Source organism: Beta vulgaris, chromosome 6 (genome assembly GCF_026745355.1).
Source record: "Beta vulgaris subsp. vulgaris cultivar EL10 chromosome 6, EL10.2, whole genome shotgun sequence".
Classification (NCBI taxonomy): Eukaryota; Viridiplantae; Streptophyta; class Magnoliopsida; order Caryophyllales; family Amaranthaceae; genus Beta; species Beta vulgaris.
In genome coordinates this window covers 30,486,914-30,559,002 of record NC_079207.1, presented here as the reverse complement: position 1 = coordinate 30,559,002, position 72,089 = coordinate 30,486,914, and the positions used below count along the sequence as shown (strand labels likewise).

The following is a 72,089-nucleotide window of genomic DNA, read 5'->3' as shown; positions in this document are numbered from 1 at the left end:
CGAGCGCTGGAGAGCAGCTGCCCTCTTGGCTTCCATGTACTCCTTAGCATCCGTCTCCATCTTGTGACCACTAGGAGGAATGTTATCTCCTGGACGGACCACCAACTTCCAGTCCATCTTCCTTCTTGGTTCACTAACGACTGGCTGCTTTCCCTTAGATAGTAGCTTTGTCTTCTCCTGCCGAGGAGGTCGGCTTGTCCCTAGACGACCCTCTTGGGACTGCCCTCTAAGTGGCAGCGCAGAATCCTGCCCTGGATTGACCTGAAAAAACAGCATATTGCTTTAATTTGCTATTCCATGACAGCGGTCATCCTAGCCTGGAAGTCATTCAAGACATTTTCCAGATGACCAGCTGGCACTGGACGGTCAAGATTCTCCTGGATGACAGGACCCCTACTCCCTCCAGAGAGACGAACGACAGCAGAAGGCCTGTCTCTTCCTCGAGATGGCCTCTCGTCACCCACTGTATCTTCCACTTGTATCTCAAAGCTTCTGTTCCAAGCAACATTGGATGAGTGACAATCAGTCATTGTTGCGACTCCACATAGATGGTGCCAAATGTTACGTAGAGCAAAACTAGTAAATTAATACTACAATCCCAAATAGTAGGTTCTCAAATTGGAGACTTGTACAACAAGGCCTGAACTCGAATCCCGAACCTGAGCTCTGCCTTGATACCTGCAAAAAGGGACCCACCGTGGAGGTTTGGATGGTATTTCCCCCTCCGAAGCTTAAGTCATGTATCAGGGATATGAAGGAACTTTTAGGGAGAGAGAGTAGAGAGAGAGAGAGAGAGAGAGAGAGAGAGAGAGAGAGAATTTATGGTAGAATAACAGTACCCTGCTTTGAAAAACGTATCTTTCCCCTTATTTCAAGGACTATTTATACTGTTTGAAATGACTGATGTACCTTGATATCACCCTAATTTGGGAGCATCTGATTGGCTGAGCAATATTATTGTGACACATGGCAGGTGGTGATTGGATAGTGTACCTCACCCTTTTGACTGAAATATGCTTTTACCTTCACTGGGCCTAAGTACAATTCTTGGCCATAAGAAGGATTTTAGTACACCTTTTCTTCAAAAAGTGTACTTCAGTCCATGCAAATTTATGACTCATGTACTTTACCAGTATAGGTGAATGCCACTTGTAAGGTTGTGATGGAGCCACGTGTCACCTTTATAGCCGTTGATTTTTAGGCTACAACAAGCTCTACTTCCTTAAAAATCATTTTCAAGTAGGAAATTTGATAATCTCTCATAGACATCTTCATTTAGGTACCCATTTAAGAAGGCACACTTGACGTCCATCTAGTACAAGCTATATTCCATAAAAACATAAAAGGCTGTCAAAATTTAAGTAGCTTCTAATCTTACAACAGGAGCAAAAGTTTCCTCCTAGTTAATAGCTTCCTGCTAGTAGTGGCCTTTGACAACTAGACAAGCTTTGTTCCTATTAGTTTTCCATACTCATCCAAATTCTTCCTACACATCCATTTGAGACAAATTACTTTGTGGTGTTTGGAAAGGGGTTCAATATGCCTACTTTTTATTCTTTCAAATTGATTTAGTTCATGTTGCATTGCTATTATCAGATCTAAATTTGTTAGATCTTTTGCATTATGATCCTTTGGTTTCAACATTGAGATAAATGAATGGAAGGAACAAAATTTTCTTAGTTGAGATCTTGTGTGTGTTTCTTTTGATATATCACTGATTATTAGTCCAATTGTATTGTGGGGAACAAAATGGGAAGGAACAAAGTAAAGCCACAAAAGACTTTATGAGAAAAAATAGTCCTAGGCGCAATAAGATGTCTAAACCTTGACCTAAGCGATTTTAAATGCAACTCATCCACTAATAATAGGCCAACCCCTAAGTATACCCTATCATAATGAGTCTATTCTCTTTGGCTTTTTCTTCTTCCACTAGGAACAATAATTCCTTAATTCTTGTTATTCTTTCTTCACTTCACTGAATGTCATCCTCTCTCTAGCTTCACCCCAAGCTTACTAAAGTACAAGATATTACTCAAATCTCAACCCCAAGTCTAGTAGAAAGCCTCGAATCAACTTTACGAGAAACAAAAATAAACTTAGGAAAAGTATTACTTGTGAGAATTGTTTTAGCTAAATAAAATGATTAATGCTCTCAAGTACGCTAGGTTATTTATACTTCTAAATGATGATCAAACTTGTGTATTTATATATACAAATAAATCCAAGAGTTACGTGGGCATATCTCTAAATAACCATCATAATCCTCATCTAAATATAAGCAAGAATTACTAAAATAAAAAATAAATTTAAGTTAAACTAATAGATAAAATCGAGTTTAACCAACAAAATATAGAACTAAGAAAAATTGGTTGATTAGTAAAAAGCATTATCTTCTATGATTAAAAAGTAACGAACTAAAATAAAATAACTAAAATATAAAGATAAGATATGTTTTGTATTTTTCCATAAAGATAAAATATTCAACATAAAAACACTAATAGGGTTAAGTAAAACTAAATCCAAAAATTTGATTTCATTTCCTATGGTGGTCCTTTATGTAAAGTGCCAAATAACAATTCCCATTGGGTTGTTTTTTTCAAAGTTTAGAAACTGCTCTGTTCCCAAACTTAGGGAACAACCACTTATTTCAGGTTATTGTGTGTACCTTACTGAACTTCCTAAGAAAACCCTAATAATCTCGAAAACTTCACTCCAACATGTTCATAAATCTTTTAAAATCCAACTATTCTTGATTTCTTCAAAGTTCATAATAAAACTGTTTGGTAAGAATAACACTTGATAGTTTAATAAATATGTCTTTGTTATAGATATTTTCAAAACTTAAGGTCAATACTTATGATTGTCAACATTTATATGATGTCCCCATCCCCTAGAACTTTATTTACATCACCCTATGAGGTTTATTTTAGCTGAGTTTGGATCTTGGGATAAAATAAAATGCAAGATAAATCCAACAAACTAACGAATTTGATGGATCTTGGTATATAAAAAACTATGGAAAAATTCCTCAGGTATCCTTGAGATTCTGCATAATTTCTAAATTACCACTTACATTTGCTTTAATCCTCAAATACCACCGAGGTTTGTGTTTGGGTCTAAAATACCCTTACTAATGACGACAGGTTAATATCGTTAATTTTTTTTCCCTCTCCCCTCTCCATATTCATCTTATTTATCTCTCCTCCTATCTTCTTCACCACTCATCTCTTCTTCTCCGACTTTGTGCCATAAACGCCGTTGGAAAACCACCACACCACCTACGCATCCTTGCCGGTGCACCGCCAGAACAGCAGCACCCCCTACAGCTCACGCATTGCTTGAAGTCTTCTTCTTTCTCTCTCGCCCTTCTTGCTTCCTCCTTCTTTCTCTCTCGTCCTGCTCAAAAATTCAAGAAAAATAATAATGGAGGATGGTGGCAGGAGAGAGAGAAAATTCAGAGGTTTAGAATGTCACCAATGGAGGATGGTCAGAGGAGAGAGAAAGCTTGGAGGTTCATCAATGGAGGATGGTGGGAGGATCGAGAGAAAATTGGGGACAAAGAGGGGTAAAACTAACGACGAATAAGGGTATTTTAGGCCCAAACACAAACGTCAGGGGTATTTGAGAAATTCCCTAAATGTGAGGGGTAATTTGAGAATTACGCCAAACCTTTGGGGTATGTAAAGAATTTTTCATGCATATATTGCTTGGTCCTTGAATGATTCTCCAACCTTAATATATGGAGAAAGACATATTACTAATACTACCCCTAATGGTATGAAGTTATGGCTGAGCTGGGCTTTGGGAAATGAAATCTTATCCTTCAGTTTTATTTCTGGTGGCATTTTGTTGATGTGACAACCGGATCTTGTCACATTCTATTCTCTTTAGGATGGCTAGCAGGCAATGCATGGAGCTGTGAAGGTATGTAACCAAAACCCCCTATTTCATTTGTTATTTTGGGTATATATGCTAGTACCAAGGGTTATAAAAGAAACTTTCTGTGAACAAAAGTAAAAACTATCGCCCAATACATAAAATATTTTTGGTTGATGCTATGTGATTTTAATGAAGTGATTAATCAAGGTGAGAAAATGGGAGGGAGACCAGTTATTTTAAATCTTTACTCAACCTTTAATAATACAATGCATGATTACAACCTGATTGACCTAGGTTTTAATGGACTTAAATTCACATGGACAAATAGATGCAAAAGAAATGTTATTTATGAGAGACTTGATAGGGGGTGGGGTAACATGGAATGGTTTAAACAACATCCCAATTATAGTGTGTGGCACCTTCCTAGGATTACCTCAGACCATTGTCCTATTCTTGCAAAATTGGATACACTAAATAAGCATGTATGAAGTACACCTTTCTATTTTGAGCCAATGTGGCTATAACACCCGGATTTTATTGATTTTCTTGCAAGGGAGTGGTCAGAGGGGGGTAAAAACTTGCAGGAGTAGTTAACTCATATGCAAAACACATTCATGGTGTGGAAAAAAGAGGCCTTTGAGAGCATTTACCAGCGTAAGACAAAAGTTATGTCTAGGTTAAAAGGCACAGAAGCCTATTTGCAAACCAACCCAAACTCTCGCTTTCACCAAGACCTATAGATAATCCTACAACTCGAGATTAGCCAAATCTCAAATCAGGAACATGCTCTCTGGATATCCAAGACTAGAGTAAAGTGGTACGGTCAAGGGGATAGGAATATAACTTTTTTCCAAAAATCTGTGATTGTGGAGTAAAATAAGAAGAATAGGATCCTAGCTTCGAAGGACTCAGTTGGTAATACCCTAACTATGCCTGAGGATTTTGAGGCCCACACTAACAACTTCTTCTATACTCTTTACTCGTCAGAAAAAATTTCTGCTCAAAATAGGGTTATCCTTCACGCTTCAACAATTTCCTTGGCCCATCGCCTACTGAAGATGAAATCCGGAAAGGTATTTTTGCTATGAAAGGCTTAAATGCTCCGGGTCTAGAGGGTTTCCAACCAATTTTCTTCCAAAAGAACTGGGACATTGTCAGACCAAGTACCCGCAGGAACATCCAGTCTTGGTTTAGAAAGAGGAGGATCCCACTTAACTTGAGCCAAGCCTTAATTTTCCTTATTCCAAAAATCTCCGCCCCTCAAGTAGTTAAACATTTGTTCCCGCCTTTGTAACACCTCTTACAAACTTTTAACTAAAATTTTGGTGAATAGAATGAAACACCTTATTCCTACGTGGATATCCCCAAACCAAAACAGTTTGACCAAAGGTAGAGGTCCGGATGTGAATCTTGTTGTTGTCATTGAGGTACTACACTCTATGTAGAAGAAAAAGGGGAAATTGGGATGGTTTGCGCTTAAGGTTGTCCTAGAAAAAGATTACGACCGCATGGAATGGAGTTTTGTGAGAGAGTGCCTAATTGACCTAGGGCTGGACATCTCATCTGTAAACCTCATTATGGATTGCATTTCCCATGCTTCCTCCTCCATTCTTATTAATGGGAAAATATCCCACCCATTCACTCATTCTGGAGGAATACGACAAGGAGACACCTTGTCCCCGTACTTGTTTAATATATGCATTAATGTCTTATCCAATTGGATTACACAACAAGAATCCGCCTATTTAGCGTCCGACATTAGCGTCCGTCAGACAAAACAGACGGTATATGTCGAAATACCATCCGTCTTTTACACAGACGATAACTAGAGTCTATCGTCCGTCTGAAAAACAGACACCAATTACCGTCCGCGTTGAGACTGTAGTGTCCGCCTAACGGACGCTAATTATTAAGCATCCGCCAGGTGGACGCTACAATCTCAACGCGGACGGTAATTTAACGGATATACCAACAAATTACTTTGACCCTTTCCCCAAATCTTTTGACCACTCTCTCACCAAATTTCATCTTCGTAAAACGCTAACCTCCCCAATTTCGCCGGCGAATCGCCGAACCGCCGCTCTCCTCGTCGGGGGACACTCCCGCCAGACTCGCGCCGCTGCCAGTGGAGAAAATTGATTTATCTAAAAACTCAAAATTAACAGGTATGTTTTTCAATTCACACTCAGTGGAGAAAATTGATTTACCTAAAAACTCAAAATTAACAAGTATGTTTTTCAATTCACACTAAAAAAACTGACTCAATTAGACTAATGTGATTTTCGATTTTCTATGATTTTCGATTTCCTGTAATTAATGGTATAATCAAATGTTTAAAGAAGAATTTTACTGATGCATTGAGTTTTCGTTCCTCAAAAGTTGGGTATATACTGATGATGCAGTCAATAGTCGACGAATGTGCAAGTGTCATGTGAGTATAAATTATGGTGGTTGCTTTCATTATGTGATTATACAGTATGGTTGTTGATATTACTGTCATTGATTTAAGTTGTTCTATATGAAAACTAGTCTTATGCGTGTCAAAGCAAATAGAAATCACCTTGAAATTTGATAGAACTGGAGTATAATTTGGCCTCTTTATTGGTAAAAATGAGTTGGATTTTAATTGTATTGTTGTTGTTATTAAGTGAATTTGTTGTTGTTGTTAAGTGAATTTGTTGTTGATAATTGAACATGTTTAGTGTTGTTGTTGTTGATAATTAAATATGTTAAGTGTTGTTGTTGTTCATAATTGAATACGTTAAGTGTTGTTGATAAAAGAACATGTTTAATATTGGTGTTATTCATCAACTTGTATAATTTATTCATGATAATTAGTGAAGTGATGTTGTTAATGTTACATGCCTTAGATAAATTGAGTGATTAATTTATTACACGGATATTTAGTTGTATCGAATTGAGTTGATTTTTTAGTATAATAGACTTAATGTATATTTAGTATATGTTCCCTATATATTTGTGAATGTATTTATTATGTAGTGTTGTTAATCTTTTGGATTTGTTAATAATTCTTATTATTCATAAATTGTCTAATATTTGTCTACTACATATCTTACGTACTTCTATTAACAAGTAGTGAATATAGTGAATTGATACTTTCTAGTTCTATGTAGAGTTTTAAATTATGAAAAGAAAGGAACGTAGCTGGATGTATAACAGACTTGATGGGCGTTCCCTTAGAACTGAGTTTGTGAAAGGGGTTGATAAGTTCATTGAGTTTTGTTTACAACATCCACATTTAAATGACGGTGAAAAGATAAAATGTCCATGCATGAGGTGTAATAACTTGCGTTACTTGGATGTAGACACGGTCAAAGTACATTTGTACAGTAAGGGTTTTAAACTGAATTACTTTGACTGGTTATGTCATGGTGAACGTGCTACGGGGTCATCCTCATCTTCCGCTCAGTCAAATCCATATATTGATATGGTTGTTGATGCTTTAGGGAATACTGAAGATCATGCCATGCTTGCCGGTTCAAACTCAGTTGAAGAAGAACTGAATGGTGAAGCAAAGAAGTTTTTCGACCTTCTCAAGGCGGCCGAGAATCCCTTGTATGAAGGGAGCAAGATGTCCGTGCTGGAGATGGCTTCTAGAATCATAAGTTTAAAGTGTGAGTATAACCTACCAAACAGGTGTGTTGAGGGTTTTCTTAGTTTATTGAATGAGGTGATACCCCAGAACAACAACATGAGAAAAACTTTCTACGACACAAAGAAAGTGCTAATGGGTTTGGAGCTTCCTCATGAGAGGTTACATGCATGTCCTAAAGGTTGTATGTTGTTTTGGAAGGGCGATGCTCACTTAGATAAGTGTAGTGTATGCGGTAGTGATCGGTACAAGAAAACTTCTAAGGGCAAGCTTATTCCTGCAGAAGTGTTAATCTACTTTCCAATCACACATAGGTTTCAGAGGTTGTTTGCAACTAAGAACATCTCTCAGGAAATGACATGGCATGCCGACAATCCTCGAATGCAAGGTACCTTAGCACATCCAAGTGACAGTGAAGCATGCAAACACTTTGATAGAACCTTTCCCGATTTCGCCGCTGAGGCTCGAAATGTTAGACTCGGGTTGTGCACCGACGGATTTTCTTCATATGGTAAGTTCGGAGGGCAATATTCATGCTGGCTAGTTATCCTCACACCATACAATTTGCCTCCATCCATGTGCATGAAGAAACCATTCATGTTTCTTTCTTTGCTCGTTCCGGGGCCTAAAAATCCCAAAGGAAACTTGGATGTGTTTATGCAACCTCTTGTTGAAGAGTTGAAGCGGTCGTGGCATATTGGGGCTATGACCTATGATGTTTCAATGAAGCAAAATTTTAACCTTCGAGCAGCGCTGCTTTGGACAATTAGTGACTTTCCTGCGTATGGTATGTTGTCCGGATGGTCTACTGCTGGAAAAAAGGCATGCCCTTATTGCATGGATAAAATCAAGGCATTCTGGCTTGAACATGGGGGTAAAGTGACATGGTTCAATTGTCATCGACAATTTCTTCATTTTGACCACCCATTTCGAAGGAATAAGACTGCTTTTTGTAAGAATAGGGTTGAGAATGGTGTAGCTCCTCACATAATGTCTGGAGAGGAACTGTGACAGTGCGTGAAGGACTTACCTACAGTAACTGATGGTCCCGAGCCGCTGAACCGATTGAAGAAGCATAAAAAAGGTTGGTTGAAACTGAATATTTTGTGGGAGCTTCCATATTGGAAAGTTTTGATTATCCGTCACAGCTTAGATGTCATGCATGTTGAGAAGAATTTTTTCGACCAACTCATTAACACTGTGATGGATGTGAAAGGTCAAACTTCAGACACCCTTAGTGCAAGAAAGGACATGGCACGTGTTTGCAAACGTGGGGAACTGGAGCTTGTTGATGATGGTGTGGGGAATTTGGCCAAGCCTAAAGAACCTTACACACTCGACAAGGCTCAGAAAAAGGTATTTTGTGAGTGGGTACGTGACTTGAAGTTTCCAGATGGATTTGCATCGAACTTGAGCAGATGCGTGGATCTTAGTTATAGTAAATTGCAAGGATTGAAGAGCCATGACTGTCATGTATTCATGGAGAGGTTGTTGCCGGTTGGTCTAAAAGAATTGCTTCCTTTACATGTTTGGAAGGCGATAACCGAAATAAGTCAATTCTTTCGAGACTTGTGTGCGTCCACAATCAAAGTCAGTGAGATGAAGCGCTTAGAGAACAACATCGCTGAGATCTTATGCAAGTTGGAAAAAATCTTTTCTCCATCATTTTTTAATTCAATGGAGCACTTGCGGGTTCACTTGCCTTATGAAGCAAAAGTTGGTGGCCTCGTCTTGTATAGGTGGATGTACCCTTTGGAAAGGTAACTGAATTTGTTTTAAGTGTCATACAATACTGAATTCATACATAAACTGCTAATCCTCACCTTACTAACAGGTTGCTTAACCACTTAAAACGTAAAGTGGGAAACAAAGCACGTGTTGAAGGTTCAATATGAAATGCCTACCTAATTGAGGGGATAGCGAACTTCTGCTCCAACTACTTTCAGCCCGAGGTTGACACAAAATCAAGGGACTTAGGAAGAAATGTCAATCCTGATGTCGCAAGCACACATGGTCTTGGTGTCCCCGAGTTGTTCAGGGAAGACTGCGGTCGACCGGGAACAGATGGTCGTGTGCGATGGTTGCAAGACAAGGAGTACAATCGAGCACATCTTTACGTACTTGCAAACAGTGGCATTTCAAGTGATTATGAAAGGTAATTTGGTGAGAAGCTGTAATGACCCATTGAGTTACATTCTACTTGTCCTTTGCCTAACGTGTGTGACATTACTTACTCAAGGCGATTCGAGGATTATATTGTCAATTCAAGACCGAACATTGCTAAGGATGATGTGTGGAGCAAATGCGAAGCCGAGTTCCTTAGTTGGTTCAAGACAAATGTGAGTTTCGTACATTATTTGTTATAACCATTGACTTTACCTTCATGTACTAACTTAGTCCCTAAAATTAGGTCCTTCGTGCCATGACAAGTGGCGATGTCACTCGAGATCTTGCTATGGGTCCTTCCAGACAAGTGAGAATGTGGAATCAGTTCTTTGTGAATGGATATAACTTTCATACACATGAATATGGCAAGAACAAGTCAACTATGAATTATGGTGTATGTGTACAAGCTGCTGATAAAGCTAATTACTTTGGCATTTTCGAGGAGGTTATCGAACTGGTGTACCATGGTAATTTGGCTGTTTATAAGACAATTTTGATCAAGTAGAGTTGGATAGACTCGGACAAGGGTATGAACATTCATGAACAGTACAAACTTGTGGAAGTCAATCACACCAAGAAATACCCAAAATATGATCCGTTTGTATTGTCGTACCAAGTTAGCCAAGTATACCATGCGTTGTATCCCAGTCTTAGGAGGGATAAAGTGCAATGGTTGGCTGTGTTTAAAACGAAGGCAAGGTCTGAAGTTGATGCCCCGGTTGATTTGGATGTTCTCCAGAAGGAAAGAACTGATACCGCTACAGTTCTTTGTGCTCCGGATGAGATACCATATTATGATGCTGGTGACGACAACAATAATGATGAGATCATGGAATTTGAGGCGCTGAATGAACAAGTAGAACCAAGTGAATATGAAAGCAACGACGAGACTGGTGATTTGATTGACGATGATGATGACGAGGATGATTTGTTTGATGAAACCCAAAAAAGGGATCAAAATGGCTTAATTTCTCTCATTTTCATTGGCTAAGTGTCTTAAACTTGCTTAATCCATTCTTGCAGGAAAGTTATGACAAAACTCTTGCTCAATATGAAGAAAGAGGTGAAACCAAGACCCCGAACCAGATTTTCTTTGAGATTGTTGGTGGCAGAAAGAAAGGGTGGGTTCCTGGTTTGGGGACAAGTGCAAACCTATATTTTGAGAGGTCTTCGAGGGGGGGAGGTAGTTCGTCCTCCAATTGCACTCCTTTCATGTTTTCTCAATTGTCTGCGAGGTTCAAGGAAGAGAAAGCCGAGATGCAAAGAGAACGTGAGCGGATGCAGAAGGAGAGAGAAGAAGAACGCATCGCCAGGCAAAAGGAGAGAGAGGAGGATTGCAGGGTGCATGATGAGTACCTGGCGCAGATGAGGGCGACTATGGAGACCTACAGCCAGAGGATGAGCCAGTGTGTAGGATCTTTCCCCTTTACCGGGCCTCGAGACCCCCCCCCCCAACCGGTGGTGGTGATGCGTGTGCGACTTTGGCTCGTACGATTGCTTACCCTATCTATCTTGTATATATTTCGGGACGTGAGAACAAATAATTTAGTTAAGACCGTTAACTTATGTTTATGTATATATGAATATATGTTAGTGTATGTATGAATTTCTAATTAATGCAAACATGTCATTAGTGCAGAATTCGGCGCATTAGCGGACAGCTTGCGTATATTTTGGTGGAAAATGAAACAGGTTAAAAACTATTTAAATACAATTAGCATTATTATAAAAAAAAAGAAAAACGAAATTAGCGTCCGCCTATGAAATTAGCGTCTGCTCAAAGCAAATTTAACCTCACAAGAAGGCGAGGAAGTGGCGACCGCTTGTGCTCATTACCGTCCGTTGTGGCGGACGTTAAGTAGGGACTTCTTATATGTCGGACGCTAACTAGCGTCCATTACACCAGACGTTAGCTAGCGTCCGACGCTAAGCAGTCGCTACTTAGCGTCCGGAGGGAGATCAGACGGTAGTTTTGAAAACGTGGTCGCTAAAAGGTTAGTGTCCGTCTGTCGGACGCTAATTCAGCTATTAGCGACCAGGGGTTTTGCATCTGACGTATAGCGTCTGTTGGCGGACGCTAAATATATTAGTGTCGGCGCCCGCGTTTTTACCGTCCGATTTTTGCGGACGCTAAAGGCTAACATTCTTGTTGTGTTAACCAATCATGTCTCCACAAAAAAATGGACTCCTTTTAAGGTAGGCCATCAGAAAGTCCTAATTTCCCATCTTCTAATTGCAGACGACCTATTACTATTTGGGAGGGTGGAGAGAATACCACTTTTGCATTGAGGGGTATTCTCAAGAGATTTTGTCAGGTCTCAGGACAAAAAATCAATGAAGATAAAGGTCACCTCATTTTCTCTCCTTCCACATCTGAAGAACATAAGACCCTTTTCCAAGACACTCTCTCTATTGGTGAAAATAAAAATGTATGGATGTACCTTGGTCTACATCCCTTACGAAATCGCCCCCCAAAAAAGTGAGATCAATTTCATCATCGACAAAGTCAAGGCCCGTCTGGCTGTATGGAAAACCATATTTCTCTAAAAAGCAGGGCGCTTGTGGCTAATTTCCCCCACCCTGAATATGATGTTAGGTCACTACATGCAAGCAAAATATCTACCTACATCCTTTCATGATAAGCTAGATAAAAATCTGTAGAGATTTCTTATGGGGAAGTTCTGATGAAAAAAGAAAACTTCACTTAGTCTCTAAGGATAGGATCTCTTGTCCTAAGTCATTGTGAGGTCTGGGAAGTAGAAAACATAAGCAACATAGTGTGGCCTACATGGTCAAGTTAGCCTAAAAATTAATTTAGGGCCAAGAGAGCTGGGCTTCCAAATATATTCATCTGAACTATATTACCAAGGCCAAAAATGGCTCCACCTTATGGAAGGGTCTTGATAAAGGATGGAATTTTCAAAATGATCATACCACTTGGAATATTGGGGATGGGAACAAAATTTTATTTTGTTGGGATAAGTGGGTAGATAGCCGAAAGCCTAGAGCCTATGTCAGAGGACCACTCACGCAAATAGAAAATGATTTAAGTGTTAGAAATCTAGTTGTTCAAGGGCAATGGAATTTGCAAAGCTTGGCCGTAGACCTCCCAGTCTGGATGCTTGACACAATTAGTAATTTTCCCCTCCCTCAGGACCATCATTCTAATCATCTTATATCGAACTCCCTCACTCCTAAGGGTTTTTGACTTGCTAAGGCATACGACGCCTCCCGCACTCCAGTCAACGAAATCCCAGGTAAGGAGTTTGTTTATGCTAAAATTTATCACTTTTGATGAAATTGAAGTTTGTGGGACGTGTCAACCAGATGATGTTAAAGTCGATGCGACAAAAAAATGCAAAGGGGAGTCAAAGGGGATGAACACACAAAAGTGGTGACGCGGAAAACCCCAATGAAGATGGGTAAAAAACCGCGGGTGGTTGGAGATCCACCAAACTAATATAGTTCACTATCTTTCTTCGTGACTGATCGTCGTTTACAAGAATGCTTAGTTCACTCTAATGTCTTTCTCACAATGTTGCGTAAAAAACATGACAATGACCTCTCTCTCTCTTTTATATGCCTTCTTTTTTTCTTTGGCTTTTCCCCAACGAATACAAAAATAAATTCACTAATTATTACATTTAATCTTCACGCTTGAATCATGGGGAATCTTCTTACGCTCCAGCGTCTTAACGTTGTCTCTTTTAACGGCTGAATTTATGGCCTATAATACTCTTTCCTTATTTGGTTGGACCGTTACCATTCAATGCACTTCCCTTATCCTTGCATCCTTCGCCGTGTCTTCGAGTTGCTTCTTCTATGTCATCACGTCAGATGGTATCACGTCATCATGTCATCGCGTTATCGCGTCAATGTCATCCTGTCAAAAAATTCAGCCATAACAGTTTGCCCCCAATTGTTGAGTTGGGGTGGCACAAAGCCCATAGATAATTGTTAAAAAAAAAAACAATGAATCAAATGAAATTCTACCCAAGTCATTAAGATATCACAAATCGCAAGAAATCTCGCCCTTGTCAATTTTAAAAAGATTTCCAAAGAAACGCATGGAAGGAAGGGATATATGTTTTGAGCGGTTATTTTTGGCAGTCCAAGAGTCTCAAAATACAAAAGGTAGTTTTATTTTTTTTAAATAACCGTTTTAATTATAATCGTTGGCACGGTTGTCATGATTGCTCACTGTTGGCATAAATGACTTAACCGGCTGAGAAAATCATAACTTTTATTCTAACTTCACCAAATCTTTCTCTCTCTTTAAGTAAGGCAACTTCCATAACTTCCTTTACTCTCTTCCTCGGAAAACCGATCGCTGACACCAGGTAATTTCGCACTTTTTGTTCAATTTTTTCCTTTGATTCGCTCTACTTTCTCTTTCCTCTACTGTTCTCATGGCGCCTAGTAGACGCAGTATTAGGACTTTCGTGAAAAACCAAGAGAAATCGAAAGGGAAAGAGAAAGCTGTAGAACTAAGGGTAGATAATGAGGACAAACTGTCAACGATGTCAGAAGATAACCTTTTAAGGTTTCTAGACTTAGGAAATTTTCCTGAGACTACTATCATTAGAAATGTTGAGCCTAACGAACCCCCAGAATTGTGTCCCAAAAAATGGGTAGTGCTTTATGAATACCCTTTCAAAATAGGTCTTAGACTTCCCGTCACCCCTTTGGCAAGGGATCTGATGCAGATTTACCAAATCAGCCCAGGGCAGATTATGCCCTAAGTCTGGAGAATCCCGAGCGTCATCGACAGGGTGACGGCGTCGTGGGACGAAGCCTTCACCCTTCACGACCTGCTGTTACATTATGAGATTAGGGTTAAGGCAAAAAATAGGATAGCCTTACATGCAAAGGCGATGTTAGAGCCTCTAGCTGGGGGGATACAGTCAAACGATAGAGGTTGGAAAAACATGTTTGTGTTTGAGAAGAGATCGTCCGTAGGGAAGCCGGGGCGTCTTTGGTTAGCGGTTGGAATACCGAAGGTGTGTTTGTTTTCAGTTTTTCTAAATTCGTGATGCGTCGTTAACACCACTCTTACATCTTTTCTACTGCAGGTCTTAACCCAAAATTGATGCCGCATCGCGACGAGTCTCAAAGTCTCTATGACAAGTTTCTGAAGGTGTCAGAGGAGGACAGGCAGTTTCGAAAAATTCTTTTTGCTTCTCAAGACAGTTGTTCATCTATGGCTTCTGGTGAGTCAATATATTTTTTTTACTTTACTCATGGATAGGACTTTTACTGGGGACGGTTTCATATCGACGTTTTAATCTTTCCTGGACAGGTTCATCTCAGTCGCGTCCTAGGGGGAGTTTTGATGGTCAGGCGCTTGCTGAACTGTTGCGCAAGTGTAAGAGGGAGTCCTCCACTGACGCTGCATCAGCGTCGTCTAAAAAGGACACTGCGGTTGTCGTTCACTTGGACGACGAATACGACGTTGCATCCAAGACGCGCAAGACTGACTTCCAAGCCCCTCCAGACAAGAGCGGGCCTTCCTATTTCGTGACCGTCCCTAACTACTTCATGTCGTTGGAGAGGTCCATATGGTCGGAGGCCGACAAGTTCCTCTTCCGCAGCGCCATGGAAAGGATTAAAGATCACACTCTCCCTCGCATGATGTCAGATGGGCTAGAGCTCCTATTCCAGGTATGGACATTTGCTTTACCCTTGTCTTGGACACTATGCTGCTATGGTAATGACACCTAACATCTGAATGACATATATCCTCTTTATTTTACGCAGTCTTCCCAACATCTCCTAATGGCAAAAAGAGAGATCTCATCTCTACTGAAGGGTCATTTGTCCATGAAGCAGAGAATGGAGAAAGCAGAAGCGGACACGAAGTCCAAAGGTGCTGAGTTGGAGTCTTGCAAGGAGACTATGAAGGAGATGAAGGAAACTCTGAAGAAAAATGGGGAGGAGTTGGAAGAAATTAGGCAGAGGGCAACTATGCAGGAAGAGTCTTCACGTCAGGAGATCACAGCTCTCTAGGCGAGTATGTGACGCTCAGAAACGAATGGACCTTCTTGAGGCTGAGGTGACAACTAGGGTTAGGGCCAAGCTGATGCACCAGTTTCTGATGAAGAAGACAGCGTCATGGACGCCGCAAAAGGACATTGACCTATACATCCAATTCATGGGGTCAATGAAAGATCTTATGGATGAGGAGGACTTAGCTGCGACGGTGGGTTCTTCATTAAAGGTTGATGAAAACGCCCCGTCTTGTGCTGGGTTCATAGCGTCAGATGTGCCACCTGACCCTGAGACTGAGAAGGAAGCCCCAGCCACTGTCTTGCCAGCTGAAGCGTCAAAGGAGAAGGAAGCTGAGAAGATCCCTGACGTTTAATTTCTTAGTCCCTTACGTCATGCCTCTTTCATTTAAACTTTTAATCAAACTATGTTTTAAGTCACTCAAGGGAGTGACTGTTTGTACTATACTTTTGGGTCACCTATGGGGGTGCCATAACTCTTTTAATTTCTATCGTTTACTTTGTTACTTTTGAATTTTTAACATAGATAATTATGCCTCTACTGTGTGTCACATGCATGTGTCTCCGTCGTTAGTCCGACGTTTCTAGAGGGTTAGTCAGGCGTCCAGTAGGCCATCTTTGGTCGCTCGGACGTATCGTTTGGACTTAATAAAAGTCGTCATTGGTCGTTCAAACGTATCGTTTGGACTTAATAAAAGTCATCATTGGTCGTTCAGACGTATCGTTTGGGCTAAACGACTTTTAGAATACACATAGGAAATACATAAAACTTACATGTGTCCGTCGGGGGGATGGCTGAAATGTCATCAGTAGTTATGACTTTAAAATGATTGTGCCCGTGTTGTCGCGTCGGCTGAGGCAATAGTGGACTGAAACACTTTGTATGGTGGCAAGATGCAAGTCTATCTAATGCCTTGTGAAAATCGTTGGGTCGTGAAATAAGTTGGATGGAAACAATTTGCCTGCAACTTAACAAATACCCAGTGAGAGAACACTATGGTTGCTAACAACTAGCGACAGAAATAAAATAGTATTGCCATTTATTCTATATCTCTATGTGTATATATGTGTTTTTTTTTTTTTTGTTTTTTTTTCTTTTAAAAAAAAACAGAGCGTATCAATTAGCTTTAGAAGTAGTATCGTTTGAGGTGTGTGGCATTCCAGCTACGTGGTACGGAGGTTCCGTCACGTCGGACCAATTGGTAGGCTCCATGGCCTACTACTTTACTGATTTGATATGGTCCTTCCCACTTCTGACCTAGCTTACCAGTGTTAGCCTCTTGTGTGCTCTGGAATACTTTCCTTAGGACACAATCTCCTTCGACGAAAGATATGGCTTGGACGTTTTTGTTAAAGCTCCTCGCTATTATTTGCAGCTGAGCCGCCATGCGCACCAACGCTGCGTCGCGCAACTCCTCAATGGTATCTAGGTCGTTTGCCAACTCATCGCTGTTCTGTCGCTCCGTCGCTAGGCTGCATCTCGCAGTTGGGACGCTCACCTCTGAAGGCAGGACATCCTTGCAACCATAGACTAGTGAAAACGGAGTTTGTCCAGTAGCGGTGCGCGGTGTCGTGCGGTTAGCCCATATAATGGAAGGCAACGCCTCCGCCCATTTACCTTTCTTGGCTGCGAGCCGCTTCTTCAAAGAGTCAATGATCGTTTTGTTGCTAGACTGAGCCTGTCCATTGGCTTGCGGGTATCTTGGCGTTGACGTTTACAGCACTATTCCTCATTCATCGCAGAAGCGTCTTGTCTCGTTGTTGATGAACTGCGGTCCATTGTCGCATACTATCTCGGACGGGACGCCAAATCTGCAAATGATGTTAGTGTATATAAAGGAAATCACGTCCTTATCGCGTACCTGTTGAAAAGATCCTGCCTCAATCCACTTAGAAAAATAGTCAGTTAGCGCCAACATAAAGACCTTCTGACCTGGGGCTGGAGGTAATTTACCAACTATGTCCATGCCCCACTTCATGAAAGGCCAAGGAGTTAGAGTAGGATGCAAAAGTTCACAAGGTTTGTGCGTCATACCTGCATGTCGTTGACAACTATCGCATTTGCAAACGTACCTTATTGCGTCCTTCCTCATTGTTGGCCAATAATAGTCCATGCGCAATACTCTGTTGGACAAGTTGCGTCCTCCTGAATGATTTCCACAAGTGTCGTCATGCGTGTCCTTCAGGACCTGCCCCCATTCCTCCTTTTCCAAACAACGTAGGTAGGGGCCCGCGGCAGATTTTTTGAATAGTACTCCTTGAATGAGTACGTATCGCGACGCCTTGGATCGAATTCTGCGTGCTTCCGCCTTATCTGTTGGGAGCACATCGTTAGCAAGGAAATCATAAAATGGTTTTGTCCAACTGACACTTACTTCCTCGCCGTCAGGGTCGCTTTCTGGTGCGAGACTATCAACATTGCTGACTATCCCATGATTGTCTCGAGGCTGACCGGTCATCGTTGTGACAGCGTCTCCGACGCTCCTACCGATAGCAGGGCTCGTCAAATGAAAAATAGGGACGGATGTAATCGACACGTCTCTTAAAGAAGATCCGAGATTGGCCAATGCGTCTGCTTGCGTATTTTGATCCCTAGGTATCTGCAAAATGTCAAATGAATTAAACACTTTACTTTTACTCTGAGCTATTTCTAAATAGATGGCCATTTTAGAGTCTTTTGCTGCGAATTCACCTTTAACTTGACTGACTATCAACAGTGAATCGCTGAAGAATTTCAATGCTTTTGCTCCCATGTCCTCTGCTAACGTCATCCCGACTATGAGCGCCTCGTACTCGGCTTCGTTATTCGTCGCTCTAAATTCACAGCAAATGGCTCGTACTATCTTGCCCCGTATGGTGACTTTAGCACAATGCCTAGACCTGCACCACGAAAATTAGAAGATCCATCAACGAACAGTATCCAGGATTCGTCGTTCACTTGATTAATCCATGCGACTTCGTCGTCTGCGAGCTTTTCTAGCTCTGGGTAAAGTCTGCCACAAAATCTGCCAAAGCTTGTGACTTGACAGTGGTTTGGATGAAACTGGATGTCGTACGCGCTGAGTGCTATTGCCCACTTGCTCATGCGACCTGTCAATTCCGGGTGTCGCAAGACAGACTTGACAGGATAATTAGTCATAACGACAACAGTATGTGTTTCGAAATAGTGCCTAAGCTTTTTAACGGCTACGACTATGGCTAAAATGAGCTTTTCTAACGAAGAATACCTGGTCTCCGCGTCTAGCAGAGACTTACTGACATAGTAGATTGGTAGCTGCTGGCTCTCCGCTTCTCAGGACAGCGCTGACGGACACGTTACTTACCGCAAGATAGAGCTGCAACGTTTCCCCGATATTCGGCTTTGACAGCAATGGCGGCGACGCTAAGTAGCTTTTCAGCTTTTGCAGCGCGTCTTCGTGTTGTTGCGTCCACTCAAAGCCCTTGTTCTTCAGGACGTCATAAAATAGATGACATTTCTCAGATGACCGGGATATGAAACGATTTAGCGTAGCCACGCAACCGGTCAACTTTTGCACTTCCTTGACGCTTCATGGGGACTGAATGTTGATGATGGCTTTTATTTGATCTTGGCTGGCTTTAATTCCTCGTTACGTCACGACGTACCCTAGAAATTTTCCTGCGGACACTCCAAAGGTGCACTCAGTAGGATTTAATTTCATGTCATACCTTTGTAATACGTCGAAAGCCTCCGAGAGATGCTAAATGTGATCGCCTGCTCGCTTGGATTTGACGAGCATATCGTCTATGTACACTTCCATAGTGTCACCCAGTTGATCTTTAAACATTTGATTAACCAGTCGCTGATACGTGGCACCTGTATTTTTCAAACCAAAAGGCATAACCTTGTAACAATATATACCTTTATCAGTAACAAACGCGGTCTTTTCCTGGTCGTCCGGATGCATCAATATTTGGTTGTACCCGGAATACACGTCCATGAACGTTAAAAGCTCGTGACCTGCCGTCACGTCGACCATTGCATCTATATGAGGGAGAGGAATGGATCCTTGGGACATGCTTTGTTTAAATCTGTGAAGTCGATCGACTCTCCACTTCCCGTTCTTTTTGCTGACCACCACGACGTTGGCTAGCCAATCTGGAACTTTACTTCGCGGAACTTTCCGGTATCGATCAGTTTCTGGACCTCATCATTGATGACTTGGTTCCTTTCAGGAGCGAACTTGCGTCTTTTCTGCTTGACAGGCTTGTGAGCGGGGTCGACGTTGAGTTTATGCGTGTGATGACGTCATGACTGATTCCTGTCATGTCTTCATGGGACCAAGCAAAACAATCTTTGTTAGCTTTCAAAAAGTCGACTAACTGACCTCGTATCTCTTGCGACAATGTCGCTCCGATTCGAACGACGCGATCGGGAATGGATGGATCGAGCATCACTTCATCCACGTCCTGCTCGCTGGGCGCGTCACGCTGACCCATCCTTTAATTGCTAGATAGCGTTTTGGGGGTTTGAGTGACGAACTATAGCATTCCCTTGCAGACTTCTGCTCGCCCTTTATTTCTTGACGCCCCATTTGGTAGGAAACTTCAGTACTGATGATAGTTTGAAGGGACGGCCTTCATCTTATATATCCATGGGGTACCGAGAATGATATTGTACGATGACGGGCAGTCCACAACGTTGAACCTGGTTGGGAGGTTGACGCCTTTGGCTAGCGTTGGCAGTGTGATCTCTCTGACAGTATGTTGAGCCTCTCCACTGAAACCTACTAAAACAGTGATTTTTTAGTATATCTTTATCGCACAGACCCATACCTTCGAGGGCTTTTGAATATGATGTTGGCTGACCTGCCCCATCGACAAACTCGCTTCAACAAGCAGTTGCTGACAGTCAGGGATATGACTAATCCGTCATGATGCTCCACGTCGCAGACGTCGTCATCGTCAAAGGTTATCGCCATCGCTTCGAGCTTGCGCTCCTCAGCTGACCTGCAAGATTTATAAACGGCGGACAAGGGGGTACCTTCCCTTACTAGCCTTTTGGCTGCGGAATACGTTAGTCCACATACATCAGATCCACCAGAGATGACGTTGATTACCATTACGTGTGTGGGCGACGCAGGAAGGTCGGACTGCGCGGTATTTCTTCCGAAGGATGCTTTACATTTGTCGCTCAAGAGGTCTTAAGATGCCCTTTATTGAGCATGAAAACCATCTCGTTGCAGCGCAATGCACTCCTCCATCTTATGTCCATGGTCATGATGGAACTGACACCACTTTGTTTGATCTTTTTGCGCTTCCGGACGATCGCTCTTTTTTGGCCAACGAACTGGCGCTCCGATTTTGGATAAGGCATTCACGACACCTCCGACGTCAGCGGAAAATCCGTAGGAGTCTAGAGCAGGGAAGGTTGCGACTCCGTCCTCGGCTGTTACCTGCACTTTCAACAACATCAGTAACATTATTTACCTGGTTTGAACGGCTATAAGGGTGACTTCGTTAGTTGTTCTTCTTAGGGACGAAAGCTTTCCGGTCAGCAGGAGTATCTGTTGCGCGTCGGGTGGATATGGTGTTGAGGATGGCATCGTCTTCTTCTAACCTCATCTGTGCTGACGCTCGCGACTTGACTTCCTCAAACGTCTGGCACGGATACTTTGTCAAACGGTTGTATAGCTTCGATCGCAAGATTAATCCTTTCCTGAAACATTCAATAGCAGTCTTAGTATCAAGATCTTTAATGCTAATCATTTCTTTGTTAAAGCGATTGTAATAATCGCGAACGGATTCTTTGGGTCCTTGCACGACGCCATATAGGTCGCTCGTCTGCTTTTCGCTGCGACTGCCTTCGAATTTCTCATAGAACTTATTGATTAGGGTGGAGAAATTGCCAATGCTTCCTAGCTTGAGAGACCCGAGCCACTTGAGAGCGGGACCGGTGAGCGTGGCTCCAAAAGACTTGCACATGCAGGCCTCCACCAAATGCCAAGGGATTGACGCTTGCCACATCTGTTGCTTATACTGCGCGACGTGCTCGCCTGGATCGGTTGAACCATCATAACTAGCAGTTAGGGTAGGTAGGTTGAGCTTCTTGGGGAGCATGGCCCTTGAGATCCTATCGACGAAGGGTGACTCTGCATAGCCGTCGGGATGCTCCACGATGCCTGGTGTTAGGGCTCCAGGGAGCTGGGACATGAGCTTCATCAGGTGCTTGTTTTGCTTTTCGATTTAAGCCATGCGCTTTGTCATAAGATTCGCTTCTCATTCGCCTTGGTCGTTCTCTTCATTGTTCAAGGGCTCTTCATCCTCGGGTTCCTCGTCGTCTCCAGGCTCTTCATCATCTGACTCAGAAAGGTTCCCCATCAAAGGGATGTCGTTCAGAATTTCTCGACGCCGGACTTTCGAAGCCTTGGACGATGCTAACTCCTCTTGCAATTTCTGGATCCTCTCCTGCGATGTCGTAAAGTTGGTAGTTAAACGCTCGTTAGCTTGCTTTATTTCGAGCATTTTTGCTCTCATTTGTTCGTACTGCCTTCGCATTTCCTCGAGGTTAGGTGTTTCTCCCATTTGACGGATTTTGAATAGTAGATGGTCTGGTTAGGCCCCACGGTGGGCGCCAAATTGTTTATGCTAAAATTTATCACTTTTGATGAAATTGAAGTTTGTGGGACGTGTCAACCAGATGATGTTAAAGTCGATGTGACAAAAGAATGCAAAGGGGAGTCAAAGGGGATGAACACACAAAAGCGGTGACGCGAAAAACCCCAATGAAGATGGGTAAAAAAACCGCGGGTGGTTGGAGATCCACAAACACTAATATAGTTCACTATCTTTCTTCGTAACCGATCGTCGTTTACAAGAATGCTTAGTTCACTCTAATGTCTTTCTCACAATGTTGCGTAAAAAAACATGACAATGACCTCTCTCTCTCTCTCTTTTATATGCCTTCTTTTTTTCTTTGGCTTTTCCCCAACGAATACAAAAATAAATTCACTAATTATTACATTTAATCTCCACGCTTGAATCATAGGGAATCTTCTTAAGCTCCAGCGTCTTAACGTTGACTCTTTTAACGGCTGAATTTATGGCCTATAATACTCTTTCCTTATTTGGTTGGACTGTTACCATTCAATGCACTGCCCTTATCCTTGCATCCTTCGCCGTGTCTTCGTGTTGCTTCTTCTATGTCATCACGTCAGATGGTATCACGTCATCATGTCATCGCGTTATCGCGTCAATGTCATCCTGTCAAAAAATTCAGCCATAACAGAGTTCATCTTGATTTGGAGATGCCACTCTCTCCAAAATCAAATTCTTCATATGGTTACTATCATTAGGACGAATCCCCTCTTGCTCTCATTTATTTCGGTGTACCATTATCTCGTCTCCGATGTGCCCTAGGTGTCATATAGAGGAAGAACATGCTTTCCATGCCATCTTTAATTGTTCAAGTGTGCAACCTGTTTGGACCCCCACCCCTATGTCGTCGTTGTTTGAGATGGGCTCAAATGAGTGGTGGAAGGAAAATCTAAGGTCGGATAATATCTTTAGAAATGTCTCATTGAGTATTTGCTTATCATTCTTATGTTTTCAAACTTGGAAGGATAGAAACGATTTTGTTTTTAGGCACTAGGATGAGGAGAGGCCCTATACATCTCCCAACCCCTTAAGCATTTTGAAGAGTGCAGTTACCAAAGCCAAACTCTTTGTTTCCACGCTATCGGATAAAGAGATAACTAATGAAGTGGACACCATCCTGAATCAACCTCTTATACCCGGGGATTTCTTTGTGTGTTTTGTTGATGCATCATTTATCAATCATGAAAACCCTTCGGGCCTTGCAGGCATCCTTGTAACGGAGAAATATGAGTGGGTGGCGGGTTTTGAGCGAAGAGTGATTGTTAGAGATGTGCTTCTCGCTGAGTTATACAATATCAAAGAAGTGATTGCTTTGGCTGTTTGAAAGTACATCAAAAAAACTTGTGATATTCTCGGATTGTGTAACAGCTATTGACCTACTTAATCAATGTGATGATGCACCTAACATGTATTCTGCTATTATATGTGATTGCAGGGATCTATGTAGAGAGATGGAGATGGTTAGCTTCATTCACATTCCTCGGATCCAAAACAAGTTGGTGGACAAGATGGCAAAGGAGTGTAGATAAAGTTGTTTAGAATGTAATGTAACTAGGAATACCTCTCCCCCTAGTTATTGTATGAGTGACTCAAACTCGGTTTGTAATATGGCTATATTGGAGCTTTAATTTATATATTGTTGCTTTCGTACCAAAAAAAAAAAACTGAAGTTGTGTCTGGTCTTCATGCTCTCAAATGGTCACACTCTCAAGGTTATCAATGCTCCAAGGCAAGGATTACTGGAAGACTTGTTTCAACGCTGCCTACTGGTCGAACTTCATCGTACAGTAGACAATGCTTACAAGCTTGCTAATCTATATATACTCCCATCTTTCCCCCCTTTATGTTTTAATTTTTTCAAGTTTACTACTAGTTTAGATGTAGCCAATGTTCAAAAAAACAAAAAAAATGTTCATTATTTAATTGAATGAAGCAACTAATAAAACCCAAATAATCAAACTATGAACAATGATAATCTACAAAATTAGGATAGTGATTGCACTAGAAACAAAAAGACTAAATTAAAAACTAAAAATTAAGATATGCCTCCTGTGCTCGATATCTGTTACTCTTCTTTGTTTCCTGTCTTCTCAACTTTCTTTTTTTTTTTTTTTTTTTTGACATCCAACTGTCTTCTCAACTTGCTGCTACTAATATATCTATAAAAATTGTAGAAGAAAGAAGTTTAGAGAGTTTTATCATGCAGCTATTGAGAGAGATAAAAAAAACTAATATGAACCCGGTGCACACTAATTAGTGTGCAACCGATTTATATCACGTGAGTTTAGGATAGTGTATATTGATATGATATAGTGTATGTTAAAATGATATAGTATATGTTAAAATGATGTATTGTATGTTAAAATGATATAGTGTATGTTAAAATGATATAGTGTATTACCTATATATAATATAGTATATCTATTCTTGATATAGTGTATGTTTCTGTATTGCGTTTAAGTAAATATTTTCCAATAGGATATAGTGTACCTAGTTATGATATAGTGTTCCTATAGGATATAGTGTTCCTATAGGATATAGTGTACCTAGTTATGATATAGTGTACCTCTATATGATATAGTGTACGTAGTTATGATATAGTGTATCTATTTTTGATATAGTGTACCTATGTATCATATAGTGTATCTATTTTTGATATAATGTATCTATTTTTGATATAGTGTATCTATTTTTGATATAGTGTATAAGTGAGTACTTCTTAACCGGTCACGTGCCTGGGCCTGGTCCACACTATTTTTAGCGTGAACCGGGCCCATGCAAGACGGATTGTGAGAGAGAACGTAGAAGAAATCAGCTTACAAGAAGAATAAATGTAAAGTGTTTAGCAACTCTAAGCTAGCTAACAATATTTATATAGTTAGTTATTCTCTAATATATATATATAATATATATATATATAATATATATATATATATATATATATATTTGTGTGTGTGTATATATATACTTCCTCCGTTTCAAAATAGATGGTACATTGTGATTAAAACGGACTCCTAGGCAAAATTTCATAAGTATGTTTAAGTAGTATAAAGGGAGGTAGATTAATTCTAGTGGTCCCATGTGAAGAGGAGGGAGAAAGAAAAAGTTGGGGACCGCATGTATTAATTAAGTAAAATGGTAAAAGTGTAAGGCAAAAGTTACTCAATAAGGAAAAAAAAAACAATGTATCATCTATTTTGAAACACCCATAAATAGACAATGTATCATCTATTTTGAAACGGAGGAAGTATATGTATATATGTATATATATGTAGATATGTATATATGTATATATATATATGTATATATGTATATATGTATATATGTATATATGTATATATGTATATATATGTATATAAATGTATATAAATGTATATATGTATATATTATATATATGTATATATTATATATATGTATATATGTATATATACATATATACAAATAACATTATATTGACTAGAAGGGAGAGTCTTAGTCAAGACATCTCCTAACCGAGAAGAATTGGAGATATGAGTTGCTGTGAGGAATCCAGCTGCAACTTGCTCTCTTACATAATGCATATCTCGCTTGAGGTGTTTTGTTTTCTCATGAAACATAGGATTATGAGTCAAGTGTTCTACAAAGGTGTTATCACAATGTAGAACAATAGGAAGATGAATAGAAACTGGTAAATCTTTCAAGAGACCATGAATCCAAACCAATTCACTAGCAGTGTTAGACATACTCATGTATTCAGCCTCTGTAGATAATTTGCTTACTATAGCTTAATTTTGTTTTCCATGAAACCAGATTTGACCCAATAAACACAGCATATGCACTGAGAGACCTGCTACTGAGCTGACAACTACTCCAGTCAGAATCATTGTAAGGATGAACATTAAAATCTATAAACCATAATCCATAGTATCCTTAAGATACTGACTAAGTGAAGAGTTACCATTAAATGTGGATATCTTTTATATATTTCTTTTGAGACGTAAAAGAACCAGTAGGAGTTCTTGTAATTTCCACACCAAGAAAATACACTAGTAGAAAAAGGTCGATTTGTGTCGGACCCTGGACCCCTATTTGCGTCTGTAACAGCCCGCACTTCCGAGCTGCTAACTAATTACACTTAACATTCATAAAACTCAATTAACACTTAATAATTTCGAACTACACTCATTATCTTGCAGCAAGATAAAACCTATGAAGCGATCCTAGACCTGTCGGTCAGGGCCCACAACACATCATCCTCAAAACCAATACCTGATTTTATAATACTTACTCGAATCCCTGAACAATACAATACTCAAACATTATATAAGAACTGAATATTCAACAATTATATATTCTAAAAATAACTCCGAATATAATTTAATTTCCATCTCTTAACTGAAAACTCTTTCTCTTGATTCATCCAGAAATCCAAAAATACACCTGCAAATTACAGACGAAAATACAAAACAAAAAAAATCTAAAACGAGCGAAAAAACTCAGTAACTTTAGTTCAGCCCGTCAAAACGATTTTGGTTCGTAAACATTTTTCATATCAGAAACAACTTGGTAATGGTTCGAAAATAATTCATCTTTTAAATATATCGATCGCTGGCATAGCTTAGTCACATTACATAAATCGCTGGCAAGTACAGGCTTATAACATAACTTAACATAATATTCGACCTTATCTGGTCTTAACTCATATACGAATCATTTTACTCCACCTGTACCTTGTCCACTCTTCATCTCAGTTCATAAATTAAGCCAGCTAAACCATTTCGAAAACGTTTTCCCATTATCATACTCAAATCATATTTCTAGAATAATTTCTAGTTTCCGAACAATTCCAATAACTAAATCAAACATACTTTATATTAATCAATGTAATTTCATAACTCACACAGCAACACCGAATAGCAGCAACGCATCAGAATTTCAGCAATAACACCAAACTTGCAAATGGCGTAACTCATAACTCCGAACTCCGAATCGAGTGATTTTTGAGTCTAAATTCAATAACTCAAAGAGATCTACAACTTTGATGAAGGAATAAGGACTAAAAAATGAGAGTATGCTGCTGAATTTGACGGACAGAACAGAGGAAGAAGGAGGGCAGTGAGTGAGAGAGAGAAAATGAGTTGGGGTTTGGGGTTTTTATTTCCTTGGAGGAAGCTAGAAGATTGACAACAAAGAAAAATGTTGGCTTTTCCATACTAAGCCACGTAAAAGAGGAAACAAAAAATATTTTTTTTTCCTTTCTCTTTAAAACACTTACTTTGTTTGACAAAATACTTCAAGTTATACTAAAATATCATAATTAAGTTAAATCAATTAGTTAGCTTTTAATTAAACCTGCTTAAAAATACAGGTTGTTACAGCATCGGACCTGGGTCCGATGGCACGGGTCTCGACGCAGATGAGCTAAAACTGATCTGCGTCGTATGCTGAAACGACGCAAATTGTTAAGTTGTTGTGTCGCACGTTGTATGCGGTGCGACGCAGATGGCTCTCTGATTTGTGTCGCACATAGCCCATGGTGCGACATAAATCATCCATCTGCGTCACACATTCATCAACATGCGACGCAGATTAACACAATAGCCCAGCAAGTCAGACCCATTTGCGTCGCACTTAGTCTTACATTCGACGCAAATGGGGTAATTTTTGTTAAAAAAAAAATAATTCACGTCATCTGAATCTACACAACAAAATCCTAAAAATAACAAAATGCATACATTTAAACTGAAATTCGCGAATGGAAATTCAGCAAAACTGAAAACGCATAAATAACAGTGATACATAAAATTATAAATAATACATAAACAAAATTTAGCAAAACTAATAAAGGATAAAGCCCAGCAAGATCTGAAGTGTGAATACAAATTTGAATGAACTTCGTTCGCTAAAAACGAATTCAACCAACTAATAAAAACAGAAAAACAAAATCAACAAAAGCAATCAACCATAATCTATACAAAATTAAAAAAATAAATTAAAAAACGAAATTAAAAACTTAAATATTCAGATCTAACATACAAGAATGAAATTGCACTAAATATATTTTAAAAAAAACCTAAATCACCAAAACAGAGTGAACTTCGTTCCTTCTTCAAATCTCGTTCTTCTTGAATTTTTGTTCTTAAATTTGAGAAAACAATAGCAAAGAAAAAGGACACGTCGGCGAAAAAAAGGATGAAAAATCGCCGTTGTTGGTGTTGTCGGGTCTTCGATGCTGAAGATTCGCTCGCCGGAAATGGTGTTGTCATTGTTGGGTGAAGAAGAAGATGGTTGATTTGAGAGAAATTAAACCAGAGAGATGATGAGAGTTGATGATGATGAGATTTGAGAGAAATTAAATGATGATTCGGTCGCCGGAATTACGGTTGAGTGAGGGAAAGAGAGAGGGAGATATATATATATATATATATATATATATATATATATATATATATATATATATATATATATATATATATATATATATATATATATATATATATATAATGAAACGACTGAAGATTGAGTCGGGAATTAGGGTTGAGTGAGGGAGAGGGAGAGAAAGAGAGAGAGATCTTATGAAACAGTTGAGGATTAAGTCAGGAATTAGGGTAAAGTGACGCGGCGTCGTTTTTGAAATAAAAAGAAGTGGGCCTTGGTATCTGCATCGCACGTTGAATACGGTGCGATGCAAATTGGGCTGGGTAGCTGCGTCGCACATTGATTGAGGTGCGATGCAAATTGATCTTTTGCAACGCACTTAAGGCACGTGCGACGCATATAGCTCGTATCTGGTACTTATGTACCCATGTTACGCGTCACACTTCTCTTTACGTGCGACGTAAATTACTTTATTGTGCAGTTTTGCCTTTCATGCGACGCAAATGGGGTGATGCAAATCGTCTTTTTTCTACTAGTGATAGTTCAACTCTCCTAAGTCTTTTATAGTGAAAGCATAATTTAGACCATGCTTGACTTCCTATATCTGAGGTAAAGAAGTCCCTGTCACTAGCATATCAACCACATAAACTAATATCACCAAGAATTCACCATGTAATTGCCTTGTGAATAAAGAATATTCACTAGTGCTATTGAAGAGCTTCAACAAGCTACTATTATTAGCCTGTTGCTGAATATGACGGCTTATGAAGTCAAGTTGTAAAATGTTGATGTTACCCCTGCTTTTGAGTAGCAAAAAAAAAAAGCGACCGTCTTTAGTCACTCTTGTTAATTGTTATCATGGTTATTGGTGGAATGCTCTTACTTTAAGCTTGTTATAAGTTATGGCATAGTATAACAGCTCATCAAACTAAACGAATGTTAGATAAACTATTATTCCTATTGAATATGTAATCATATAAGGTTATGCTTTTATTAATTTTTAAATCACTTTTTATACAACATGACTAATCTTTAAATGTAACCTAGGATTATATGATGGAATGGAAGTAGCGTTAAGCGAGCATGGGAGGCTTTGGGGCATAACAAAAATGACAGTTTGCCTTGAGGAAAAAATGAACCATTTATTTTCAGCGATTTGTTGTATTTGTTTAGCTGGTTTTGTATTGTTGTGGAACTTTTTTCATTGTTGTAGAACTTTTATATTTTTGTAAAACTTTTTGTATTGTTTTCTTGGAATTACTTTCTTAATTATTTCATTATTTGTGTTGCTTAAATAGGTTATTATTCATTTTTGTAAAAAGAAATTCCTAAACAAGGTGCGAGGGAAGGTCAGGAGGAGGAAGGAAGCTATAGAAGAAGACGGTTGAAGGTTAATTGACTAAAAGGACGTCAACTATATCAGTAATTAAGGACATTCAACACATCTTTTGAAAGATTCGTGGGTAGAGTGAATTTGGAAAGCATTTAAGGTATATGGTGAATAAGTTGAAAAATTCGAGTTATTTGTTGAAAAATAGTATGTTTCTTTAAGCTTGTAATATACTGAAAAACATTATGGCCCCATTTGGTTCAGAAGGTGGTATGGGTTTGAACCAGGAATCAAACCAGGGTGGTATGAGATTGAAATTTGATTCCTAATACCATGTGTTTGGCTCAGTTGTGGAATGAAAATAATGCGTTTACTTATTGTTTGGTTTGAAACATTTTGGAATCAAGATTCAAATTATAAAAAAAACAATTCACATAATCACACAATATTTTCCCCTCTACTTTTTATATTATCTTATAATACTACATTCGGTTCATATTATTTACACTGATTAGACGTTTTCTACTCACACTTTATGTCACATCGTTGCAAATAATATGAAACAAAGGTAGTATTTACATATGTAAGGATGAATTTGGCCATATTCTTCCAAGACCGACAACTTACAAATCATGCTATAAAATAATATCACAAATTTGCACAAGTTTAGAAAGTAAAAGAAAAGAAAAAAAAAACTTTTGCAACATGTATCATATGAATTCAATGGTCGTGGTCAACAAATTCAGAAAAAAATTCATGCAAATATGATTCTTGGTGATTAGCACTTGAGAAAAGATAAATCATATAAATACAATTCTTGGTGATTAGCAAATTGAGAAAGAAAATATGATTATACTTGTATTGTGTGTGTGAGGAATTGCGGAAAAAAAATTCATCGAATGAATATTCGTGAAGGCAATTTCGAAAAATAAAAACTAGATATGATGAATACAGTGGAAAATAATCATTAGCCTACACACTTTCGTCAGTCATTGTGTTTCTTAAAAAAATCATGATTAACACGTAGAGGAAAAAAAAATAGATAATGCGAATACAAATTTAATGAATAATTATGAAAAAAAAAATTGCAAAATTATTTGATTATAAGAACAAATAAAATATTTTTACCATCAATGCAATTTAATTAAAAAAATAGTAGGGAAAAAAAACAGTAGCTGCTAGAGCACAATAGTAGCCCTTCTGTAAACCCATTTTTTCCAGCCAGTATATAGATATTCATTTGTAGTTACTTTCAAATTCAACCACACCATAATCCCAGCACATACCCTGCTGCTAAAAGGACATCTGAAAAATATGTGAGAGCAAGCATCATCTCCATTATAGTAGAGTAAGCACTGAATATCTGAGCACACACCTACTGCAGCAAGTTTTTCTATTATTTTGAACTTCCCCAATGCAACCATCCAGGTAATAATAGAGTGTTTGGGAATGTTAAAATTTTCCCAAACCCAGTTATGCCATTGAACTGATTCAAACTGGCCTTTGAGCCATTTATATCCAGACTTGGATGAATATTTCCTGGTTCCATCCAACCACCTATTTTCAGCATCATAACCTCCTTTAACCACATCCTTCACTCTGCATATATTTCTCCAACCCCAACTGGCATCATAAGGTGGCCTATAAGCCCACCAATTTTGCTCTTTGATGTAAACAACATGCACCCATTTTATCCATAAAAAATCTTCCTTTTGTGCAATTTGCCATACATATTTGCCCATTGCTGCAATATTCCAAGTCAAGCAATCTCTAATACCCAGCCCTCCATTCTTTCTTGGCATGCAAACTTTAATCCAAGCAACAGGGGGTGGTTTATGTAAATACTCCTTGCCTTCCCATAAGAATGCTCTACATCACATTCTTAGGTAATATGAAAATTTGGGCCCAAAATGTATGTAAACTGATCAATATAGAGTTAATAAGAGTAACTCTAGCTGCATATGATAGATGTCTTGAGCTCCAGCATAGTATTCTTTTGAGCATCTTATCCACAATAACATCACAGTCAGTTTTTTATAACTTCCTAGTCGTGATTGGCATGCCTAGGTATCTGAAAGGGAATTCACCTCTTTGGAAACAAGTGGCAGTCAATATTCTTTCAGCTATCTCCTCCTTGACATTACCAAAATATACTGCAGCTTTCTCTTAGCATTCAACCCAGAGACTTCAGAGAAGGCTTTCATAGTTCTCTTCATTAGGATAGCAAATTGCACCTCTCCCTTAAAAAATAACATCAAATCATCTTCAAAAATCAAATGGCTCACTTGAAGAGAAGCACATCTGTGATGAAATGAAAAGCCCTCCTTCTTGCTCATTATACTCATCAATCTGGAAAAGTATTCCATGGCAAGGACAAATAGAAGTGGTGACATTGGGTCACCTTGTCTGATGCCCTTTTTGCCTTGGAAAAAACCACATAAGCTGCCATTAATACTCAATGTGAAAGATGGAGTATTGACACACATTATCTCCCAGTTAATGAACTTTATAGGGAACTCTAGACCAACCAACAATTCCCTAATAAATTCCTAATTCATGGAATCATATGCTTTCCCTAAATCCACCTTCATTGTACACCTTGTAGGGCCACTCTTCCTCCTATAACTCTCCATGATGTCTTGACATAGAAAGATATTGTGCAAAATAACTCTATTTTTTACAAGGGCACTTTGAATGATTAACCAGACTAGGCAAAACCTCAGTTAATCTGCTACATATCATATTAGAGATAATTTTATACAACATATTACAACAGGCTATTGGCCTAAATTGTGTGACATCCACAGGTTGTTCACACTTAGGAATCAAACTTAGAGTTGTAGCATTTACCTACTTCAATAGTTTTCCACTCTGGAATAAGTCTAAAATGGCATGTGTAGGGAAAAAAATAACATGTGGATTTTTTATGGTACAACACGAAGGAGATCAAGACTATTGAAATAGGATGACGATGTTGAAGAGCTTATTAACTGTCGTATTTGTTAGCCTCTCTCTTTTTTTTTTTTTTGTTAAGTTTAGTTTGTATTATATATTGAAAGGGAGATGGGCTGGCGCATTTTCTAACTCCAAGAGGAGAAAGAGAAATGGCAGCACTATTACATCAGGGCACTACTATAACATCATCACAGATAGCGCATTAGAACACTGAACATCAAGCCAGTAGTAGGTTCATCATAAGATAAATTACTACCAAGTCTTACATCCATGCTAAAAACTCACTCTCCCTTCTCAAACCTTGCTTAGCAAGAGCGTCGGTCACCATATTTGAGCTTCGCCCCTTATGAATTATGTTAATATTAAGATGAGCTTTTGCGGTCTTTCTAATGAAATTCAAGAGGAAGTTCAGATTCCATGGGCCTCCACTACAAGCATTACACAAAGCCATCGCATCTGCCGAATCGGATTCGATGATGATGTTCTTTGTTCTGATTTCTTCGCAGGCCATTGATTTTTTGATGGCTCGGAAAATGGCATAAACCTCCGCGGAGTTAATTTCCGTCAAAGGAATGGGGCTAGAAAAAACACACGGGAACACCTCCACGTCATTTCTTAGTACCCAGCCAATGGCACTTCGGCTGCAAATGGGATCAAAACTGGCATCGACATTCCATTTGACACCTTAACATGAGGGGGGGTTCCAAGGTCGCTGAATGGCCTTTTGTTAATCTGCGGCGTGAACCTTGACACCATTTTTAAGCATTGAGGATGTCGTAGGACCTCATCCGAGGAGTAGGGGAACCAATCCTCCCATTCCTTTATCCACCAACATAGCCTCAGTAGAGTTAAATCATGAAGTTGTTGTAAGGAGCAGAAAGAATTGTTAAAAATCCGAGCATTTCGCTTCCTTCCAAGCAGTCCAAAGGATGATGAAGAACGATGCAAGCCAAACCTTTTTAAAAAAAGGAGAGGCACCCCTATACTCCCATTGTCAAAAACAATCACTTAAAATGAGGGCATACACCAATGTAGATCCCAAAGAGATAACCACCATGACCATAAATGATGAGTAAACTTACAATGTATGAAGAGATGAGTTTCAGATTCAATGTGGCTTTTGTAAAAAAATGCAGAGAGCCTCGTGGGGAGGCAACAATCCCAGTTTAGATAGCTTTAATCTTATGTTGAGTTTTCCTATGAGCGAGAACCATACAAGTACTTCAATCCGAAATGGAACCAAGCCTCTCCATAGTCCTTTAATGGAGACTTGAGGTATGTGGGGGAGGTTATGTCCAGCTCATAGCATAACAACTTGACCGAAAATTCCCCTGCGTAGCTAGGGGTGTATACAAAACTATCATGAGAGTGAGCATCGAGCAATACTTGGTCAAGGAGAGCTAGTTAGGAGTTGGGCGAGCTCCAGATTATCTCGAGGACGCAAATTATGTTTCCATTCAAAACTCAAAGCCCATTGTGGACCATTCCAGAACCCCATTGATATGATGAGGGAGTTTGGGATTGTTGATAGAAGGAAAAGCCGGGGGAAAGTAATCTTGAGTGGAGAGTTTTCGACCCATAAGTCATGCCAAAAAAGGGTCGAGGAACCATTACCCACCCTTTTCCTCACACATGTTGCAACCAGGGGTTTTACATTATGAGCATGTAAAATAGATGAGCAAATGTGCTTCCAAGGGCCCCCATTAGAAGGTACCACTATATCTGTCAAAGAAAATGGCGCACCATAGCCATATTTGTCATGAACCACCTTGCGCCACAACGCATTAGGCTCAGTTATGAAATGCCACCACCATTTGAATAAGAGTGAGATGTTGTGGTGCAAAAGATTACTAATGTCAAGTCCTCCAAGCTTTTTATGAAGCTCGAGCAAGCTCCGAGATACTAGTGGGAAAGCCTTCTTCTCATAGTCACCACTCCATAAAAATTTACGTCGAATCTTGCAAATCTCTTCAATGATTCCCTTAGGAATAGGGAACAAAGACATATAGTATAGGGGTAGATTAGATAGACATGCTTTTAAAAGCGTGATTCTACCCCCAATATACAGGAGCTTCCCCTTCCAAGAGGCTAGCTTAGTGTACATCCTATGGAGAACCGGATCCCAGGTTTTTAGTCTAGATGTGATTCCTCCATTTAGCAAACCAAGGTAGGTGAAAGGGAGAGCATCTATTTTACATTGTAGCGAGTGTGCAGCAAAACGAAGCCATAGAGGATCCACATTCACGCCAAGAAAGGAACTTTTTTGAAAGTTCACTTGCAAACCAGAGGCCATATGAAATGTGATCAACATTTTCTTGATGTTCATGAGGTAATCAATATTTTGAGGGCAAAAAATCATTGTGTCATCGGCATATTGCAAGTGTGTAAGCTTTGTGCCCCCCCCCCCTTGAGATTTCAATCCCCTCCCACAATTTTAAGTTCGTGGCCCTATGTATCAATAAGTTTAAGGGTTCAACCGCAAGATCGAATGAAAAAGGGGAGAGGGGGTCACTTTGCCTCAAACCTCTTTGGAGCTTGAAGGGGGAGGTTGGAGATTCGTTGATGAGAACTGAAGCTAAAGCTGACATCACACATATTCTAATCCATCCTCACAATCTAGAGGGAAAACCCATTTGTGCAAAGACCCAATCTAGAAAACTCCACGAGATTCAGTCGAATGCCTTGTGAAAGTCTAGTTTCAATATTACTGCATTTTTGTTCATTCGCTTGCACGAATCAATAAGTTCCCCTGCAATTAGGGCTCCGTTAAGAATTTGACGGCCCTTAATGAAAGATGTCTGGAATGGTTTAATAAGATGGTGCATTACTCTTTGAAGTGCACGGGCCAATAGTTTTGCCACAATTTTGTATAAGCATCCTACCATGCTTATGGGCCTGAAATCCTTGAAGCTCAATTTTCGGTCTTAGAAATAAGTGCAATGAAGGCACCATTACACCCCCGAGGCAGCCGAGAAGAGAGCCAAAAATCCTCCACCATATTGTATATGTCGCCCTTTATAATCTCCCATGCACTTTTGATGAACTTGAAATTGAACCCATCAGGACCCGGGCTTTTTGACTATCACAGGAGGCCACGGCCTCATCAATTGCCTCATGAGTGAAAGGAGCCGTGAGAAAGGAGATGTTATCCTCAGAGAGAGTGTTAAAATCCAAATTGCTGAAGGTGGGCCTCATTTTGTGATCTTCCTTGAAGATGTTCTCAAAGTAAGCCACGGCCTCATCCTTGATGTCATCGGGCTTTTATATGTGAACTCCTTCCTTTTGATAAGCCTTTCAAAAAGATTTTTGTGACGTCTTATGGAGGCAAAGGCATGAAAGAACTTAGTACTCCTATCACCTTCTTTGATCCACTTGACTCGCGAGTTTTGCGCCCAATATGAGTCCCGACGCTTGAGCCAAGTCCATAGTTATGATTGGGCTTTCTTCCTTTCATGCAATTCATTAGAATTCAAAAAACAGTTAGAATTTTTTGTTCTAGCTGCTTGATGTTAACATCAATAACGCCATATTCATGAATATTTCATTGCTTGAGATCTTCTTTAATGGTGCGCAGTTTGTCTGGAAAAGAGAGGCCTTCGGCCTTGATCCAAGCACTCTTGATGACTTTCATGCATTCGGGATGAGATAGCCAACAGTTAAGAAATATAAAAGGTTTTGCACCCTAGTTTGATTCGCTCGCACAAGCCAACAAAGGCCGATGGTCAGAAAGTCCCCTGTTAAGGAGGGAAACTTTGAGGGAGGGGAAGGAGGTGATCCAATCACTTTGGACAAGTAGCCTATCTAGAAGGCTTTTAGATTGTCCTCGATACCAAGTAAATCGCCCGTTTGAGGCAGTGATTTCAATGAGCCCAAGGTGATGGATGAAAGATTGAAAATCACGAATGCCTTGCCTTGAGGCATGCTGACTCCCTCTGTCAGTTTGAGCAAGAAATTCATTGTAATCACCAATTATGAAACAAGGATTTTGGTTTTGTGTTACAAACATAATGATCTCATCCCACACCACGGCTCGCTCATCGGTAGCGCATAGATTGTAGATATGTATTAGAGTGCAGCAGAAATCTTTGGATTTAATTAAGCCACATATTCCAATCCAAGATCTAGCAACATGGCTGGAGACAAGAGTGAATTGGCTCGAATTCCACAGGGAAATCAAGCCCCAGAAGTTCCGATAGAAGGACTTAGGATATATTCTATACCGAAATCTCCTCGGATGGATTTTAAGGTTTTACTGCTGATCGATTCCAACTTTGTTTCTTGAACAAAAACAAAAAGGGGTTGGTGGGTGAAGATAAGCTTTCGTAACGAGGTATGCTTAGTTCTGGCGCCTATGCCCCTAACATTCCAAGAGAGACAAATCATGATTTGTTTAAGTTTTTATGAAAGTATGATGGCAGATGGCTATGGATTGTTGGCTTCCTTTTGAAGACAGTCTGATTTTTGGCACTTGAGGATGGAAAAGGCTCTATTATGGAGGTCCGAGACGGGACCATCGAAGTTTATACCAAGCTCCATTGCTAATTTGATTGTATCTTCAGCAGTAATTGGGATTGGAGTGATAGTTGGATTTTTTTCGTTTTTTTTGGAGAGGGGGAAGGAGTATGGGATTCAGTAGACTTGGAGGCTCGCGAGCCTTTTCTCAAAACTGCCTTCTTTGGTTTTTTCTTTAATTTTATCTTTTCATGGGCTACCATTATATTCAAAGGGACATGATCCTCGAATCCCGGATGAAATAGGGGTCCAGAGGAATTGGAGGTGGAGGCTGAAACTTTGGGCTTGCGATGTGGGGAAAAAGTATTAGAGATGGGAACTGGAGAATTGGGCAAGAAAATGGGCCTGGTAGGATTGGATTAATTGGGTTGTATTGGGGGTTGACATGAGATGATTCAAAAGGTGGTCCAGTAATATTTGCTTGAGAAAGAGAGACTTTGTTTGATTTTTTGTGCGAGCTTCGAGATGGGACTTTTGACATTCCAATCATTAAAGGGAGAATTTCATTCTTGACATCATGTGTTCCCTTATTGGGAGTGGGCGAAGAATTAGTGATCTGGTGTGGGGAGTGAGAGAATATCATTGGTTTCTTGGGTTTGGGAATGGGTGAGGCTTTTTTAAGGTATGATTTTTATTGCTGCTAGGATCTTGGGAAGAGGAATTTGTCGGACTGCGGCTTAGAGGGGTGGACGGAGTTGAAGACTTTGCCGGAGAAGGAGACCTAATAGGAGCACGCCTTTCTTCAAAAGTGAATATTTTAAACTTCACTCCATCAATATTGAGCAAAAGCTTCGCATTAATTTTGAACAAGCAGTCAGTGAAGACTAAGACTTTTGCACACTCAATACTTAAGTGATCAACTGAGATCACTCTTCTATAGATACTTCTGATGTTGTAGAAGTTTTTGTAGCCTCAAGCTGATAGCGATACTACTAGAACTTTTATCCATGTCTCCTTGCAAAGAGGTCTGGCATTGTCATTGACATTTTCAAGGTTTGTGAACCAATTTTCAAGCCAACAACTTTTAATAATAGCCAGTTTATCACCTAGGCTGTCAAAGATTATGAGGTGCATCATTCCCCCTAAAGGTTTGATTTTTGGGCAGTTAAACCCAGATGCTAGGATGTAGTCCACTACGGCATTGGATGATAGTGATGAAGATGCAAGTGCAAGAACACTCCATTGAAAAAGGTCTTCATTTTCGTAATTTTTTATGCCCTTAATTTTCGTAAAGCAATCATTTTCGAACTCAGTGGCAATAAGTTCGTCGCGAATTGTTTCGGTGTCTGGGCGAAGAGCTCTGGAGCACATTCTCCTGTGATTACTCGGTTCAAAGAAGACGAAATGAGGGTGAAGATCAACTTCATTTATAGCAAAGGGGGAGATTTCTTGTGGTCTAGAGGTTTTAGGGAAGTTTGGGGCAGAGGTGGGATGATGGCTGGGTGGGGGGTGGGTTCCTTAGGATTTGTGATGGGGGGCCGGTATTGGTGGTTGGTTATTTTGGTTCAGTTGAGCAACTTCTTTGTAGGATATATGGTCCCTGCTGCTTAGGAGAGTGGGTTTGATTTATGTGGTAGGTGGACGAGGGTGGGGTTCGTGAGTGGAGGTGGTTGTCCTGGAGCGGGGATGCGGTGGGGCCAAGCTGTCATATTTGGCTGGTTGGAGGAGGATACGGCGGTTGTCTATCTTGACTTCATTGAGTTGGTGAATAGCTATGAGTAGGGACTTGGTGTTGACAAATTTCAAGAAGGTGGACTTGAAGGTCAGGGGTGAAGGTGAGAGGCAGGTTGGAGATGAATAAGATTTGGTTTGCTACTGGGTGAGGTTTTCTCTTCCGTCGGCTAGTCGTAGTCCAAGCATGAAAGTTTCTCTCATTCTCACTTTCCTTTTCTCTCTCTCTTTCTCTAACTTTCTCTTTCATTCTCACTTTTTTTTATTAAGCAGTATTGTATTATTTCTATTAGTCTCTCTTATTAATTGATTCTTAGGGGGTTGGAATGAGCCATATCCACTTTTCTTCGAGGGTTTCTGAACCCTATATTATGGGTTTAACCCATTTCAAACCCATATCTGATACTTGAATTAAGTGAACCAAACAACACTATATGAAGTAACAAAAATCTACATTATTGTACTACATTGTTATAAGGTTGATTGTGTTTAATAATGACTATCCAACTAGCTTATTGACTTCATAAAGAATCTAAGAAGATGTAATCTATTAAATTTCTTGTACTATAATCCATTAATATTTATCTTCAATCATCCGAAGGTAAGGAATTTATGAAACATTTTAGAATTATGTGACTTGTTATATAGTCCATAATATAGTTTATCCATATAATATTACAGGACCTATAATAGATCATAAGAATTTGAAAGCTTGTATTTGTAAATTATTTTTTACTCGATTTAAGTAAATATATCATAGGAATTTTTTTACTAAAAAGCAGACATGAAGGTATCAGTTTCTTTTTGGTTTATTAAAAAAGCAACTATGTGTGGATGGATTTCACAACAAATTGTTTTTTTTTCCATAAAAACAACTTGGTTTGTAAATCATTTGGTATAAAGTGATATATTTATAATTAGAGATGCCAGTATACATAAGAAAGTGAGCTTAGGAGAAGGCAAAATCCTATATGACATCGACTTAGAGCTTATTTGGTTAAGTTTCAAATGCATGGAAAATTAGAATTTCTAGGAAATAAGTAAATGTGTTGTTGTTTGGTTGGCAAAAATATGGAAAGTAAAACTTTCTAGAAAGTTCTATTTCCTACAAAATGGAGGAAATAACTTACCTAGGGGCTAGGTCCCCCTAGTTAAGTGGAAGTTCCCATGGGAAATAGAATTTCCCATTTTCAACCAAACAAAAAAAATGTAATTACCAGGAAGTAAAATTTCATGGGAAATGCAAATTCATGGATAGTTATACTTCCCAACTTCAACCAAATGAACCCTTACAAGAATTTATTACGACTCTACAAGATTGTAATAATTGTTTTATTTAAAGAGATTTAATTGTTCTATTTGGCAATGACAATTGGTTATTGATATTTTTTTTTTTTTGGTACTTGGTTTCACTGGATGTTTATTTTGGCTATTGGTTATATATCGAATTGTTTGGTAATACACAGTGAATGTAAAACAAAGCCAAAATCCAGTTAATTTTTTTCCCTTTTGGCTAACAAACTGGCTTCTTGGCTATTGAAAAGTCATTTACTAAATACTTTGGTCATATTTGGCAAATAAAGTTTAGAGTTTAGCTGTTAGAGTTTAGAGTTTTAACTTTTCGTTAAGCAGATTTGACTGCTGATTTGACAACTTCTTATAAATGTGTTTGGTAACAATTAACTGGTTGCTAAAAACTTATTGTCATTTATTTGTGTGAAGTAATATTTATAGACATTTTAATATACATGGATAGTATTATTATTAGAGGCATAAAAGTCATTGAACATATCTTTACTTAATCCTCTAAAGAAAAAGCTCTTATGAGCTTTTTCATTTTGAGAGTTTTTAGTTCAAAACTTTCTTTTACTAAACACCCCTTTTAAAGTTTTTGACTACTCAAAACTATAATAGTGGTCCAAAACTCTCTTTTTACTCCAAAACTCTAATTGCCAAAAACTCCTTTATTTTTTGCCTTTATAATTATATGAAAAAGCTAAAAATCAAGACAATTCAAAAACATCGAATTACCATTTACCAAATAATAAATATGTTAGATTTGCTTCACCCAATAATTTCCAAAAGATAAAAGCTAAAATTTTATATAATTGAAAAGTTTCCCGATTAGAAGTAGTGGATTCCATTAGACAAACCATAATTGTGTATTAATTTGGTTTTTCCACAATTCTACTACTTGCCGCCACCTATTGATTCATTAATACATATCTTATTTTTGGTAACCCCTAGTAGTTACTCAATCTAAACAAGGTTAAGAACATTATTAGTATAGTACCACAAATTCAAGCTAACCTAAAGAACAAACAATCCGACTGGCGTGGACCCGGTTCACACTAAAAATAGTGTGGACCAGGTCCAGGCACGTGACCCGTTATATCACTTTAACATACACTATATCATTTTAACATACACTATATCATTATAACATACACTATATCACTTTAACACACCCTATATCACTTTAACATACACTATATCACTTTTAACATACACTATGTTACTTTAACATACACTATATCACTTTAACACACACTATATCACTTTAACATACACTATATCATTTTAACATACACTATATCACTTTGACATACCCGTTATATCACTTTAACATACACTATATCATTTTAACATACACTATATCACTTTAACACACCCTATATCACTTTAACATACACTATATCACTTTTAACATACACTATATTACTTTAACACACACTATATCACTTTAACACACACTATATCACTTTAACATACACTATATCATTGTAATATACACTATATCACTTTAACATACACTATATCATTATAACATACACTATATCACTTTAACATACACTATATCACTGTAACATACACTAAATCATTTTAATATACACTATATCATTTTAACATACACTATATCACTGTAACATACACTATACCATTTTAATATACACTATATCATTTTAACATACACTATATCATATCAATATACATTATCATAAACTCACGTGATATGAATCGGGTGCACACTAATTAGTGTGCACCGGGTTCATATTAGTTTTTTCTAAGAACAAAAAACTGTTCAATCCTATGATTTAGACATTTAGATACTCCGATAAAAATATAGAGACTCTAGTACTAATGTACTATATGGCAGAGTTGTGGCCCATGTAATAATATTTAACTTGAAGGGCAAATAAACTGAAAGACAACCCCCCAACATTGAGGCTTGTACACTTGGAAGTTGGAAGCTAGACAATCCTTAAAACTTTCCAAATAAACACAAGGAAGAAATGGAAAACCAATAAATAAAACAAAAACAAGGAAAGCTTCAAGACTTTTAACCAGGTTTTCTTCCACAAAAGTACATGCTTCCTGTGGGCTATGAACCAAAAACAAAAACCGCAACTTTTTCACCCTCAAACTCTTCAATTCACATATTCCTGCCTACTTAAAACCCCCTTCCCCAGCTTCATCTTTTCAACCATTACTCGCATCTCATTGATCTCTCTTAGTATTAATTTTATTTTTGTAAATTATCGCAACAATGAGAACTAGCTGCAATGGATGCAGAGTGCTCCGCAAAGGGTGTAGCGACGATTGCGTAATTCGACCTTGCCTTCAATGGATGAAATCATCGGACGCTCAAGCCAATGCCACGGTCTTCCTCGCCAAATTCTACGGCCGCGCCGGTCTTCTTAACCTCCTCAATGCGGGCCCTGACCACCTTCGCCCTGGTATCTTCTTGCTACTGTTTTGTCTAGTTTTCTAATTTGCATGTCCCATTCACAGTTCTTTTAACATAAAATATATAATGTTCTAATGTGTAATCTAAGGATTAGTATCGGATCTTGTATATGTCACTACCATCATAAATGGGGCGAGAGTGCATTCAAATTAGGCTTGTTAATTAACCCCACTTGAATTTTGAGCAATTTTCTTTAAAAATGAGATTTTGGAGGAAGAGTATTAAAAAAATTTGGAAGGTTTTGTGTTCAAAAAATTGGTAACTTGACGTCAATAGAAACTTATCAATTTGTTTTGTCAGTAGGTATTTTTTTTTAAATCTGCCACTTCTTAATAAAGCATCAAAACTTATTACTTTAGTAAGGTAATTTTATTTCCGACAGAAACTAATTTATGATTCCACGGATACAACTATAAAGGAAGGAATGCAGCAATTTGATTGTTATGAATCCTAGAAAACGTAAGGTGTTGAGTACGACAATTACATAAGGCACAAATTAGTACTCTTTTTCAATTATTTTTATTGGTGACAGACTTTGATAGGCTCAGGGACAGAATCTTATGGAAATCTAACTTATTATGGTAAATTTACAAAAAGAGGATCATATTAGCTTTGGCACTTCCAATAAAGTATGATTTTATTCTTTTTTTTTCAATTGACATTTTTTTTCTCTTCACGTTTGCTCATCAAGTATCAATGATACTTCTATATAGATATGAAATAAAGCGATAAATTTTTCTTATATGGTGCAAATTTTTCTGACCGATTTATGGAGTATCATTCTGTGTACTAAACGGAAACAACCAATATATGTTTTTGAAAGCCACGGAACTTAACCAATTCAGGGGCGGCGCAGAGCACGTGTAACCTAGGCAACTGCACATCACCACCAAAAATTTAGGGTCCGTAGAGTATCTATACTAATATATTAAAAGGGGTGCCTAAGCCATAAACGGTGCCACGTGGCGCTGTCCCTAAGTGAGTTTACTCCATGTAATCCACAACAATAAAAAAAATTAGAAATTGCATAGTGTAAGGTTTGATCCCGGAACCTCGAGAGCATACACTAAAGTTTTAACCACTAGACCAAATAATATTTAGTGTTATCATCTTAAATTATAGTATTAATAAATGAAAATTTTCCTTACCCGGGACGTAGTCCGGGCCTAATAACTAGTTTTCAAATTATATATTGAGTAATTGTATAAAACATTTTTGATTGTTGGGTTGGTCTCATATATTATATATGCAACATCTTTAGTAGAGAAATATGATAGATATGTGAACTAATTCAAATATCACTAATGATCATAAAAATATGGTTTGACATCCCTTAAACACATCCTACTTAAGTAATCAAGCAATAATTTTAATATTAAGTAAGATTAATCTCATTGCTCAAATATTTCAAAGTAATTTAGTTTACAATTTTTAACCTAGAATGAGACTATACACTTCTTATTTATATTAATAACAAACTAAGTCATACACTAAATACAAATATTATTGTTAAACAACCCCAACTTACATATTACACTATGTAAAACGCTTACCTTAAACGGAACTATTAACTACTAAAATATACTCCCTCCGTTTCCTAAAGATCTTCCCTCTGTCCGTTTAAGTGCGCTTCCAAAAGATCTTCTCTCTTTTACTTTATTCCTTATTTGGAATTTGTTTTCCCCTTTTTATCCTCTCATGTCTCTATCATATGGTCTACCATTACATTATTAATTCAATTTTACCGTCTTTCTCTCTCCTACTTTAACTCTGTTTTATTTGTTTATTTATCTCAACCCCTTTCTCTCTCCTACTTTACCCACCCCACACAAGTAGATCCTCCTTAGTATCTGTAGGAACAGCAACAAGGAAGATCTTTAGGAAACGGAGGGAGTATATAATATAAGAAAATTAGATTGTAACACATCGCTATTCCGTAAGCTAACTAATATAAAATATAAACTTTTGTCCAAATGTAAATGTTTTAAAGTCAATCGAGACCAACATTAAAAAGACAAAGTATTAAGAGGGTGCCTTTGAGTTTATATCAATGATGTTAATGTGTGAATACTTTTTTATTTTATAATCCAAAATTTAAAATTTGACACATACTTGTACTTTTAATGTATTAAGAAATCGACTAATATTATCTTCATTGTACATTACATGCTTTATAAGTGAACCGACCATAAATTTATTAATATTTTTATATTTTATAGTATTTTTTTACTAGTTTATATTTTATACTATTAAATTAAAATTGAAATATATTTATGCTTTTAATCTATTAATAAAGGACCTAATATGATAATGTTAATTGTACCGGACCTCCCTGACAAATGAAACGCCCTCAACCAATTACTAGTAAATTTCTATAAATACTTGGTGGAACCTTAAATTTTTTTGGAAATATTTATATATTCGATAATGATAACTTTTTGTAGTTTCCAGTTTTCTTTAACTGGAATTCATTAATAACGCCGTTTCTCCAAATGCGCTTAACTCAATGATATACCCCTTGATTCCTTTGGAGATTGTCTGATTTGATCATGGTAGATTTCTACTCCCGCGGTTTCTAATTATAAGTCATTTAGCTAAAATATTAGTTTCACTGTATAAAAAATTCAACAATGTCAATGTATAAATTTCATAATTGATTTTGTTAGCTTTTTATTATTTTTTGTCTAATAGGAAATTGAAAATGGATTGCATGATAAGTTGTTTTTAAAAAAATTTCTAATGAATTGAGAATCAAAATAACAATTTCAATAAAATTGAGGTAAGAGAATGTTATTACCTTAATAAAAGTGATAAAAAGCAAAAAGTTTGTCTATCTCTTTATAATTGCATATAATCATAAGATTTATTACGTTTTATTTTGAAATATTAAATATTGAAATTGTACTGGATTGCTGGTTAAACTCTCACATTTTTTTTCAAAAGTTATGTGTTTGATAAATAAACATGTGTTTAAGAAGCTTGAGAAGAGTCCTACATAATACATAAATTGGAGAGTATCCTGTAACATCGTTCCTTTGATAAGGATGCTTTTCAACATATTTGTATAAATGTCGCTTTATATTACTATGAAGGTAAGATAATAGGCTGATTTAGATTATAGGTTGATTTGTATCATCAAAACAGTAACTAATGTCAATTTCTATTACCAATGTAAACATTTCTAATTTAAACTAACTTATTAGTATTTAAAAAATAGAGGGAGTTGCTCTAAAAAGGATCAGTCTGAAATCTCTATTATGTAAGCCAAGGGGAGAGCAATGGTGTCCCCCTTTGAATTGACATTTTCACCCATCTAGAACATAAAAATTAAAACCATTAGACACATACGCTTACCACAAAAATTCAACCAAATCTCTATTACACCCAATTAACTTATATAATTGTCAATTACATAAACTTGCCAATAAAAAAGATTCAATCAAATTAAATTTAGATCCAATCAACTAAAAAAATTCATAATCAAGAAATTACCAAAAATTAATACCACAAACAATAAAAAAAATATGGCATTCTCATTACAAAGACAACTCATAAACAAAATTAATCACAAATACAAAATCCAAAAAAAAATCAATTTTTTCATTACTTGGATTTACAATTTTATCACTTATAGTTACTTTAGAAATATTTTTAGATACTATTTGTAAGTATTTAAATACTTCTGACTCACCAAATGAAGGTGAACCTAGATACGTATTTTCATAATTTTTAATACCAAGTAATAGTTATGCCTAAAATGTCACCGCACGCATAGCGTGCAGAATAAGCTAGTAGGTATCTACCCTAGGCTCGTTAGTTACCTCCCTGACAAAAATGCTTCCTATTTGGTCTTTTTTTTTTTTAATTTCCTTTATTGTGTTATGGACATTATCTCTATTATATAAGCCAAGGGAGGAGGTGTGATGTCCTCTTTTGAAGTGACTAAAATATCCTTAATGATCTAATTAATGGAATGAAAAAAATTACAAAAGCAAATCATTTAAAAATTCTCATTCCAACTTGCCATTTAAAACAAGTTTAAAATGGTATATGCATCAAATACTTCAATCAAAAATTAAATGGACAAAATATTTATACCTTATAAAAAAAGATGGCATACATAACGTGCACATGAAAAGTCTGAACATTCACTACCTTTGATATTCTTTAATTCAGTTAAACCAACTCATTATTTTTGTTCTTTCTGTTCAATATTCATTCACAAAAAATTAATGTTAACAATCACTCACAACTTTTTTATTTTTTTACATTAGCGAATTAATATATCTAAATTCATCTAGTTGAATTTTTCACATTTAAGTTTAATCATAAATGAAGTACGAATGGAGTATCTAATAGAATAACAAATTTTGAAATTAACGCACGCATCGCGTGCATATGAAGGCTAGTTCTTAAGAAAAGTAAGATCGGAAGAACTAATATAACCTACTTTATCGGTCTCAAAATATACTCCTCCGTCCTAATTTATTTGCTACATTTTGCCATTTAGGTGTGTCCCAATTTATTTGCTACATTTGCAACTATTTCCATATATAGTACATAGGTCCCACACTTTATTTACAAATTTGTCATCACTCCCTCCTTGTTTTTGTAAATATTTCCATATATAGTACATAGGTCCCACAATTTACCTATTTGCTTTTTGTTAATTCTTGTTATGGCAATGGTCCCCACTCCCTCCTTGGTCTTTGTGATAAAGCAAATGTAGCAAATAATTTGGGACGGAGGGAGTAGTTCTTATATTCATTTTTGGTGTGCTAAAATTTAGTTTTTGTATTTATATTTAGTTCTACATTTTTTTTCGTAATTTGTCTACAAAAACTGCATGCCCATCATTTATTTGCTTTTTGAAATTAGTTTTTTTTCTTTATTTATTAAACTCAAGTGTTTTTTTTTGAAAACTGCATGCTCTTTAACCAATTATTTTTCATTCTTTCTCCTAAAATTCATCTTTTCCCATACAACATTTATTTAAATGAACAAAAATTCTTTACTACCCTTATTAGATTCTACTTACTTTACACAAATTATTAGAATATGTGGTCTAATTTTAACAAGCTTATTCCATTTCACTCTATCCCAACACTATTCTAGTCATCCCTTCTCCTCTCCTTCTTTTGTTTTCTTCATTATCGAACTACAACAGACAATTTCCAAAAATAACTCGATAGTCTTACGGAATGGATTAAACTAGTTACTAAATGGATTAAACTAGTCACTGAATGGATTAAAGAATAACATTATTAAATAGATTAAACTGGTCATGAAATAAATTAAATTGGTCCCTAAATAGATTAAATTGGTCACAATATTAAGAAAATGTAGCATGTTTTCTTCTTAATATTGGATTTGGGTCGAGCCTAGTTTTAAATTAAAAGTATGAGATCTCTTACAAAACCAACTGCTTACCTTAATTCTCGTAAAATTTAAAATCAGGAACTATATTTTGGGATGGAGGTAGTATACGAGTCTAGAATAGGGATATTAGGCTGTCTACGTTGTCCAAATAATTAATTATAAATCATGCTATATTATTAATTATTTTTGAAGGAGGACATGCTATATTATTAATCAATGCACGACTTCAGTAAAGAATGCGTAAATTATACTCCTTTTATTTTAAGATATTTTTATTTACTTTGATTTTCTTTTGTTTCTCAATAGCAGGGGCGGCTTTTAGCATGTTCAACATGTTCCATGGAACAGGGCCCCTTAATTGTGAGGGCCTCAAAATAGAGAAAGTTCAAGTAGTAAAAAGAAAAAGTTTATCTACTTATTTGGATTACTTTTTTTTCTTAATATGATTATGTGAAGTATGGATGAGCTATTACATTATTGAATTCTTCAAATACGAGATCGCACAGGGCCTCTATATAGTTCGAGACGGCCTTGCTCAATAGGATTTAAAATAAGAACAAAAACAAACAAGATGAGAAACTAATACTGGAATAATTAATAAGATACACGTGCACTATTTTTTTTTTTAATTTCTAATCAATAGGTATTGAGTTGCATTACTATAAAACTAGCGTATATATGCACATAATGAATGAAAATATTTGAAAAATTAAATTAATTGCTAAAATACTATGAATTTTTTAATTTTTAATCAGTTTATATCACTAAATAAAGGATTTTTACATGTCTTTAAAAATTTAATTGAGAGGTATGTAACTGATTGTATTGTTAATTATAAAAATAAAAAGGAAACTCATTTGTGTTGTAAATTTTGACAATTTTCATTTTGTCGTGCGATTTTTATATTTTGAGTTTAACTTGTTAGAGACCACCTATTTCAAAATCAAAATTAGGAAATGGTATGTTCAATATTAAAGAAAATTAGTGCAATAGTGACTAGGTTAATTTCTTTCGGTAACTAATTTAGTCCATTGAGTGATTAGATTTACTTTTATATTAAAATTATACCGTCTCTTTTAATAATTTTTCTTATATTTTTTATTGAATTTCTTAGTTCCATGATTCCATCTCATTTTCCTTTTTCTATTTTTTCTTTTCCTATTATTGTATGTCCCATCCCCATTGTCGCATCCTATATAACAGAGATTGTAAATACTCCATATATTTTTTTTTGACGGTAATTATTGTTGATTATTTTAGTGTTTTAAGTTCTCTTATTAAGATATATAGTTGCGTTTGGCAGCAATTTTCCAGTCACTCTTATACGAGGCATGTGGGAGGGTGGTAGACCCAATATACGGTTCAGTAGGTTTATTATACTCAGGTCAGTGGCACCACTGTCAGGTGGCCGTTGATGCGGTTCTCAAGGGTCTGCCTAGCATGCAACTTTCTCCGTCGTCTGATCTTATCATGTCATCCAATGTTGCATCAAATCCACCTCAGCAGATTATTCTGCCTCCTCTTAAGCTTTATGACATCCGCCACTTGTCGTCCTCTTCCACTAAGGAGTTTCCCACAGGGCCTACATTGGTCCCCACTGGGCCCCACCTTAAGGGCCACCCTCGTATTCCAGTTTTTGATTCCGATCAACTTTCAATAAATGACGGTAATGGTAATGGTAATGATAATGAAGGCGAGGATGAACAGAGTACTGAGAAGCAGAGTATATTTTCTGGTGAGTCAACGGAAGGGTCTATTGCTGGTCAAATCAGCGAGAATGAAGTGCAGTTGGAGCTTACACTGGGGTTCAATAAGTACGGCGAGATGCGGTACTAATAATTAACCAAATATATCATGTAGTACTTTAATGCATATGAATTTTGTTAATTAATGATAATAGATGAATAAACTACCAAAACAAGAAAAAGAAAGGGTATGAAGAGTTAGTAGTGAATTAGTGATCAATGATTCAGCACGAAAAAAATATTAGTGACGATGATTCACGTGTATGTCACGTGGATGTTTTGACGGCTCATAACAAAAGAGAAGAAACAACGTAAATTTTATTACACGTCTTTGGTGCGTGTAAGTTATACTCATGTACTATGTTAGTGCTTTCTTGGTTTTTTCTGTTTTGCCTTTCTTTGATGCGTTACAAAATGTTTCTCCATCTTGATTTGCAAATGTAATGCCATGATTTTCTGGAACGTTGAGAACTGCCGGATCCAAGCCTAAAGTTTTGGTAGAAAATATACAATTAAAGAAGGGTTACTAAAACCATCCCCAATTTAGTGATGCAATTCAGTAAAATATTTATAAATCTTCATTATCATATTCTTTCTTAAAAAAAAATCTCTCTTAAACTATTTTATCCTCCTTTATACAAATAGAGAAAAAAAAATTATAAAAGACCTAATTTACAAATTTTAATCTGATACTAAATGCACGATAATTTTGACCTAAACGAATTCCAATCTGATGTAAGCTTTTCAGTTTTTTTTTAACACTAGTGGAAAAATGAAGAAGGGCTACGCTGAAAATGGCCTGTAGGGCTGCGCTTTTTGATAGCAGCCCTTTCAATAGCACCCCTTCACTTTTCAAGTAGGGTTTCGCTTTACTAAAAAGCGCAGCCCTTCGTTGTGAAGGGTTGCGCTTTCTAGTAAAAGCGCAGCCCTTCTAAGGTTGAAGGGCTGCGCTTTTTTAACAAGCACACCCTTCTAATCTTGAAGGGCTGCGCTTTTTTCAACAAGCGCGGCCCTTCTAAGCTTGAAGGGTTGCAGCCTTCAGGAGCCCTCCTTCTTAGAACGGCTGCCCTTGTTGAAAATCGCAGCCCTTCCAAGGAAGAAGGGTTGCGCTAGTTTCAACTAGCGCATCCCTTCTTTGAATTTTTTTTTTTTTTTTGTAAAATTAATACAGCTCTGCCCTTGCTCCTGCACACAGCAGCCCACCCCCACTGCCCACCCCCAGCACCCACCCTCCCAGCACCCACCCACAACCCCAGCCCACCCCTCTGCACACCCCCTGCCCACCCCCACTGCACCAACCCCCACTACCCCCCTCCCAGCCCCCCCCCCCACTGCACCCACCCCCCTGCCCCCCCTCTCAGCACCCATCCCCCACTACCTACCCCACTGCACCCACCACCACACCCCAGCCCACCCCTTTGCCACACCCCCTGCCCACCCTCTGCCACACCCCTGCCACCAGCCTGCACCCCAATCCCCAGCCCACCCAGCAGCCCCCACACCCCCACCCCCACCCAAAACCTCCCTTGGACAAAAAAAAAATGCAAATGCAATACGATAATATATGACAAGTGGAGAAAGGTAATAATTAACTTCAAATATATTTAATAATGTAAAAAGTGTACATAGAATTGATAGAAACTAGTACATTCGAGCAAAAATGTCATCTTATGCAATCATCGGTAGTGTGGGACGCCAACTTATCCCGAACTTCATCTATTTCTTCTTTGGTGAAGTTCCTCGAACTTGGTATGAAATTCTCATAAACCTTACAAAACAACCAAGGAATAAACACATATATAAGAATTCAATCATTTTACCGTAGTTAGTAGTTCTAAAAATGACATATACCTTCCCGAAATTCAATCAAAATCAAATTCAAGCCTAAAAAAGTCTACACACTAGTTATAATATATCTCATATAATCATGTTCAAAGAAAATTTGGGGTTAAATGATGGGAGCGAAAAGGCCAAAATAGGTCGGAAATGGCCTTTTCGCTCCCGAAATGCAACCAACAACAAATGCAAGCCTAAGAATCTACATACTAGTTATATTATGCCTCATATAATCATGTTCAAAGAGAATTTGGGCTTAAATCACTTCATAAGTACATTTTAGGAGCGAAAAGGCCAAAATAGGCCGGAAATGGCCTTTTCGTTCTCGAAATGCAACCAACAACATATGCAAGCCTAAGAATCTACATACTAGTTGTATTATGCCTCATATAATCATGTTCAAAGAGAATTTGGGGTTAAATCACTACATAACTATATTTTGGGAGCGAAAAGGCCAAAATAGGCCCGAAATGGCCTTTTCGTTCCCGAAATGCAACAAACAAAATTGGAAACCTAAAAATCTACACAATAGTTACATTATGCCTCATATAATCAAGTTCAAAATGAATTTGGGGTTAAATGAATCAATAAATACGATTTGGAAGTGTAAAAGGCAAAATTAGGCAGAAACTAACATATATACTAATTAATTAATAAGTTACATACATTTTGAATATCATCAACATGTTTGCAACGGTTGACGATATCGAGCATGAACCTCATGACGTAATACCCACACGCACGTCCACCTACTTGTACCGGACACTAAATTCACCAAAGGATGCAATAAATGACATGTTAGATGTGTATTATGTGTTTCTATAAAAGGATGCAAAAAATTACTCATGTTACCTCGACTGAATGCCAAACAGGAGGTTTTGGTTGTCGAAGTTCAGATGCAATAACCCCCTTCATCACACTACATCAATACATTATTATCAGATTAGATGTACATTTAATATTAATAAGTGTGCATACCTATTTCACAATGATTTGACTAGTAAGGGCCGTGGTGTTTGTTTACGCAAAGAATCAAAGTGGTAGACTTCGTTACGTGACAAACATAATGCAATCAGTGTCCAATGGTTCCTACAACAATAAAATGTTATTATTAATCGTAGAACAACTAATAGGTCAATTTAATTAAAGTAAAAAGTGAGTTTAAGAAGCATACGATTCAATGTAAGGAAGAAGAATGATCTTATATCCAAGACGAGAACATGCTTTCAAAGAATCCTTGAGATATGCTTTCAACTCCTTTTGGTTTTGTACGCAACTGTCATCTCGTACTAAGCTTGGACATAACCAACCAAACATTGGCTCACTAGATGGCCTCAAATATTGTATAATAGCCTGAGAAATCATATTGATTAAAATAAAACTTACTTATTATGGAAGTTAGTTGGATTGAATACTACTTAATTAAGGCATATATGTATATTTATTAATTTATATACTAAAGTATTACCTCATGAATGTTTGTATCATGGAAAATTCAACTCTTCCTCAAGTAGAATTCTTTAATATCAACCTTAGAAATGAAGGTCGATGAATCCTCAAAGTAGTGGAATTGGTGGTGCGACAACTTAATCTCAATCATTGCTTCATCGTCTACATCGCTAGCGACTCATGTAGCCAAAAGCACGGTTGAGTAAGGCCTTGCACCACCTCGATCTCCGTAATGAGTGGAGACTTTGCCGTAGAAACATTTACTTTCTCCACTTGGGCACGTCGGCCTTCCTGAGGTGAAGCTACCTTCTTTCCCTTCCTGTCGGCCTTCCCCGAACCCTAGTAATTAGTTAAATTAAAAGATATTACTGACAATCATATATAGGAACTATAAAAGAAAACTATGTATATAACTTATGTTAATCATTGTACCTCATCTGATAACCGCACCAATGCACGCGGCCATAGAACATAACTGCCAAGGGCATCAGTCACTGACTGTACACCAACTTCTGCATTCGACAGCGGAAGAGGTAATTCTTCGAAACCGGGCACAATCTCTGAAACGCTGACCACATAGTGAATATCAGCGACTGGCTAGTTGTGCAATCGTACCCGGTCCCTAGGGGGCTGTGCAGAGCCATAAGCACGAATAGAAAAACTGCCATGACCATCTCCTCGAGCTAATAGCTCACATGGTGTCTCTTCCTTTTAAAAAAAACTCTATTCATAGTTAGTCTATGAAACAACATATATAGTAAGAATTTCATGCACTTAAGAACAATAGTTGTGATATTAAATGATTACCGTGAACTCCGCATCTGGATCAGGCTGCATAGCAACACCGCCCTGCGGGAAAGCACCAAAAGTCGGTAAGTCCATCTGCGCCAAAATGGCGTTGAAATTCTGAGTCATCTCCGCTCTGAGCTCCTCCCGAATTTGGGCTTTCATAGCCTCCACATCTATGGAAGCTGCTGAATTACACTGGAGGCACTGGATTTTGACGTAGAGGTGTATTGATCATATACACCTTTCTCACCCTGAGGCGGACACCTCCTTCGCCCCTCACACGTCCATATTGGTCCCGCCCCAAAGTCTCGTGTAAGGCATCAATTTGTCCCTTAGGAGTGAACTCACCAGCTGCCTCCTTTTCTTTCAAGCCAATCTGCATAAGGATAAGAGAGAAATACTCGTGAGCGCACAAGTTATATTATGTATACCTTATCAAAAACTTATAATATGTACTTACAATGGCATTAGCTATTGTTTTGTTCCGGGATCAGGCAAGACTCTCTGTCCCTTTGCATCAACCCCATGCATGGAACACCACCAATCGAGCACTCTATCTGGTTGCCGAGGCTGTGCAACTATCGTTGTAGAGCTAGTGCCCGATGTCGTGGTCGACGCAATCGTGGGGTAATGGCTATACATCCACGATTCTCTCGCCTGACCATACGACTGAGCACCCAGATGGTGATAGTACTTCCTAGCTTTTGCATTCGCGCTACTTTTCTCACGAGATGCCTGAAACACACAAATATAAACAAAGGTTAGATATGGTGTTATACAATAATATTGGATCTAAAAGTATTAAATCTTAGCTAGTAAAATATTCTTACAACAGCTTCCGGGGTTGTTTTTTGTGCAACAATGCATGCCACTCCTCAGGTGTGATATGCCTCCATATCTGATATGGAAACTTGGAGGGCGCCTCAAATGATGTGTCCGGTGAAGCCTCAGAAGAAGAATGTGTTGCTCCCCTGTAGTTTTTTCTTCTTTGTACCCCTGACTTTTCTCCGCTTCATGATCCACCCCGACACTAGCTTGGCCTTGAAGTCTCTGAACCTCTGGGCAACCGCGAAACACATTCTTCTTGGCTTCATCATTTGCAATATTGAATTGATTCTACAAAAAACGCATTTCACAAATTAGTAAATATTACATAGTATATTTAACTAAAGTGTTAAGATTCTAAACGTTATTGTACGCGAAGCTTACCATAGTATCTTCCCAAATCATCTTTTCAAAGACTCGGGCACCTCTTTCCATGAGTGGAGAATGGAGAGCTTATGCATGCAAATCCCGACTTGCATGGCATACTTTTGACGCCATTTTCCACAAGGTTCCCCAAATGATCGTACTCCAAAGTCATTAGGGTGGGTTTCCCTAGTGACTTTGTAGGTCCCCTTCCTTTTCTCTTTTTCTCTCCAAGTTCTTACTTGCCTTTGTAAACCTTTTTTTCACGGCGAGCCTTAACCAATTACGCCGCTCCTTTTCGTAATCGAAACAATCATCCTCGGTAGTGTGTTCCGCACTCGTATCCGTATGCACCTCCGCCATGTCCCTGAAATTGTACAAACATACGCATTAATAAAAAAAAAATTTACATTTATGGCGGAGGGGGTTGTGCAGTGGGGAGGGGGAGTGGATGGAGGGGCAATGGGGAGGGGGCAGCAGGGAGGGGAGGGTGTGCAGAGGGCAGTGGGAGGGGGTGCTGTGTGCAGGGCAGGGAGGGGAGGGGGCTGCTGTGTGCAAGGAGGGGAGGGGTGGCAGCAGGGGAGGGGGCTGCTGTGTGCGGAGGAGGGGGCAGAGGGGGGCATTGTGTGTAGGGAGGGAGGGGCAGCAGGGGGTAGGAGGGGGTCAGCAGGGAGGGGGGCAGCAGGGGGGGGAGGGTGGAGTGCAGGGGAGGGGGGCAGCTCTATGTAGGAGGGGAGGGTGCAGTGTAGGGAGGGGGGTGCTGTGTGCAGGGAGTGGAGGGGCAGCAGGGGGAGGGGCAGCAGGGGGAGGGGTGCAGCAGGGGAGGGGGTAGTGGGAGGGGGGCAGTAGGGGAGGGGGCAGTGGGAGGGTGGGGGAGGGGGTGCAATGGGAGCGTAGGCCAGAAATGGCCTTTTCGTTCCTGAAATGCAACCAACAATAAATTAAAGCCTAACAATGTACATACTAGTTATATTATGACTCATATAATCATGTTCAAAGAAAATTTGGGGTTAAATCACTGATAAGTACATTTTGGGAGCGAAAAGGCCAAAATAGGCCGGAAATGGCCTTTTCGTTCCCGAAATGCAACCAACAACAAATTAAAGCCTAAAATCTACATACTAGTTATATTATTCCTCATATAATCATGTTCAAAGAAAATTTGGGGTTAAATCACTTGATAAGTACATTTTGGGAGCAAAAAGGCCAAAATAGGCCGGAAATGGCCTTCTCGTTCCCATAATACAACCAACAACATATCAATCTAAAAATCTACATACTAGTTATATTATCATCATAATCATGTTCAAAGAAATTTGGGGTTAAATCACTTGATAAGTACATTTTGGGAGCGAAGAAAGGCCAAAATAGGCCGGAAATGGCCTTTTCGTTCCCGAAATGCAACCAACAACAAATTAAAGCCTAAAATCTACATACTAGTTATATTATCTCATATAATCATGTTCAAAAAAATTTGGGGTTAAATCACTTGATAAGTACATTTTGGGAGCGAAAAGGCCAAAATAGGCCGGAAATGGCCTTTTCGTTCCCAAATGCAACCAACAACAAATTAAAGCCTAAAATCTACACACTAGTTATATTATCTCATATATAATCATGTTCAAAGAAATTTGGGGTTAAATGACTCGATAAGTACGATTTGGGAGCGAAAAGGCCAAAATAGTTGCAAATTGGAGAAATTACACAGACCTGAGTTTATGTCTCATGATTTATTGAGCTTCCGCCGTTTCTTAGGATCCTCAAGTACATGTATCCCTTCCGTGTGATCTACACGCATATAGTTCTCCGACATATTACATCATCTTCCACACTAATTTAGGATAGGTAAAAGGGGGGAGGTCCTCAAATGCATCATATTCTTCCTCATTATCAACATCACCAATACCGAGGATACTCCTTTTACCAGGTACAACAATTGACCACTTATGATCAGCAGGATCAGTTACAAAAAATACTTGCTTGACTTGTGATGCAATTACAAATGGCTCCTCAGTTTCACGTAGACGACTAAGGTCAAAAGAGTGAACCGCAAGGATCATCGTTTCTTACACAACGTCGATTATCGTCAACCCACTTGCAACACAAGAGGCAAATATTAAAAGTACAGTAGTCCAGCTCCCATATTTCTTGTATTCGCCCATAATAGTTGCTTTCAGCATGTACAGGCGACTTATCTTTCGAGCTTGCATATTGTGTAGACGACGCCACAAGTGAAACACCACTATTTTGTTGCGATCTTGACTTCAGATCTTGACGTTCAGTCCAAAACGTATACCCATTAATATCATAACCCTCATAAGAGCGTACAGTTCACGAGGACCAAATGCTAACCACTTGACTGTTTCAGGAACACTTTCATCCAAATCATTGAGTACTCGTTTATGAAACCAATCAATGAAAGTCTTGTTATGCATTTGCGTCAATGCCCTCACTCCTTTTCCAGGATTGCTAACACGTAATTCCTCCATATGTTCACTTAAATAAGGATGGACATCTGGTACGTGATGCAATACAAATAAGTGAGCTTGTTTACGCTTTTCTACGGAAGGTGTGATCAATTTTGAACCAATTGTACCCTTGCCCTCAAGTCTGCCCTCGTGTCGGGATGTCGGAAGTCCAACAGGATCAACACTAGCAAAATACTCAGCCACAAAATTACTGATCTCTTCACCCACAATCCCTTGAATTATACTACCTTCTGGTTGTGCAGGATTCCGAACTTTATCCTTCAAAGTTCCCATATATCTCTCAAAAGGATAGCACCACCTCAAAAACACTGGACCACACAGCTTAATTTCTCGAACTAGATGGACAATGAGATGGACCATAATGTCAAAGAATGCGGGGGGGAAATACATCTCAAATTTGCATAGAGTTTCAACACTACTCTGAGCTGCAAGGAATCGAGGGTACGGGTCTAGGACTTTGCTGCATGAAAAAATGAACACAGTTCTGTAATGGTGTGCCTCACATGCTTTGGAAGTATCCCACGAATTGCAATCGGTAAGAATACTTGCATCATGACATGACAATCGTGCGATTTCATACTCGATAACTTCAACTCACCATTTAAGGTAACAAAGCGCTTCATATTCGATGAGTAGCCAGTAGGGACCTTAATGCCATACAATGACTCGCAAAAAATCCGTTTCTCTGCACGCGACATCGTGTAGCAAGCTGGTGGCAAATAATTCTTCTCCGAATCCTCCACCTTTTTACTTTTCTGAGTTTCATCATCAACCCTTTCCTCCCCTCTTTTCTTCTTCCTTCCGTCCCTTTTCTGAGCCCACAACTCTGGTCGAACCCCTCTTTTTCCAAGTAAAGTCGTGACGCCTTAACATCTTTTGTCTTGCCCGGAATATTCATAAGTGTCGCGATAATAGCTTCACAAACATTCTTCTCTATGTGCATGACATCCAAACAATGTCTGACCTTTAGATCTTTCCAATATGGGAGTTTCCAAAAAATGGACTTTTTTTCCATAATCCTGTAGGTCGATCAACCTCACTAGCAGGTTTACCAAAGACTGTTTCAATGCCCTTCACCTGATTATAAACTTCAGTACCAGTTAATGGTCTATGAGCAACTTCTTCTTCAACCGTCCCATCGAATGCCTTCTTCTTAAACCGATAGGGATGGTCCGGCTGAGGAGCCTTCGTGTGCGCATATACACATGTTTGCAGCCCTTAAGGTGTGTAGATTTCATGTCATCTAAACAAATCGGGCAAGGTTGTTTTCCTTTAGTCTTATACCCAGATAAGTTCCCATAAGCTGGATAATCGTTCATAGTACAAAAAAGCATGGCACGCAGAGTGAACATCTCATTAGCATACGCATCAAATACTAACACTCCTTCGTTCCACATCTTCTGTAAATCTTCAACAACGGCTGAAGGTATACATCTATGTCATTTCCAGGTTGTTGGGCCCCGATATAAGAAGCGACAACATCATGTACTTGCGTTTCATGCACAACCAAGGAGGCAAGTTGTAAACCACTAAAACTACTGGCCATGTACTATGCTGCGAGCTGAGATTGCCAAAAGGGTTCATGCCATCCGTACATAATCCAAGCCTCAGATTCCTATCCTCATTACCAAATGACTTATGCACCCTGTGATAGTTTTCCACTCAGGCGAATCAGCCGGATGCTTGAGCAGACCGTCTTTCTTCCTACGATCTGCATGCCACCTCAAATTCTTCGCATCTCCTTTAATTGAGAACATGCGCTTAAATCTAGGTATTATGGGTAGATACCACAACACCTTGGCTGGTGGTCCTTCACTACCTCCAGCTCCTTCACGCTTGTACCTCGACAATCCACAAGTGGACACTCATGTAAATGCTCATACTCATTACGATAAAGCACACAATCGTTAGGACAAGCATGTATCCGCTCGTACTCTAAACCCAAAGGACACATCAGCTTCTTCGCATAATAGTACGACTTTGGCAGTTCATTTCCATCAGGGAGCATCTCAGCTAAAACTTCCAACAACGATGTGAAACTAGAGTCCGTCCAACCAGCGTTCGACTTAATGTTGAACAGTGTTACCACCGCGGAAAGTTTGGTGTACTTTGTACAACCTGGATACAACGGCTTTTCAGCAGCCTGAGACATAGACTCAAAAATACGAGGTCGTCTACACGACTGATCTTCAACCTCGTGTATCATCTCGTCTACCCGATCCCTATCGTCATCTCCAAATTCATCATCCAAATTCTCATCCCCTAACTCATCATCATCCTTCTTTTTTTCTTCACATACATCATTCTTTACTCCAGAGCTTCCCATATACCTCCCCTGCTCACCATGCCAAACCCATACGTGGTATTGAGGCCTAAACCCACGGCGAAAGACATGCTCCCTAACCACATGTATACTACTAACCTTGCTCACATTTCTACAATCCAAACAAGGACAATAAAAGTCGACTGCTCCAGAGGATGTTTGATATTCTAATGCACTTCTACAGAATTCCGAGACCCCATTCACAAACTCAATCGATTCACGACTACCATACATCCAAGTACGATCCATCTCATTCAAGAAGACCACCTCTAATAATTAAACACAACATTCATTATAATGCATCAATCATTATTAAAGTACAACACTCACATATTCAAATCACACACGTATACACAAGCTAAGATATGACATGTTCAATTGTATGCATGCAGTCAAAGGTCCTTATCACTCCAACCTAACCCATCCTTGGACGTCTAATCTCACTAGTGAATATATGCCAACTTTTCAATTCTAAGGAAAATCCGGCAGCATTTCCCTACATTCTCCAAGTACACAATGTAGATAATTGCTTATCTACATATGTACCCAGAGAACAATGTAGAGAAACGATAAGCCAAGATTTTCCTCAGAATTGAAAAGAAGACACACATTCACCACCTAAGTGAGATCAAACGTCCAAGAACAGTCCCAAACCGGGGACTATTCAAGACTTTCCTAATGAGTAAGTCTTGAACGGGTATCTAGGCATATATGATGATGATTCAAACAACTTGTAGATTTCATATATAGCTAAATCAAATTGCGTTTTCATACAATCTCATATCAACAAATATATATACATTATAAAAAAATACATATATACATTCAATAAATTATCAACTTTGTCTACATGTTAAAGTAGTTACCTCTTAACACCAACGACGAGCAATAAAGAGAAAACTTCCTTAGCCTCTTCTTCCTATAATTGACAAAACCCACATTGCACATTATTAATTCAATTAAGAAAAACAAAAGTAACTTAAAAACAAAATTAATTCATACCTAATTAACCACTCAAATGGTGGAGAAGAGAAGAGAAGAGAAGGGTAGTGGTGGGTGGCGCGCAAGGTGGTGGCGGTCACTGTTGGTACGCAAGGTGGTGGAGCAGTAGAGTTAGGTCGCGCAAAGTGTGGAACATTTGTGGGTGGCGTGCAGCAGTGGCGTGGCCAGCAGTGGTGGTTGCGCAAAGTGGTGGAGCAATGTGGGTGGCGCGCAAGGTGGTGGTGGTGCACTCGAATTAGGTCTCGCAAGGTGGTGGTGGTGCACTCGATTTTTCGCTCGTAATTCTCCAAGGGAGGAAAGTGGGAAAAATAGAGTTGGAGTATGGGTATATTGTACATGCGCGCTTCAATAATTTAAAAAAAAAAAAATTGAACGAAGGGCTGCGCCTTTTTGAAAAAACGCAGCCCTTCACTTAGTAGGGTTGTGCTTTTTCAAAAAGCGCAACCCTATTAGTGAAGGGCTGCGCTTTTCTAAAAAAGCGCAGCCCTACTAACTGAAGGGCTGCGCTTTTCTAAAAAAGCGCAGCCCTACTAACTTAAGGGCTGCACTTTTCTTCAAAAGCGCAACCCTTCTGTTATGTAGGGCTGCGCTTTTTTAGAAAAGCGCAGCCCTTCACTAATAGGGCTGCGCTTTTATCAAAAGTGCAACCCTTCCTGCGCAGCTTCCTTTTTTTCCCCTAGTGTAATTATGTAATTTGTGCAATTCTTATAAACGATTTGCGCTATTTTGTGCAATCTTCACGAAACAATTAATCTGTTTCGTGCAGATTGTACGAAACAAACTATTCTGTTTCGTGAATATTGGACGAAACAGATTAATCTATTCCATGAAGATTACACGAAACAGACTATTCTCCACGGCAAAAAATAACTCATGGCCAATCACACCTTCATCCTCCATACAATCATCTAATAACACATACTCATCATCAAACAGCCTATTCTCGCGACTCCCTGGCACCATAAGCATTATACACGCACAATACAATTCATCATCAATCATAATCTCATATCTCCATCTATCTTGATCTCCTTCACCCTACGCCAATACTACTACACTAATAATTACAGTACCAAAATCAACCGCCTAATTACCCACTTAGGTCAAGCACTTTGAATAATACGATTGTAACTCACAATTTGCATCATTTAACTGAGCAATTACTTTTGACCACCCGCAAGTTTAATCCTTTTGAAAATGGAAAAAGATGGAGAAAGGTGGAAAATGAAGAGGTAGAAACCACGAAAATGAAAAAGGAGGAAGAGAAATCATTCAATATATTGTCTTGTTATGAAATAATCACGCTGAAAATGGAGAAATTGTTAGAAATTAGTGGTATAGCCCTAACAAAAACCTAGAAAAATGGTAGGGTGAGAAAGTAGAGAATAATGGGTAGATGGTGAATGGAGTTATGAGGGGTATTTTGGGTATTTTACTGGGTTGTGTATAGTTAAGTGAGGTTGCATTTAACAACCATGTTAAAGAATGGTAGTGACATAAAATGCAAGGAAAAAAAATAGACAATTGATAAGTAGATTATAAGAAATATAATTTCTCCAATTGATCAACATGTTATATTGCTATTACATTAATTTCTTTCCAGAAGATGTTGTGCGAACACTTAATCGTTGCAACGTGAGAAGCAAAGCGACGCCAACCTTAGAAATACTTTCGATGGAGTCGTGCTTTTGTGTTAATTGTTCCACAATTTCTCATCATGTAGAATAATATTTCACGTAGTTTTCAAAATTAATGTTAAAAAAACTATCAATTTAGCACTTGAAATTACATTAGGATAGCATTCTGTCACTACTATTTTCGGATGCCCAGTAACATTTATTGTGGTACATTGAATCAAACCTCAAAAGGTTTAATTTTGCTTTAACATAAGGGCCCATAAACATAAAGCCCACTAAGTGAAGACCACCAAGACTACCAAGAGATGAAAGTCAAGGCCGGTAAAAGAACGAGCAATAAGAGGATAATGATAAGACAATTCAACATAAAGAAGAACGTGCACTATAGGGTGACAGTTATTCGGCGCCAGAAAGCATTTGAGGTTTTAATCAAGTATTTGTTGGAAGGAAATCTATTTTGTGGAAGGAACGAAGTGGATAATGATTAGATGTTATGGATATGAATGTATTTTGTGAAAGGAAATCGATAATGATATATTGGATGTTATGGATATTTATAGAAATGAATGTATTTTGTGAAGGCAAATGGATAACAGTGATTTGGCAAGAGTTTGTCACTAGTCAAATTGCAGTTTTTTTAGAAAAAAAACATGAAAGAAAATAAAAATATTGTTGTATTTTTTTCAAAAAAAAAATGGAGTAAATTGTTGGGAGGATAGGAATATCCGACTTTCTAAAAAAAAAAAAAAAAAAAAAAAACAAGACCATGTACATGGATGAGACCTAATGATGATAGAACTCCAAAAGAAAACTAAGATGCTTTTTTTAATGAAGTTAGACACGAGATATTCTGAACAGTCAATGACTCAAATACACGGATATTGCACAGAATTAGTCACCACATTGCCTAACGTGACAGAAAACTAGAAATGCACAACAATACGCCACGTAGCAAATCAGCTTGTGGCCCAGTCTGGTGCCTCTAGCGTAGGACCACCGCATTAGGCGCATTCTCATGTGTCTAGCGTGCTGATTCCACCCTTGTTTTCATGACAGTTTAGACGATATTCTGATTAAGTTGTTATAATTTCTAGACATGAAAATCGATGAACTAATTATATTGATAGTTTAGGACACGCGAAATTTAAGACGCACCAATTGACGCAAAGTGTTGACGCAGCCAATGGTAAAAAGACCAATTTGCATGAGACAAAAAGACTGGGTGTCACAACTCACACAACAGATGTGCGCGGCACGCGGGCTTTGCGTTTGGCGCAATGTTCTACGGGATGTAAATAGGTAAATTGATGAGTGTTGGGGCTAAAACTACGACCGTTTTTTTAGACGGGATTTGCATTATTTTTTTTATACGCAATACATAAAAATATGTGAATAAAATATGATCAGGCAAGAATTGCAATCACACACAAATTTCAAGTAACTTGGATATAGAAGTCCTCAACCTAAAGTCCATTCAACATTCAATTGTTGGTCAGATTTACGTTAAGGCTGAAATGGCCCATGACTAAGAGATTGATCTCACGCTTCGTATCGCTGCTTAAAGAGGTGGCCACGTGTAAGACGCACTCCAGTTTCAAGTCAGTAACAAGAGAACAATGCCATGGTTTGATAGGTTTACTTATGACTAAGATCCAACACTATCGCTCCGGAAGCTTTTTGGAAGGATAAAGCGCAAACCCCTCGGGGGTGACCTCACACATAGAACATGTGTTAATGAGGCACGACAGATTGTCCTTATGACGGCTGAATACTAGCCATGCATATGCAAAATAGTATATTATTCAAAGGCACAAAAATAAGAATGCATTGTATTTTTCGAGTTTCACCCACTCATTTGAAAAAAAATAATTTTTAAAAATCCTCCCCAATGAAGTCGCCAAATTGTAGGCGTGGATTTTTCAATTCCTTTAATGCCTACACGCGGTGTGAGCGCGTTTATTTGACTACCCCATTGTTAAGGTTTTATTAAAAATACGTTTTTAAAGTCGCCAACAATTCTTCAAAGGAAGAATCATAAAACTAATTGGATATTGAAACGGACGGGACATCTTAGGGACTTATCCAATGTAGATTTCCCCGTCATGACTCCATAGATGGTCAGGAACCAAAAATTGAGTTCGGGGGTGAGGGTACAATATAATTAGGAATTATATTGCCCATTGTTCGCCTCTACTAAATCCATTCATTACACATTTAATGCAGAAGAATAATCAAATAACGTTTTACGCTCCCTAAAAATAATTAATCTAAATTGGTTCATGAAACACACAAAAAGACTAATTATTTAGTGGCAAGTTATTATGCAAACATATTGCAAGGTTCCTAACAGGTTGTCCAATTTATCTGAATTAATTAGAACAATTCTTTTGGTCTTGTTTTAGCAATAAATAACATGTGGGTGATTAAAGCAACAAATCATGCATGCATAGAACAATCATATAATAACATGAATATTATATACAAAAATAAGAAAAAAAGAGGTTAGAATTTACAAAGAGACGTGATTATTACTTAAAAATCTACATCATGACAAGAAACAGTTCGTAACTTCAATAAAATAAAACATATCTATTCAAGGATCCTCAGGATTATACCTATGCGGTTTAGATTTCAAAGCGTAATGACCTTCAAGTGAAGCCATCTTGAAACTAGGAATATAATATGTGTAGAAACAAGAATCAATTTGAGAGATTGAAAGTGTTTATGAGTGTTTTAGTGGAGTGTATTTCAGAGTATTCGAGAGAATTAGCATTCATAAAATAATAATTTAAATCTTCCTTTGATTCGGTAAATCAGCCCATATTTATAGGCGGACAAACACATGCGCCTCACACAAGCCCCGTAGCAGGCGCAAGGACACACATCAGGCGTAGATTGGTGCACTGAAGTTGTCTAGACAGTTAAAAGATTACATATGGAAACGCGTTTTCAAAAAGATAAAAAAGTAACTTGCTTCTCACACAAGACTTGCGCTAGGCGCATGACTCTGTGTGACTCAGAAGTACATGTGTTAGGCACTCATTGGTGCACTTGACGTGATTTGGCCAATGTGCTGGACGCACATGGCGCAACCCTCGCGTTCGGCGTAGAATATGGAATATTCACCTTTTTATTCTACGCGTGCTTTTAAGATGCCATTTTTATTTCTAAAAATCTGGAGATAAAATTTTTATGGGTTGAAAATCTGATTTATGTTCTAAAGATAATAAAAAGCTTTTATGAAAATATTTATTAAAACAATAAATATTGAATTGGGCTATAAAAATGGACTTAAAATATTTTACAGGTTTAATTTACAATTAATCATCATGGATAATTAATTGGGATCTTATAATATTATCTGAAAACACATATGACCTGGTTATTTGGACTGCTCCTCAATTGGACCATGCAAACTAATACCGCGATATATTTCATCATCGGACCCTTAAATGAGGAGACATGATTATTTGTCTACACTATAACTTTCAAGATACCTGAATTTACCTTATTTTCGGGAAATGATAGAGTTTATATTGAAGAACATTTAGTTAGGTTCAATTGTCAATATAGAGAAGCAGCTGACAATGATTTCTTAAAACTAGGATGTTTTCCATGTCTCTTACTAAGACTCCTTTTTGGTGGTATACTAATTTAACACCCAATTCTATTCATTCCTAGCAGGACATGCAGGTGCAATTTATAAATCATTTTGCACGCACTGAACGAGGAGTGACCCTAAGTGATCTCGCCAGAATCCAACAAAAGTTAGGAGAGTCTATGGAGGACTACCTAGCTAGATTCAAGATGGCTAAGATTAGGTGTCATGTTAGCAATCCTGAAAGAGAATTTGTACAAATGGCTCAAGAAGGAATGTTAATTCAGTTTAGAAAGAGGTTCGATATTCATGCATTTGGTGATTTTGTTGAATTAGCGAAATTAGCTGTAAGGTATGAAAGAAACCTACAAGTTGAAAGTGCAGCGAGGCACCAAAGTTTCTTTGCTCAAATTGAGGAGTCTTTTCTACTTTGAAACTGCACTAGAAGTGGACGTGGCCGAAATCATTCATGAAATACCTTACAAATGTTCTTCTTTAGAGAAGAAAGAGTTTTTTTTGGTTCCAAAGGATATGAAATATTGACAAAAGAGGACATATGCTTTTGGCGCCAAAAAAGCTAATGCTATCTTTGAGTGGTTGCTATCTAACAAAAAAAATAAAATTTGTAGGGAGAGATAGAGTAAGAACTGCTAAAGAAGTTAAGGATAAAAAAATATTATAAATGGCATGATGTAGTAACTCACGATACTTCTGAATATTCCGTCTTTAGATATAAAATTCAGGATGAAATTAATAAGAAAATTCCATGTTCTTTGATGATAAACATGTGAATGTAGTTGGAATGAATGAACCATTTGAACTTTTTTGTGGTATGATAGAGGCTAATAGTGTGTTTACTATTACGTTGCAAGCATCTCAAGCTACTGAAATAGGTAACTAGCTCTTCAACAAATTGCTCGATAAAGGAATCTTGATTATGCCAAAAATAGACAATGAAGAAGGGTTGGAAACTATGTGCAGATGACACATGAATGGGTCACATACAACAGACCAGTGCCAGGTGTTGAGAGGATTCCTATATAGGCAATTGAATCTCAAAAGATTAATTGTCTCATATATGGAACAACATGCCATGAAGCTGGAAGAATATCAGGCTTACGTAGCCAAAGCTAAGGCGCCTGCCTGCTAAGTCCAGCCCAACACTAATCCTTGTAATGCATGAGGAAAGAGCAACGCGAAAATTCCCATTGTAGATCAAGGTAATAGAAGGGTTGAAGGCTCTGAGGAATGGAAAATGCTCAAAATATGCAAGGGCTTAAATTAGTAATCAAAATATGCAGGAGTCTCTCATTGCAAATTTGAATTGATGAAGAGGCTCTACAAGCTGACATCACTAAATTGTAACCTCTAGAGGAGGAACAATTTGGTAAATCATCTACAAAGAATGATGTTCAGAGCCTCAAGGATGACCTTCTTATGAAAGAATTACCTTGAGATGGCTTGAATGAGGAATATGGTTCAGATTTCGGGTCTAAAGATTTAGACTTACTGGTGTCAGACATTGACTTGATGTTGGATGGAGACCAGTTCATGAATGAGCCTCAAGCAAATATGGGAGAGAGTCAGGACGTGCAATGTAATGTGGTCATGTTACCGAGAGAGTTTAAAAAGTCATAAGATCAATCAGAACAACTCCAGTTAGGGCTATAGCAACAACCTTTTATGCAACTGTTTTACTAGCATTGCTATATCATAGCTATCGCAACAGTTAAACAAATATTATTTTCAATAGACTTTGACTTTGGAAAAACGTTGCTATAGAAAAATTATTGCAATAGTTATATATTATGACTATTTTGTTGCAAAAGTTTGTAGTTTTTGAATATTTTGATGAGATATTGCAATAGTGTTTTTTTTGTCAAGCATCTAAAACATGTAAAAAAAAGGGTTTATTTTTAAAAAATCAATAGAATTTTTTTTATGGGTTTTCTCTACCCACTTTTTTTCACGACTTTGCTTACCCAAAAAGGCCAAAACCCTTTGAGACACTCTCTTCGACCCTCCCTCTGCATTTGCTTCTCTTCCTGCCTCTTCGACCATCCCTCTGTATTTTCTTCTCTTCTCTTAAACTCTTCGACTCTTTTATCATCTGGGCTGCTTAATGACGCCATAAAAATTTCTACTAACGCCCTAAATACATGTATAATACTACATTGATATACTATCCATCTCTTTTTCATTTCTCCCCTTCCTTCTTCACTTCCCTTCCTCCATATTATTACACATCACCACTGGCCGGCATACCACCACCGCATCACCACCACCACAACAAAAATGCTCAGACGAGATTCACTCTTTAACCAACATGCTAGTAACTTCATCATCGATTTTATCAGGAAGTCCATGACTATTAATTATCTACTACTACTACATATAAACAAACATTACCCAAATTGAATATACAAATTAAGAGCTTTATCAAAAATTGCAAGGAATTAACAAAATCCAACAATTATTTTCACAATAAACTGATATTTACAGAAATTAAGAAAAAAGAACTCGTATATAGTGATAGCAAATTGGTATATGTTTGGATTTACAATTGTGCAGTAGTTACACAATTCAAACGAGAAGAGGATGGATGGAGATAGCAAATGGATGCAGTAGTCACACCCAACCTTCTTCTCTCTGTTTTCCCCCTTTCTAATTCTTTGATTTCAGAAAAAATAAAAAAGGGAAGCGTCCACCATGGACATTCCACCATTGGTGGAGGCGTCCATGGCAGGCGCTCCACCAAAGGGTGAAGCGCCTGCCATGGACGCCTCCATCGGTGGTGGGGCGTCTATGCGAGGCGCCTGTGGTGTTCTTTAAAAAAAACACACAAGCGCCTGCCACCGGTGGTGGAACGTCCCTGGTGGACGCCTCCACCCGTGGTGGAACGTCCATGGTGGACGCCTCCCTTTTTTTTTTTTTAAATAAAAAATCAGTCTCCCAACTTCAATAATGCTGCTCGTGGTGGTGGTACGACGTGATGACGTCGACAACAGTGGTGGTGGTACGGCGTGATGATGGACTTCGGCGGTGATGATGAAGTTCGGCGGTAGTGTGGCGGTCATGGTGTGGAAAAAGGGGGGAGGTGAAGTGGAGGGAAAGGAGGAGAGAGAAAAGAAATGGAGGTATAATGGTATTTGTATAAATAGACCTGGCAATCGGACCAATTGGATCGGATTCGGACCGGACCGTTTTCGGATCAAGTTATATTCGGACTGGATTCGGGACCGGACCAGACCATTTCGGATTGGACCGAAATTTGGATTATGTTTCGGATCATCATCGGATTGGGATGCTTTTCGGATCGGACGGTTGTGGATCAGATGGTGCATTGTCTTACCTTTATTATGTATGGAGTTGTTACTGCTTTAGTCTCATGGTTTCTTTGACTATGGGCTTTTGTTATGTATGTATGGAACTACGACTCTTCGTGCTTTCTAAATGTATACATAACGAATTTGCATAGTCAAAACTTGTGCCAAAGAGTACTTGTGATAATCATTTTTTTTAATGGGTCAATTTCGGGTACTTAGAATCAAAGCCTAATGAAAGCCAATAATTTCTGAATGCTTTGAGATCGGGTTACCTTTGGATCAAATTGATTCGGATCGGACAAGATCATATCGGATCATTAAGATTTCGGATGAGTTTCAGATCAAGATTATTTCGGACCGGACCGGATCATTTCGGATTCGGACCAAGGTTCGAACCGTTTGGTTCGGATCCAGATCGAACCATGGATCGGATATTTCATATTGGGTTTTCGGATCAGGACCAACTTTGCCAGGTCTATGTATAAATTACAAAAATACAATATTTAGGGCGTTAAGAGGATATTTAAGAGCATCAAATAGCAAAACCCTTTATCATCGTTTCTTGAAGCAGAAGACGATTGTGTATTGACGTTTCTAACTTTCGTATTGGGGTGAAATTGGCGAAATTTAGTTTTGAATTGGCGAGTAGAACACCATGAGTTGGTATATGTCTCTTCAAATTTGGTCTTAAATTTCACAATTTTGTTGTTTAAGTTATTAGTCGATTATAATTGAACTTTTTTGTGTGGTCTTGAGGACTAAATCAAGGCTGTTAATTAGGGAATTGGGTTAATTGAGGAATTTACTTGAGATTGATTGTGCAATACACAATCCTTGAATAGATGTCCACCAGGATTCTTTGAATCCCAAGATCATGCCAGAACAATTGAAACCGCTCGAAGCTACTGTTATTTCTATTGCTCATAGTAAGTCTTTTTGCTTGAAGTCTTCAAATATGGTTGAGATTTCTATTGATGTTGGGTTTTCAGTTAAAATTAGTAGATGATGCCATGAACTTATAGTGGTGTAAATGTTTGACAAGCGCATCTGCCAATAATCTATTACTTGGCATGCATTATAGTTGTAGGAATATATTCATTTAACAATTTATAAACGCAAAAAAATCTCTAATTCCACAATATATACCCCCAAAGTTCTTTAAAAAGCCACACATTTGTAGCATTTGAGCACCAGCAATGCAATGTCTGCATCAGACTAGGAGATGAAATAGGTATGTTTCCACTTTTGTGATACATATTCTCTCCATCTCCGTTGAGTGTAGTTTGTTTGAACAACTCAAAAACTCATCCCCATATATCACCATTAATAGTCTGTCAAACAGTTACTAGGACATTCTAAGTGCTTCTTTGGTTCATATGAGATCCTAGTAAGGAAAAAATAAAAGACGTTCTTTTTAAATATTTGTGAGTGTGTTGAGGTGCGCTGCTATTTTTTACGGTTATTTCACCAAATACCCCCGATAAATCAACAAATTCACAATATACCCTCAATGTTTCAACAATTCACCATATACCCCTGACTTTTCATTTTTGTGCATCAAATACCTTTTTTTTAACTATCGTTAACTCACCGTTAACTTTATTTACCATTTTGCCACAATTAACTCCTAACCCTAAAATCTAAACCTAATCCCTAACCCTAATCTAAATACTAATCCTAAAATCCAAACCCTAATCCTTAACCCTAAGCCCAGCCCAGCCCAGCCTCCTCCCCTTCCCCCTCCCCCTCCCCCTCCACCATCCCTCCACCATACCCCCACCCACCCTCCCTTTGCCGCATCCCCACCTCTCCCCCGCCATAGCCCCCACCCCCTCCCCCTCCCTCTATGTATTGATCAAGAGTATTTGCGCCTCACTAAATATGGGAGCTATTAAATTGAATCTGCGTATTGTTAGCTGCAAGTAGAGGTATTCATCGGGCCGGGTTCGGGCCGGGCCGGGCCGAAGTGAACCGGGCCGGGCCGGGCTATGGTCAAAACAACATCGGGCCGGGCTGGGCTTAAGCCCACGAGACCCAGCCTGGCCCGGCCCATTATTTCCGTACTATTATTTCTTCCTTTTGTCAAATTGCATAATAACAAAACAACACAATATACTAGTAGTAAGTATATTGTAGAATACTAAGGAATCACCACGCCTGCAAATGCACATTAATAAACATAGACAATGATACCAACAGATGACTCACCTTTTTATTTTTTCAGCCTTAGATCAGTGCAAGTAATACATAACCACAAATCTTTTTACAAGATAATTATAGAACGTTTGAAGCCACACAAACTTAGAAACTGTAAAAACAAAATTAAACCAATCTAATCTTCCAGAGTATGAAAGACAGACATCCTAGTTTTCAACTATCAACTAACTTTGTCATTGTTTTTCTCTAGCAAAATGAAAGTATTTTGCACCCATCAATTGATTTCTAGAAAATTATAGTTTCCAAAGACCACAAAGAAA

General features: G+C 38.3%; 1 protein-coding gene across 1 annotated transcript; it reads left to right on the top strand.

Moving 5' to 3' along the window:
* Window positions 1-42,386: 42,386 nt before the first annotated feature.
* Window positions 42,387-50,329, top strand: LOC125499058 (LOB domain-containing protein 42-like). The gene is made up of 2 exons (XM_048647476.2): window positions 42,387-42,840; window positions 49,534-50,329. Exons 1-2 carry the CDS (start codon window positions 42,651-42,653, stop codon window positions 50,064-50,066), a joined length of 723 nt encoding a protein of 240 aa, XP_048503433.1. The 5' UTR covers window positions 42,387-42,650; the 3' UTR covers window positions 50,067-50,329.
* Window positions 50,330-72,089: the final 21,760 nt, after the last annotated feature.

Coding starts and splice junctions, on each gene's coding strand:
- LOC125499058 (XM_048647476.2), top strand. CDS start 42,651: ATGAGAACTAGCTGCAATGGATGCAGAGTGCTCCGCAAAGGGTGTAGC. Junction 42,841..49,533: donor CCCTGACCACCTTCGCCCTG/GTATCTTCTTGC, acceptor TGCGTTTGGCAG/CAATTTTCCAGTCACTCTTA.